Raw genomic sequence first — 57,710 nt, forward strand, 5'->3', positions numbered from 1 at the left:
AATATCAAAACTATATGGATCTGAAAAAAGTGCTCTAAATCACAATTGATTAGGAAAAGAAGCAAATTAAAAGAATTCAGAAGAACCATCATATACCCATCAGATTGACTATTAGGATAGAAAAGAAAAATGATAAATGTCATATGAGATGTAGGAAAATTGGGACACATTCTTTGTTGATGGAATTGTGAACTGATCTAATCATTCGAGAGCAAATTTGGAGTTATTCCCAAAGGACTATAAAACTGTGCACATCTTTTGGACCCAACATTGCCACTATTAAGTCTGCATCTCCAAAAGCTTTTTTTTTAAAGAAAAAGGGGAAAGGACCTACTTGCACAAAAATTTTTGTAGAAGTTCTTTGTATGGTGGCAAAGAATTGGAAATTGAGGTGATGCCCAACAATGGAAGAATGATTGTGCAAGTTGTGGTATATGGCTGTGATGGAATATTATTATGCTATAAGAAATGATGAGAAGGATCCTTTCAGAAAAAAAAAAAACTGGGAAAACTTACATGAATTGACACAGAGTGAAGTGAGCAGAACCAAGTGAATTGTACAAAATGAGAGCAATGTTGTATGATGATTAACTGTGAATGACTTAGCTATTCTCAGCAATATAAATGTCCAAAGCAAATCTGAAGTACTTATGATGAAAAAATGTTATCCACCTTCAATGAAAGAATTGATGTTCTTTCTGAACATCTTCTGATGAAATCTGAATGTAGATGAAACATAATATTTTTACTTTATTTTCATTCATTTTTGTGTTTTCTTTCACAACATGACTAATATGGAACTATGTTTTGCATTGCCTGCTTTTTCAATGAGAGGGGAAAGAAGAGAGAAAAAGAGAGAATTTGGAATGCAAAATTGCAAAAAAAAAAAAAAGATTAAGGATTAAAATTATTTTTGCATATAATTGGAAAAGGAAAAAAAAATTAAAGAAAGAAGCCATGTTGAGGTAAATACTTATTTGAGTCTGAGCAACACCTAGTTTAGCAATATTTTTGAACTGGATATTAATATGATTTGATAAAACAAAATATTTTTCCCTGTTTTTTATTTTTCTTCTAATTTTTGGCTGTAAGGATTTTGTGTAAAATTTTCAAATTCATTACAATCAAAATTGTCTATTTTACATCCCATGATTCTCTTGACTTCTTCTTTGTTATGAACTCTTTCCTTATCCATAACTCTGAGAGATATGTTTCCATTCTCCCATAATTTGCTTCTGATATCAACTTTTATTTCTAAATTATGCACTAATTTTCACATTATCTTGGTATACACTGCAAGAAAATGGTTTTTGACTAGTTTCTGTCAGACTGTCTTCCAGCATTCCCAGAAGTTTTTATGAAATAGTAAGTTCTTGTTCCCAAACATTAGATCTTTTGGTTTATCAAATTTTAGATTACTATGGTCATGTATTATTATGTATTACATACCTAGTCTATTCCATTTATTGACCACTCTACTTCTTAGCTTTTATCAGATTATTTTGATGATTATCACTTTATAGTATAGTTTGATATCTTTGTAGTACTATACCTTCCTTCACATATTTTCCCACTGATTCCTTAATATTTGTGATCTTTTGTTCTCCCAGAGGAATTTTATTATTATCTTTTCTGGATCTATTAAATAATTCCTTGTTAATTTGATTAGCACGGCATTTAACAAGTAAATAAATGTAGGCAGATTAATCATTGTATTATATTGGCTTGACCTACCTGTGAGGAGTAAATATTTTTTCAGTTAGATAGATTTGTGTTTTTTGTGTAAAAAAGGTTTGGTAACTGTGTTCATAGAATTTTGGTGGATGTTTTCACAGTATAGTTTTATAATATTGCTATTACCTCATTGTTTATGGCACCTTTTAACAAAATGTGGTTTCTTTCATTATCTCTTCTGTTTTGTTGTTGTCGTTATTTTGCTTTGTCTGAGATCATGATTGCTATTCTGCCTTTTCTGTTTCAGAGAAAGTAAAATAAATTTTGTCATGGAGCTTTACTTTAACTCTGTGTGTGTGTGTGTGTTTGTTTCAATGTTTTGTTTTGTTTTGCTTTGTAAACAACATATTGTTGGATTCTAATCCATTCTGCTATCCATTCCATTTTATACTTCAGTTCATCCCAATCACATTTATGATTTTTAACTATGTATTTCCTTTCCATTCTCTTCTGTTTATCCTCTTTTTAAAAAACTTTTTCCCTCCTCAAATGTCTGTTTTGCTCCTGCCCATTGCCTCCCTTAATCAGCCTTCCTTCTTAACATGCCCCCCCTCTTTAAAATTTCCCCCCTATTTCCCTATTAAGATATTTTCTATACTGAATTGAGTTTGTGTGTATATTCTTCCTTCCTTTAAATAGTTTAGATCAGAACATGATTCAAGTGTTGCCTGCTACTCCACCCTACCCATTTTCCTTTCCATTTAAAAAATTTTTCCTTGGGCACCTTGTTTATGCGAACTAACTTTTCTCATTCTTCCTCTTCTTTCCTCCTTTTTCTACTTTCTCTTTCTCACTCTTTAATTTTTCTTTTGAGATCAACTCAGCATAATAGATACATACTCATGTACTCTAGGTAGACTTTCTACTATTCTAATTATGATAAAGTTCTTTTAAAAATATTATTGTTTTATTTTTTCTGATTATACATGTATATTAACTTTTTAAATATACATTTCTTTATTAATCATGTTGGGGGAGAAAAATCAGAACAAAAGGGAAAACCATGGGGGAGGAAAAAAAAAAGAAATGAACATAATATGTGTTGGTTTACATTCAGTCTTTATAGTTCTTTTTTCTGGATGCAGATAGTGTTTTCTGTCCAAGGTTTATTGGGATTATCTTGGATCACTGAACCATTGAGAAGAACCAAGTCTTTCATAATTGATCATGACACAATTTTGCTGTTACTCTATAATACAATATAATACAGGAATAGAATGTATTCCAGGTTCTACTTGTTTTGTTAATCATCAGTTCATGTATATCTTTCTAGGCCTTTCTAAAATCAGCTTATCATTTTTTTATGGAACAATAATATTCTATAATCTTCATGTACTACAATTTTTTCAGCCATTCCCCACGATGAGTATGTAATCATTTTCCAATTCTTTGCTTCCACCAAAAAAAAAAAAAAAAAAAAAAAAGAGCTGCTATAAACATTTTTGCATACATGGGCCTTTTCCCCTTTGGGATACAGACCCAGTAGTGGCAAAGCTGAGTCAAAGGATACACACAGCTTTATATCCCTTTGGGCATAATTTCAAATTGCTCTCCAGAATGGTTGGATATTAAATGTATTATCTTCCCATTTAGGAATATAAATAATTTAACCTTAAGTTCTTCATGATTTCTCACTCATATTTACCTTTTTATGCCTCTTCTTTATGTTTGAATGTCATATTTTCTATTCATCTCTGATCTTTTAATAAAAAAACCCCTAGAAGTTTTCTATGTCATTAAATATTCATTTGCCACTTCCACTTCCATCTATATCTACTCCCTATAGGTCACACTCAGTTTTGCTAAGTAGATTATTCTTGGTTGAACCCTAACTCCTCTGCCTTCAGAAATATCACATTTAGAGCTCTCTCCACTCCTTCACAGTAGCTGCTGAATCTTGTTTGTTCCTGATTATGGCTTTAAGGTATTTGAACAATTTCTTTTTGCATGCTTTGAATGCTTTCTCCTTGACTTGGAAGTTCTAAAATTTGCCTGTAATATTCATGGAAGCTTTCATTTTGAAATATCTTTCAGGAAATAATTAGTAGGTTCTTTCAATATCTATTTTGCCTTCTGGTTTTAAGGTATTGAGAGAACTTTTGTTATATTTTCTTGAAATATTCTGTCTAGATTATTTTTCTATAATGGATTTCAGATAGTCCAATAATCCTTAAATTATCTCGCTTTGATTTATTTTCTGGGACAGTTGTTTTTCATCTCAGATATTTCACAGTTTTTCTTTTTTTCATTCTTTTGATTCTGCTTTACTGTTTCTTAGTGTCTTATAGCATCATTAACTTTCATTTGTTCCATTTTAATTTTTTAATTGTATTTATTTGTTTATTTTATTATAGCTTTTTATATATAAAACATATACATGGGTAATTTTTCAACATTGACTCTTGCAAAAACTTCTGTTTCAACTTTTCCCCTCCTTTCTTCCATCCCCTCTCCTAGATGGCAGATAGTCTCATACATGTTAAATATGTTAAAGTATTTCATTTTAATTTTTAAGGAATTATTTACTTTAGTGATAACTTATGACTCTTTCCCCTTTTAGTCAATCCTTCCTTTAAAGAAGTTATTTTCTTCAATAATTTTGTACTTCATTTACCATGATTTTCATATTTTCTAGCATTGCTCTAATTTCTTCTCCTAATTGTTTCTCTACTATTCTTGTTTGATTTTAAAAATTTTTTGGTTTTTCTTCTTTATTTAGTTCTTCAAGGAATTTTTGTTGGACTTGTATTTAATTGATATTTTTTTTTGAGGCTTTGCTAGTAGATATTTTCATGTTTTCTTCTTTTGAGGTTTCTGTCTTGAACTTCCTTGTTACTATAGAAGCTTTTTCCAGTCATGATTTTTTTTTTGTCTTTGCTCATTTTTTCAACATATTTCTTGAATTTATATTAAACTCTATGTTAGAATTGATTCTGCTTATCTTTGGTGGAGTTGGGGTGGGATCACTGACCCATGTTTCAGACTTTTTTTGTCCTACTATTTTCATAGATAGTTATGATGGACTGTAACATTTTTGTGCTTTCAAGGTGGTATGATTCAGGGAGTGGTGTAATCACTGCTCTCCTTGTTTGAGTTGTAATTTTTACACAGTTATAGCCTCTACCCTCTTGCAGCCAAAACTTCTCTTGTCCCTGAAATTTCATTGTGTACCCATGTAGACCTCTGCTCTCTTGCTTCTACAAAAGCTTTCTTTGCTTTGGAACTGTGACCTAGAATTGGATAATGGGTAGTGGATTTGCCAAATGACATCAAGAATAGTCTGGAATTTCTTTCTGATGAGGTGTTCATTTCTTTTACTGTGTCTGGGAGATGCTGCTGTTTCTGCCACTGCTACCACTGTCCCACTGCTGCTTTCAATGCTGAATTATACTCCTGAACAGTTTCTATTTCAGTAATATAGACCTCTCTTTCTGTCTTACATTCCTGGCTTAGAAGTATATTTTTTCCTGACTTTTTGTTGGTTATGTAACTTTAGAATTCTATTTGATGTGTTATTTTAGTTGCTTAGAGAAGAATATTGAGACATCTTAGCTAGAATGTATCCTTTAACTGTATCATCTTAGCTCCTCCCTTGACTTTTCCATAATATTTAACATTGTTAATCAATATTTGATCCTTGAAACATTCTCAAAACTTTGTAAATATTTGTCTTCTTATCATGCTTATATTGCTATTTAACTATATAGTTAATATTTCTGATATTTATTTAAACCATGAGATTAGTTGTTTTAATAAATAAGCAATCCTTTATGAGAGAAAAGTTTCTCCAGTTTATTAAATAAGTAATATTTAATGAAGGAGAATACATTTTTATTAATTACTGAAAAAAAATCCAGAATTATCTCTGGATGATTCTAAAGGCTGGGAGGTAACCTAAAAGTAAATGTGACCAATCCCATGACCCTTGAACTTGTTATATTGATATATGTTAAGTCCTCTGTATATTTCTCCTTGAAGGTAATATTGATCTGATCTTTGGGGGGTATTCAGCACCTTATCTGTTATGTTCATGATTATGATTGATATAAAAATTTATCCAGGAAAAAAATGAAAGAATTAAAATGCCCATTTAGACTGTGACAAGAAATTAGATGATTATTGTATGAACTTAATACTCTGGTACATATAAGGTCAATTAGACCCATGGTTGAATAGGAGGAAGAGAAAGGAATGTGTTGCCTTTAGAAGATTGTGTTGTACTTTTAATGATGTACTTTCAAGATCCAAATCTTTTATACAAAATTTCTCTCAGTAAAACTGTATACTTTCGAATCTCTGAACTTCACAATCTTCTAAGAGTCAAAATGGCAAAGACAGATCAAAATGGACTGAAGCTTATTTCCAACAACGATCCATAAGACATACAATATAAAATATATGATAAAAAAAAAAGGAGGTAGGCCAGTCAAATAGCAAAAGGAAGGGATACTAGATGAATAGTATGATAGTATTACACCCATCCTGATCTCAGTATAAAGAGGTCTAGAAAAATGTTTCCAGAACATTGCACAAATTCCCTGTGGAAGATTTATGGGAGCATATGGACAAGATTTACACCATCTGAAAAGGAATAGAGATGGGTTATGATCTGTGCCAGTGTAGGGAGAGAATACTCACACCATGAGATCACAGATACATTGAAGTATTGTGACTAATGCTAAAACTGTTCTGAGAAAACAATTTAATACTTTGGTGCTTCTACAGAGAAAACCACTTCGAGGCTTTCTTATTATATCTCCTCAAACACCTTGTCATTTTTACATTTTTGTTTGAATAATTTTTTCTTCTGTTTGACTTTGCTTTTTTTCAGCAATTATTTCAGATGGCTTCCCACGTTCCAGATACTCAACAATCCCATACGTCACCATTGACAAAATAAGTACTGCAAGTACTATATAGAGTTTGACATCAACACACAAAAATGTGCTGTATCCAAAAGCAATGACAAATCCAAGGGATTCCCAAAGGCGATAATTGGCAAAAGCAGCCTCCTTGTTCTTCACAAATAAAACTCCATAGATGGCTGCAAAACAAAAAAGAAAAGAATGATAAATTTTCCCTGCAATTCTGCTTTTTTATTATTATTTCTGAGATTAATTACCCATACATCACAGTTCCGCAAATATTCCTATCAAAATTTGTATGTGTATTTTTAGTAAATCTTTCATTTTGGTAATAGAACTAAAACAAATTACTGTTATATGTTCAGGTTATTTTTTCTATGTTTATCTAGAAATGAAAAATAATAGCATGTTGTTATTAACTCATTATTATCTGGCTCAAATATAATAGTTCAAAAGCAAGGGCAAATAACAAAAGCAATAGTAATATTTAACAGCATCCATCCATTACAGAAGTAATTCAAGAATCACCCACACATATTCTAATTCCATGTTTAAGAACTTTGAATTTCCTTTATTTGATCATAATCTTTATGTATCTTTCTCTATGCTTTATGACCTGGAATTCTTTGTGTTCAGCATTACTTTTAATTACATTTACATTTATATATTAAATTAACCACCTCTCAAAAAAAGTCATATTCTTAAATTAATGTCTTATTTCCCTTAGAAGATTGCTAGCAATAGTAACTGCTAACTTAGTAGGATAAAGGAGATGAGTGTATACTCTTTTCTTATAAGAAAACAAGAAGATAGTGTTCTCAGGGATGATAAAGGCTACTTACCTAAGGCTCTTGTAATTTTGTCAAACTGAGTACTTGTTTTGAAAACAAAAATTAATTTAACATCTAACTCAGACAGAAACAGTTCAGTTGACACTACAGGCAAGCATTAATAGAATTAGAAGATCAATTTATTGAAAAGGGAGGCACTAAGAACATTATTTATCTTGAGACCACCAAAATTAACTGATTAGACCTTTGCAATTCTTTTAAACTTTCCTCTTTGATTTGTAGTAATGATTCCCATCTTATCCCCATATCATCATTTATTTTAGGAAAATTCTTAAAATATGTGAAAGAAAGCTTTTCTATTATTTAAGGGTTAGGACAAGGGATAAAAGAAAGAATCATGTTCTTTCTGCAAGATTATAATGGTTTGAGGGGAATCAGTTTTAGAAGAATGATATTGTCAACTAATAGCCAGAAAAGGAAATCAGGTTCTAAAGCAGATGAAAATGAGTGGGAGAGGTAAATTTTCATCTTTTTAATAATAATATCAGTAGCTAACAATTTTAGTGCTTTAAATTTGCAAAGTACTTATTTTATATGACTTCATTTGATCCTCTCAATAACCCTGTGAAGTAGGTACTATTATTATCTCCATCCCCAATATTCCCATTAGCCAAGCCCCAAATTATACTTCTAGGTTCATTGAACATTATCTTACTTCCCACACTCTATGATCCAAGCAGTTACCTTCTTTCTGTTCATCATATGTGGAATTCCACCTCTCTTCTCATCAGCCTCTTAAAGAATCACTCTTTTCCTTTTTATCACAGTTCAATAAATTATCTCTACATGAAGCCTTTTCTGATCATCCCAGCTGCTAATATTTCCTAGCAATTCCTTGCAATTCCCTGCCTAATTACTTTGTATTTAACTCTTTTGTATTTGTATTTATTCACAGTATATATTTTCTGTATGTATTTATATATATACTTTCTCTTTCCCAGTTAGAATCTAAGATAGGGTAGGGATCATTTTAGTCTTTGTATTTGTATCCCCAAATGCCTGACATATGTTAGGCGTTTAATAAATAATCACCAATGAGCCATTGTTAGATTTCTTAGCTGTGTCCTTCCTCTTGAAGGTGAAGAAGCTAGAGAATGGTACTTACCATTGGTTTGTGTCTGCAAAACAGCATCTGCCATGCCCCAGAGAGCAGGAAATATGAAGAACACGGGCATCTGACTAGGGTGAGGTTTCCACAGCAAAAGGGAGATGATGCAGGAAAAGTGTATTATTGCACCTGTAAGTTTGAAAAGAGAGGAAAAATATAAAAGGGAAAAAATTGGTTACTGAAAAGCAGGTAGAATTTATATATTCAAAGAGAAACTCATTCCTTGATTGTAAAATGTCCTTTTAAATTTCCTTTGTCCAATTTTCCTTTAATAACTTCTATGAAACTAAACCAGTACTTGGTCTTTTATAAATCTCCTTTTGGTACTAAAACAAAGCACAGATGATGCTACTGGGATGCAGGACTTCTGATCAATACAGATCTACCATATACTTTTAGGTCTATTAACAACCATAGATTTTTCTTTCTTTGCATCTCATGCATTTAGGATAGAGCCTAGCATCATGGTAATTAGTAAATACTTGCTGATTAACTGACTAATTGATTGGCTAACTATCTTTGAAAACTAAACTGAAAATATCAAGATGGGGAGCCTTGGATCTGAGAGAGCCAATAGGCTACTAGTAGCAGTTATAGTATGCAATTTTAGGACCAAGGGCAGTTGCCAATATTAGGAAGAATAAAGCAAGAAAACAAAAGGAAGTTAACTCTAGGTCCCAGAAAAGCTTTCTAAATTGAGAAGTGATACTACTATATTATGCAGTCTTCACAAGGTTTTTGACATTTGTGACTTCTGTATGTTGTCAATATCATAGCTTTCTGATCATAAGATCTTTTCATGTGCATATCTTTGGAATTTGAAAGTGCCTTGCCACATATCTTAATACTAAATTCTCCAACATCCAGTTCTTTCAGACCTTGATTGGGTATCTATTTTTAACTTTATAATTCAAAATCCTTGCTTATTATTATTCATATTGAGCTCTGTTCTCTTTTCCTTTTTAATTAAAATAATAAAATGTATGAAATTTGAAGTCTTAGATTATCAATAAAGGAAGTATCCTAGAGCATTGTAAATTGGAAAGAAAGTCTAGGATCATTTATAAGCATGATGACAGCAGTGAATGGATTTATAATAATGTAAATAATGATATCTTAATAAATTATTTTCCCCATGCTAGTCTTCCAATTTCCATATTGACATGAAAGAAAGCAGGACAAGGTCCTGGATTTAGAGCATTAAAACTGCCTTGGTTAAAATCCTAGTTCTACTTACTGTCTGTGAGTTCTAATACACCATTTCAACTCCTAGACCTGAGTTTCTCTATCTATAAAATAAAAGGATTTGATTAGGTAGTCTTTAAGGTCCTTCCCTGATAAATATTCCTTATGTTGGCCTCTAGGTTTCTCCTCAGTTTTATTGGGGCCCTACAGCATAACCTCATAATTATATATCATCAGCATTATTTAGATAATTTTTTTGTTCTGAAATGTTAAAAAAAAAAGCTCTTACATGTTATGAGGAATATAGTAGGCACTTAAATAGATGCTTATTGCCATTCCTTTTCCTTCTCCCTCACCCCCCCCCTTCCCTTCCCTTTCTTTCCCTTTTCCCATGAAAAAGGATGAGCAAATCTAACTTTTTCTAAGGTATTAATAAGTAAATAATTTATTTATGTAAAGTACTTTGTAAAGTTTAAAATATAATTTCATGTAGAATAACAATATAAATTCTATTTATAATAATCATCATATAATAAATAATATAAATAGGTATATAAGTTTATATGTGTATATATAAACACTTTCTAAATAACATCTCTATAGGATAGTCTCCAAAGACTTAGAGTTGGATGGGACTTTAGAGGTCACATAGTCCAGAGGGTCAAACACAGAGCCTGTGAAACATGTGATCCATAAGGAGGAGGAACCAGATTAAAACATATACATATACTCCTTATGGGTCACATGTCCCACAGGCTGTGTGTTTGACCCTCTGAACTATCTGACCTCTAAAGTCCTATTCAACCCTGAGTCTTTGGAGACTATCCTATAGAGATGTTATTTAGAAAGTGCTCATATACACACATTTAAACATATATACCTATTATACTATATATATATATAATATATACATATACCTTTACTTTATATACAGTAAGGCTCAGAGAAAAGAAAAAGGAATTGGTTTCTTCCCACTTACATTAATAATAAAGGGGCCCACAAGCAGATAAATATAGGCTTTTAAACTCCAAGACCAGGGCTCTTTCTCCTATCATGATGCTTAAGTCTTAGAAGAATCATATTCAAATATAAAAGACAGCAACTTTTTATTACTGCCAATAAAGAGATTAAAGATTTTTACATACCTAGTACAAACAAAGCTATTCTGCCAGTATACTGGGAGAGTTTTCCAAATAACATAGAGCTGATGGAATTGGTGGCCGAAAAGCAGATCATCACATAGCCAACATATTGTATTCCCAGGGCACAGGTGACATATGACTAAAGAAAAAACAGACAAAGATTAAAATGGCATTTATATTCATGATTATTCTTTTTGGGTAGAGACTAAACCTGTAATTTCATGTCTACAAGAAACTTCCAGATAGAAACTTGACCAATGTAACTCAGCTCTTCATAATTATAGTCATAGAGAGCTATCTAGAACCTTGAGGGATTAAGTGATTTGCCCAAGGTCACATGGCCAGGATGTGTGAGAGGTAAGATTTTAACTCAAATCTTCTTAATTCCAAGGCTAACTTTAACTATTTCATTGCTTCTTAACTGTCAGTTGGGGAAATAAGCTTTTTCAGGAGGGATTCTATATCATGCTCTAATTCATTTGTCATTTGATGGACAACATGTTAATTTAGCCTGAAACATTATTTCATCACTTAGCTCCTTCTATCCAAGGAAAATGATAATTTTTATACATGAAATTTGGGTGCAAAAGAAAAACGAACTGAATTTAGAGCTAATTGACAAATTCAACCCTATTCTCCTTATATGAATATACTCAATTTATCATCTTCATCCTATTAGAAAATGATTGGTGGAGCTCATAATTATTTGTGGTCTTAATTACTTGGGAAGGAAAGAGAGGAAACAAGCATTTGCTAAGTGCCTAATATATGCCTGTCACTGTAATAAGTATGTTAGAAATATTATCTTATTTGATCCCCACAACAACCCTATAAGATATGTGCTATAATTTTCTCTGTTTTTGAGTTGAGAAAACTAAGTCAGGTATATGTTAAATGATTTGCCCAGTGACACACAGCTGAAAAATTATATGAGAAAGAAATTTAATCAGTTTTTCTTTCTCTGGACCCATCATTTTGTCCACTGTGCCACCTAGCTACCTCCCACAGGAACAATGAAGGAAGATGGTAAAAATGATAAAAGTCGCAACGGGAAATGAGAGGTAGAAAACTATTGTAAGAGGTTTTGAGAAATTATTGGTGGTCATCAGCATTTCTATATACTTACTACCAATAAAACCCACCAGGAAGTGATAGGAAGAGAAATTCCATTTAAGATAACTGTAGGCAATATAAAATTCTTGGGAGTTTACGTGGCAAGAAAAACCCAGAATCCACATGAATCCAATTGCAAAGCAGTCATATCTAAAAAACTGGAGAAATAGTAACCGCACATGGATAGGCATGGATAGGCAATACAATAAAGAGAAAAATTCTACCTAAATTAATTTGGTACCATGTCAAAAGAACCAAAAAATATTTTATAGAACTAGAATGATAAATGATAAAATTGGTCTATTAAAAACAAAAGAAGAAGAATATTAGGGGAATCAATGAAAAAGTGAAGGAAGATGGCCTAGCCATACCAGATCTCAAACTGTATTACAAAGCAGTAATTACCAAAACAATCTGGTTCTGAGAAGGAAATAAAAGTGGTGAATCAATGGAATAGTTTAGGCACATGAAACACAATAATAAATAACCATAGTAATTTATTGTTTTACAAATTCAAAGAGTCAAGATTTTGGTATAAGAAATCATTAATTGACAAAAACTGCTGAAAAATCCAGAAAACAGTTTGATAGAAACTAATTATAGAACAGCATCTCACACTGTTTACTATGATACAGTAATCAAAAATATTACTTAGACATAAAGGGTGATATAATAAAATGAGGGGATAATGAAATATGTCTGTCAGAGTTATGAAAAAGGGAAGAACCTATAGCTAAAGATAAAGAACATTACAGAATGGAAAATACATAATTTTGATTATATAAAATTAAATTTTTTCACAAAACAAAATCAATGTAGCCAAGATTAGAAAGGAAGCAGGAAACTAGAGATTTTTTTTTTTTTTACAGTAAATGTCTCCAACAAAGGCCTCATTTCTCCAATATGTGCAGAACTGAGTCAAATTTATAAGGATGCAAATCATTCTCCAATTGATAAATGATCCAAGGATACTTATATGAGGGGATGTGGAAAAATAAGAACATGAATACTCTGTTAGTAGAGTTGTGGACTGATTCAATTATTCTGGTGAACAATTTGGAACTATGCCCAAAGGGCTATAAAATGGTACATGTGCTTTGCTTCAGCAATAATACTGCTAAATCTGTACTCCACGGAGATCAAAGAAAAAAGGAAAAGGATCTATCTATATACATGAAAATATTTATTGTAGCTCTTTTTTTGTGGTGGAAAAAAATTGAAATTGAATGTCCATTAATTGGGGAATGGTTGACCAAATGGTAGTATATGATTGTGATGCAACACTATTGTACTATAAGAAATGATAAGTTGGATGCTTTCAGGAAAACTTGGGAAAATTTACATGAACTCATGTAAAGGGAAATCATCAGAACCAGAAGAACATTATACATAATAATAGCAATATTTGTATGATAAACAACTGAATTATTTGGCTATACTCAGCAATATAATAGTCCAAGCTAATTCCAAAGATTTTAGGATGAAAAATGCTATAATCTTGAAAGAAAAAAACTAATGGAATGTGAATACAGATTGAAGGACAGTTTTTTTTCTCTTTTTTTGTGTGTGGAAACGTATCTGTGCTTTCTTTTATAACATGACTAATGTGAAAATATTTTGCTTTACTGCACATCTATAATCTACATCAAACTGCTTACTTTTTTAAGGAGGGGGAAGGAAGGGTGGAAAAGAATTTGGAATTCTAAATTTTACAAAAGTAAAAAAAAAATTGTTTACGTCTAATTTAGAAAAAAATAAAAACAAATACCATAAAATAAAATAAAGTGGTAGTTGCTCCAGCTCTTTGATATATATTGCAACCCATTTGTCCTCTGACTCTAAACTATATCTCAACCAAGGAAATAAAGTCAAGACAATTTTTGAAGAGTGAATCTGACAGAGTGATAAACAGTGATGGTCTGTTGGCTAAATTCAGGCTTGCTTGGAATGCACTGTGATGGCCTAGTGTTCTAGAAGTATCCTATGAACAATAACATAAAAGATGAGGTTGGTGATTCTTATAATTTCCTCAATACTTCCTTTCTAAAATTTAATTCCAGGGTTCATGCTTTTTGTTTCTGTCGTTTGCAACTAGGCAGAAATATTTGATTATTGACTATAAAACCCAAACCAAACAGAGGGACCAAAATGAGGAAAATAAATTTTTATGTATGTAAGGGCTAAAATATAAGATCTATATAAAAAGTTGATATACACACAGAAGTTGTATATCATTGATTTGTGGATAAGGAATGTGTTTGAGCTATATTCTAAAAGATTTGGACTTGGAATCAGGAAATATAGGCTTATTTCCTGTCTTGTATATTTATTCACTTTCTAGGCAAGTCACTTCACCACTGTCAGATTTGAAAACAGGATGGATAGCAGAAATAATAATACCTGTAGTGTCTAAACTACAGTGTTAGGAGAATTAGAAGGACTTCAAAATCACACAGTTTAAGTTGCATCAGTTCAAGCCTTCCCTGAAAAATAATCCAAAGTCTCCAAGCAGAGTACTCCTAAGGCAGTCATTTCCACTTTGAGATAGTATTCACACACTCACATGAAACACATATTTAACTCTTTGCAATTTTAATTCACTAATCCTATTTTAGCTTTTGGAGTACAAATAGAACAGAACTAATCCTTTTAATAGACAGGCCTTTTGATATTTGAGTAAGCTACCAGGCCACTTAAATCTTTTCTAAGGTATCAGATTTTCCTTGATTTGAATTCACTGAATTTCATAAGCAGGACTTATAGCCTTTCTCCATCTTACTGTCCCTCTTCTGAATATTTTTCAACTATCAGTGTTCTTTAAATTTTTTACTCAGAGATAAGCACAATACCCTAAATGTGGTCTGACCACAGGAGCACTCACTGTTTCATGATGATGCCTTTCCTATTCCTTGATTGATTGCCTACTGTATTCTCCATTGCATCTCTTCCAAATCACTTTTCTTCTCCAAACCACCTACTCTCTTCCCACTTCTCTCCCCAGGAGAACCTTAATTTGTATTCTGCTAAGAAAATGGTGGTCATCCCTTAGATATTACTGGTTTTCCCTTTGCCTTTCATATCTCAGAATTTTCTCTCAATCTCTTCTTTGTTCCAACATCAGTGGAAGAGGTGATCCATCTTATTGAAACCAACTTCTCCTGCTTGTGTCCTCGAATCTAATCCTCTCCCATCACCTCTTTAAACTTACTCCTTTGTTCATTCTACCTTTTTCTAATCTAAAGTTCTTATCTTCCATTTTTATCCTTCCTTAGTGTCAAAAATACATTGAGATCTCCTCTATGTTCAAAAACAACTTTCATTTGACTCCTCAAACTATTCTTCTATATCTCTAGCTTGTCATTACCAAACATGTAACAAAACTAAAACTATGTCCATTCATTTCTTCTACTTCCTTACCTCCTATTCAACCTTGATGTCCTTTTAACATGACATCTCACTCAATCAATTAACTGAAATCTATTTCTAAGGTTATTAATGATTCCCTAATGGCTAAATCTAAAAGATGTTATGCCACAGTTCTCTTTAACTGTCCTGACTCAGTTTCCTTGTATAAGTTTCCCTTGTCTCAGTCTTCCTAATTACTCCCCTAAGCTGTAAATCTCCCTCTGGTCCATGAAGGCTGAGGACCAATTAGTCTAAGGATATAAATTGTTAGCCCAAGTAAGATAAACAAGAGAGTAGACTTCCTGATTATCTTCTGTCCTTGAGAAATTTACAACATCCCTTAAAGTATTCCAAGATATTTCACTGACATCTTTATCATAGCCTTTTCCAGCTGGGCTTTTCCCGCTCTTTTTCCCTCTTCTTTGTCTCTAAAAGGTATATAAAGGTTAGAGATTCTCCATTCATTGCTGGAGAATGGCGGCTGGCTGTGGATGCTGGACGCTGGATTCTTTGAGATGATAGTCTTCTCCAGACCTGGGACCAACATGAATTCCTTGGTCCCAGTATATCTTTATCTCTGTCTGACTGGATAATTTGAGACGAGAGTCCTGTCCAGTCAATCTTACTCTCCCATTAATAAAATATTAAAAACTCTCTAATCTCTCTCCTGCCTCAGTTTCTCTGGCATTACAAAGATTTTTCTCAGTCTTCATTCTTCTCTTCTACTTAATAAACATTAATTGAATTGACCAGGCATGAATAGAGTGGGACTATTACTTTCCTAGTTCTCTCAATGCAGAGCAAGATTTTTTTGGATTCCTTGGCTAACACTTGATTTTGTTGAGCTTACAGTAACCTAAATCCTTTTTATTTCTTTTAGATTAACTGATTTATAACTTAATTGTTTATCTTGTGCTTGTGAAATTTATTTTAAAAATAGAAATGTAAGACTTTACATTTATAATTTAATAATAATAGTTAATATCTATGTAGCACCATTATGTGCCAGAAGGGAGCTATTTCAGCACTGTGTAAATATTTTATTGTATCCTCACAATAACCCTAAAAGATAGTATTATTTTTATTTCCATTTTACAGACAAGGAAATAGGCAAACAAATTAAGTTACTTGCCCAAAATCACATAGCTAATAAGGGATTTAGGCTGAATTTGAATTCAAGTCTTCCTAATTATAGGCCCATCCCTATAACTCCAGTGCTGCCTTTTTGCCTAAGTGGACATTCATATTTAAATTTCACCTCATTTGTTCCAGTCCATTGTTTTAGTCTGCCAAGATGTTTTTGAATCCTGACTCCATTAGTAATAAGCATGCCAGGTATCCCTTTCAGCAGTGTGTTATCCACAATTTTATAAGCATGGCCTTTTTTTTTTTTTTTTTACAAATCATTGATAAAAATGTTAAATAGCTTAAGTAATGCACAAGCAAACACCTTCCTTCCCCTAGCACTTCACAAAAAATTCTTTTTTAAAGTTGAAGTTGGACTAGTAATGACTAGCCTTCAAGAAAAGCCAAGTTCATTTCCAAGTTTACTTAATTTTATTCTTTATAACCAGGATTTTTCCATCCTTTACATAAGAGAAACTTTGTTAATTTTTTTAAAAATCTGGTTAAATTATATCTAAAACATTTCTCTGATCTCTCACTAATGTGTGTAATATACTTCATAAACCTTAGGAAAATCTACAGAAATGCCAGCTATTCTTTGTCAGTCCCTTTCTAGAAGAGGCAGGAGTGAGGCATTGCTCTTTTGTGAAAAAGGGAAATATTGGATTAACTTCTGGGGAGGGTCTGATAATAATTCCAGAATTCATGCCTTTTCATTTTTAACTACTATATCTATCTCATCTCCATCAGCTTAGGCTTCCTGATATTAAGAAAGGAGAAAAGTAGAAGCGAAAGCTGTATTTCATGGTTTTTATCTCTATAATTTTATTCTACTTATTCTTCTGATAAGAATCTTGATTGAAACCCAAAAATTCTCATCTAAGAACGGGAGAGAAAAGTCTAATTAATAGAAAAAGATGAGAGGGTCTAAATCCTTCCTTCTTAGAACCAACCTATAGCTTTAGCTTCTTATAAATCTCACATTACAAATTCTCCAGTTCAAATAATCCAAATTTTACCTTTAGGAAGGAGGACAGGCTATTAAGAATAGGCTAATAAGATCTGGAAAGGATTTGAATTGCACTTATCTTCAAAGAAGATAATCTGATAGGCTGAGTACATATCCATTCCTTGTTGGTTGCCAAATATTACTCTGTGAGATAACCAAGCATTGAGGTCTTTTAGATGCTGTAGAAGTACACATCTAGGGCAGCTATGTGGCTCAGTGGATAAAGCACCAGTCCTGAAGTTAAAATGATCTGAGTTCAAATGTGATCTCAGACACTTAACTTTTTCTGGCTGTGTGACCCTGGGCAAGTCACTTAACCCCAATTGCCTCAAGGGGAAAAAAAAGTACACACTTAATTCAGTCTATACACTAGGTTAGATGTTGGCTCTTTTAGTCTAGCCTTTCCATAAATTGAGGTATCCCTGAAAAAAGGAAACCATGTTGAGCAAATATATCTGTGATTCTATGGTCTCCTTTACGATAAGTTTTACCCATGACTTCTGGGTAACAACCTTTTGCTATATTTTGTTTTGGAATGAAAACCGAAGGATGAATCTCCTATCTAAAATGTCCTTGTATGTGTGTTACTGTGTTCAGCATATATATATATTCTGAAAAAAAAATTGATGCCCTATATCTGTAGCTTTGAGATATTATATTATAAGTTCATTCTATTTATATATATTGATTGAGGCTTCCATGGTTCTCGATGACATTTGGCAAAAAAAAAAAAAAAAAAAAAAAAAAGTGACAAAATCAGATCTGTTAAATTTTAAAAATTCTCTAACTCCAAAACACAAAGTGATCTCATTCCTCCACCTATTGAAATCTTTCTTCAGGTTCAAATAAACTGTCTCCTCCTTCATGAAGTGAATTTCAAATTTCCCTGCCTGAAAATATCTCTTTGTATATAGATGAGGGAGAGATGAGATGTAGGTAAGGTGGGGCAAACTATGATCTTGCTTGTTATATAGCAGGTAAATGAAGAATGTTTTTTAGATTTTTTTTATTATTATAGCTTTTTTATTTACAAAACATATGCATGGGTAATTTTTCAACATAGACCCTTGCAAAATCTTCATTTCCAACTTTTCTCCTTCTTCCACCCATCCCCTCCCCTAGATAGCAAGTAGTCCAATACATGTTAAATATGTTAAAGTATGTTAAATACAATATATGTATACATATTTATACTGTTATTTTGTAAATACAATATATGTATACATATTTATACAGTTATCTTGTTGCACAAGAAAAATCAGATCTAGAAAGAAGGTGGAGATTTTTACTTTTTTAAATAAAATTTTATTGTTTTTTAAAAATGTAAAAATTAATCTTAGTTAATATCTAAATAAAAACAAGAAAAAAGGACTGGATTTGGCTTTTTGAATATAGTTTTCAGAATGTTCTAAAATCTAAATCTAAATTTCTAAAATCTCTAAAATTAGTTCTAAAATCTAAAAAAAAAGTTCAGATGTTCTAATTCTGTTTTTTTCATTTAGTGTCTGATATACATATTGTAATTATTTATGCAAAAGACTATTCTCCTCTGATAGATTATGATTATGGTCATGGACTTTGTTGGATTTTATCTTTTTAACTCGTGTGACTAGCATAGAGCAATCACTTCCTAAATGTTAGCTTAATTTAAGTTGAATTTAATTCATCTTTCCCCGACTTAGTTGGGTGAGTCACTTTTCTTTATTGGAAACAGTTATCCAGGCTCAGATCTATGGTTACAAAATCAAAGAAATTTAGAGATTTTATTTATGTTGCTAAAGGTGTTGGGAAGCTAATTAATCTAGCCAATGAAAGTTATAGTAGACACCCACAATACTGTGTTTATTCAAGCTATGGTGATATTTTTATCAGTCTCAAATAATTATGCTCTATTTATTATCAAATGCAAAAAGAGGAAATTGAGGATACAATTTGAAGGGGTGACATTGCTAGATGAACAAAGTATCATTGTCATGAGTCAAAGCTCTGAATTTATAACTAGATAGATTCACAATGAAATCTAATGCTGCATGTCCAATTACCATTGTAAAGAAATAATTTAACAGAAGATTAGTGGTTTTTTTTGTTTGCTTTTTTGTTTTGTTTTGTTTTTTGCATTTTATTGCAACCTTAAGGCATAGCATAGTACCTAATTCCTAATAGACAATAAATACTTTTTCTTTGAGAGTAATGAAATGTTAAAATTTCTATTTTATTTCGTATTGTGAAATAAGGGTGCATATATTACTTGAGGACAAACAACACAGAAATGACCAGAGTATTAAATAAGTTCATTAGAGAATAGTCAACTAAAAATATTTTTAATGTATCTTAAAACCTTTTTTTCTAAAGACAACTTATATGTAATAATTCCCTTTCAGTCAAAAAGCAGAAATCAATTTAATTCAACTGAATAATTATAAAGTGCCTACTCTTTTCAAGGCATTATATCGTATGCTAACGTGAGATGATATATTCATTATTCTAAAAGACTATGATTAATGAATTCCATGTTTGTTGGAAAATGTTGACTCCTTAGTTTACAAATCTAAGTCTCTCAAAATCATTAACTATATGAGCTAGTAGGGATCTTAGAGGCTATTTCGTCTGACTTTTAATTGGAAAAGAATTTATTTTACAGTGTTCCTCCAAAAATAATGATAAACATATTCCTTAAAAACTTCTGGCAAGAGGGAATCTACCACCTGCTGAACAACCCATTCTACTTTTGTAGGGTTTATATGGGTTTATGTCTCTCTATATTAGGAGTCTTTTCTTTATATCTAGACTAAATATGTCTGGGCAGGTTTCTCTCGCTAGTTTTCATTTTGGTCTTTTCACTGAAATAGAACAGTCTAAAGCTTTTTTCTTTCCAAATTAAACACACTATGATGGATGTGTGATTTTATGAATTTTATATTCCATGTAAATGTGGATTACAACCCATCTGCTTCTTCCTATGTATAAATCTTGACCATATCTTCCCATAAATGCACAAAATGGCAGCTAATCAAAATATCTGGTAGGAAGAAAAGGCAGGGAAGGATGCTTTTCTAGATCTCTTGATATTATATGGATCCTAAAAGAACTTGTGGACTACTCATCCTTCATTTTCAATAAATGACCTCATATTTATTTTTCTATCATACACATCTGTATGTTCTTGGCTATTAATGTGTTGGCATGTATTCATGCCTACCTTTCTATTGCCCTTTGGACGATCCTCAATCTTAATTCTTCAGAGATGGAATATTTCATGATTCATAGTCACATAGCACCAACAGGAGAATACTGGCAGCTAAAGGTGGTACAGTGGATAGAATACTGGTCCTGAGTCAGGAAAACTTGATCTCTGATACAGATTCAGACATTTAGTTGTGTGAGTCACTTAAGTGTAAATCTTTTAAACTCTGTCTTCTTCAGTTTCCTCAACTTTAAAATGAACATTTGTAGCAGTTATCTCGTAGAGTTTTTGTGAAACTGAAAGGAGATAATATTTATAAAATGTTTTGCAAACCTTAAGGTAAATGCTATCTTTTATTCTTGTTTTTGATGAGATGGGACTTTATTCAGAGATTAACTCAGGATCTCTGAAAACTTTACTCAATTTCCCCAAAAAAATCCCATGTTTCTCTCTTCCTTTTCCTATTCAATTCTGAGTGCAGATCATTTTCCATGCACAATGTCTATCCAAGCTACACATATCAGTGGACTAAATCTATAATGTCTTCTACTAGACTGCTTATTGTAGCCTTTTAATAGACATTCTTCATCCACTTGTTTTTTTTTTTTTTGCCTGGATATTTAAGACAATATTTAGAATAACTATACATTTAATTTAGGAGATTCTGCAATATTCAAGTCTTGATTCAGTCAGGGCAAAGTTATCTACGCACTGATGCATGTGAAAAACCTAACCATCAATAACAAATATCTTTTTCCATTTGGATAATACACTAAACATTCTTTTTTGCTGAGGCAATTGGGGTTAAGTGACTTGCCCAGGGTCACACAGCTAGACAGTATCTGAGATCAGATTTGAACTCAGGTCCTCCTGACTTCAGGGCTGGTGCTCTATCCACTGCGCCACCTAGCTGCCACCTAGCTGCCCCCTACACTAAACATTCTTTATGACTATGTCAAATCCCCTGGCAAACCTATATATTCCTGTTTAATTTCTTATTTGATATTAGTTATTAGAGGAAAACATTCCAAGAACTCACAGGTTTCCCTGAATCTGACCTACCTCTCAACAGATCCACTTAAGTCACTGGTAAAAATAGTACACACATCATCATCATTAGTTATACATGTCATTTTCATTTTCTTTCATACCTTTGTATAGTCACCAGAAAGGAATCCTTGTTCAAATCCACTATACATTGTCAGTGGAATGAGGAGACATTGCCGTTTATCTTTAAGGTGCCGGAAAGTTGCCAGGAAATTGGTCCAAAAAGAGGCTTTTTCCTTTTCATCTGTACTTTCCAGTTGATCATTTGGGATCTGCTCAAGAAATACAGCTACCAATAACACTGCCAAAATTCCACTTCCTATGGAGATAAAAGTAACCTAACGTGAAAAATGTGATTAAAATGTGGCTTTATGTTAAATGTTTTGGATATCACAGAATATTGGATCTATGCCTTTTGGAACAATGATTCCCTCTAATATGGTTTCTTACAATTAAAACATGGTCAAAAAAAGAGAAAAAAATACATTATATGTCTTTAAAAATGGCTCCTTGACAGAGACTCTCTTGGAATGCAAGATTTCAAAAGCCTGAACATTTTTTTCTCATGATAGTGTACTCTTTACTTTTCTATATCCTAATATATTGTGTTTTTTAATTATGACTTTTTATCATAAATATGTCTATCTTTAGAAAAACTGATGGCTCAAATTAGCACAATTAAATTTCTTTATGTTTTATGTGTATTGTTTCTATTTTGTACTTTTAGACTTGAGAAGTTATTAGATCACTGGATTTTTCTAGTCTAAACCAATTTGCGGTCCAAGGTTGCCCAAGATTTTTTTGTCTATAAAGCAGATCAGAAGAAACCATCAGAAAAGATGTTAAAATTTATTTGGGGATATACTCTTTAAGCAAAACAAAATCTTAGAGATTCATTTATGTACAGTGAAAAAAACAATAGATGAATTTTCAGTAATTAGGAAGTTTTAAAATTAGCTCAGTGTAATGGAACAAAGGAAAAAAAAAAACATGAAAACACTAAAAACAAGAATGCACAGAGACTTCAGAGATCATAGGATCATAGTTCTGGGATGGGGAGGGACTGTCAAGGTGACCAAATCCAGCTCACTAATTTTGCAGATAAGAAAACTGAGGTAAGGAGAATTTGAGATTTCCCTAGCTCCCACTAACTAGTTAGGAGAAGAAGTAAGATTGAAATTCATTCCTGCAATGGTGATCTGTTCCTCTGTTTTTACTGTTGTACCACATTGCCTTTTGTATGCCCCAAATAATCTTCGATAGAAAACATTTGAGAAGCACTGATCTAGAATCTCTTCTTTATATGTTTCATATTTAGTAAATAAAACTAGTCTAAAACACAAAAAGATGGTATAAAGGCTGCAACCTTCAGGCAGAGAAATCAGACAAATATTGTCTTAGTTTTTTCTTCACATCATTTGCCCTTGATTGTTAGCCACAGATTGCTGAGCTTACTGGGCTTGGAGCTGGATTTTAGGATGAATGGTGAATTATTGTCTTACCAATCTATACTTGAATTTTGCAACCATTGAAATGAAATATGACTACTAGTTCCTGATTATGAAGGTAATTTATCATCTCTTGTTGCATTTTCTAATTTCGGAAAGGGATCTCAGAAATATTCTCACAAAAAATCTATGTAAGTACTGCCTGAAAGTTGATTCTTATGAGCGATTTCCAATCTTTTCATCATTTGAATTGCATAGAATAATTCTATCTGTGAACACCAACTGGCAAATAGATATCTACAGAGCAATTCTCTGGAGACACAAAAGATAAAGTACCTTCCATGAACAAGAGTCCAAGATTCTAGTATGAAAGGAATGCTACTTCAGAACACAGAAGAAAATGGGCTTAACCACCAAATACTACAGGTTTAAAATTCAATGAAAGATTGGTTTTATATGCAAGTTTTTTCTGGGGCTACAAGGAAGCCACCAGTAGATGTGTTCACTGAACCCCTATTTATTTTACATACAGAACATTAGGCTTAGCTTTGCCAATATATTGGAACAAGAATAATTTTGATATATTTAACTTCACATGAGAAAAACCTACCAAAGCAAATAGCCCTTCACAAATTTATCAGATATCTTTTAGAAGAGAAATTGTTTAATTTGGAGAGGAGGTTTTCGGGGTGGGGTTAAGCACAAGAAAAAGGAAGAGAATTTCAATTGCCTCTAATTTCTTTACTATTAATAATTAATTGGTATTCATTTTAGGCACATACCAGTATAGATGCCCAGAAGTGTATAAATTAATTCATTTGTTGGACGCTTAGTACTATTTGTAGATGTGTTGCTTATAAAACAATCACTAGCTCCACAGTGCATCAGTTGTTCTTCTGGGATTTCTCCTGTAAAATTAAGAATGAAACAAATTAGAGTACTGGGTACTATCCTTCTGGTTTCAAATAATAAACTGGAGTTAGTCTCCAGAATCCAGAAATGATAGAATGACCCTATGTGGCTCTTTGACACCAAGACTTTGAACGTCTCCTTGCATCATTTATACTTAAAAAACAATCATTGTCAATGGAATTCTTCTTTGATGTCTCATCATGGTTTTGAGATAACCCTGGGTCCTCAAAGACTATGTCAAACAACTATATACCCTGCCACTTCCTCCCAAGCTGGAAAAGTTCAAATATGAGATATCTGAAAAACTGTGTATCTATTATCTGATAGCCAGCTTAGCTGTATTTAGAGAGCCTTATAACCATAGAACTCTCTAGAGTTTATCCTTCAAGCACAGAAGCTGTACATACAGTAGGATCTCAGAATAATTGCCAATATGACTTCTGTTTTCTGCTTCATTTCTCCTGAATTTGGACATTTTTTGACACATACTGTGTCTAATCTGTGTCTAATACTAGAAACAAAACACAGTAAAGAACATTGGATTTGGAGTCAGAAGATCTGGATTTGCATCCTGGCTATGGTATTTTTTTTACCTCATCCCCTCAAGAGAGTGATTTAGCATCTGCGGGGCTCAATATTACTTATCTGTTTTTAAGGGGGTAAGGGAGCTTATAAGATCCCGTCTGATTTTAAATCTGATTATTTTCAAAAAAAGTTTAGAAGCTTATTTTACTAAGTGATTCAAGTTATAATTTTCTCCATATGATTAAAAAAACAGAATTTTAAATAAATTTTAGGAGTTTTTTCGGGGGAATGTGTCATAATGGATAAAGAGTCAGAATGGATAATGGAGTCAGAAAGAGCTGAATTCAAATCTGACCTTAAACATTTAATAGCTATGTAATTTTAGGCAAGTCATTTAACCTCTCTCTGATTCAGTTTCCTTATTGATAAAATAGAGGTGATTGTAGTGATCGCGCTAACACCCAGGACACCTCAGAATCAGCCGGAGTCAGGATAAGCAAATATCCATCTTTATTCTTGGTCTTAGATGCAGGATTGAACAAGATGGAAGCAGAATCTCAAGCGGCTTCTCCCTAGTCTGCCGCCAAAGTGACTCTGGCTCGTCTTACTCCACCCCCTGGTCCCCCCTACAATCCCCTGTAATACACCAATCATTGAGCCAGCACGGATAGTGGAAAGGACCATTTTCCAAGCATATGCCCATAGAGTATTGTCCAATCAGTAGTTAGCCTCAAGCGTTCAGCAGTCCCAATCTCACTGCATCAACTCAATAGTTTCAGCCCTCTACAGGTGATAATAGCATCTATCTCCCAGGGTTGTTGCAAAGATAAAATAAGGTAATATTTACAGATAATTATGCAAGCCTTAAAGTAAAATGTATATTTGTATGTGTTTAGTTTGGGGGAAATAGTATAATAGAGATACTCAAGAAAATTCTCTCCTCGGTAAGATTTCCTTCTATATAATATGAAGAACTCTTACTGCCTCTACTTTTTTAATCACCCATTTAGTTCTCAATCATTTAGAATCTAGTTTACAATCCCACAACTCTACCCAACTCATCTTTCTGAATTCAGATCTTTTTTCTGACACCAGCTGTGTGATGCTGGCAAGTCACTTAACCCTGTTTATCTCAGTTTTCTCATCTGTAAATTGAACTGGAGAAGGAAAAGGCAAATCATACCAATATCTTTGCCAAGAAAATGCCAAAAAGGATTGTGAAGAGTTGGACATGACTGGAAAATTATTAAGAAACAAAAACTTTAATCTATTCTTCTCATCATTCAATTGCTTAATGGACACATTAATAATCTCAAATCCAACATTTCCAAAATAGAAATAATTATTTTTCTCTTTAACCTATCTTTTTAAAAACTTCCTTATTTTTTATTGAATGCACTGCCATTCTTCCAATGAAGAACACATTATTGCTTTTTCTTGAACCTTTGGCTTTCCTTAAGGTACTTATATTTATGATAATATCATTTGATATTATCATATTATTGTATGTATATTATGTAAAGACAATGTTATTGTTTTTACATAAGGAGAAATAATATAATAAAAAGATAAAATAATATAATGGGGAAATATGAAAATGGAGAAATAATGAGCATATATTTTTATTGTTCTTATAATTCTGCTGAGGTTTCTTAAAGTAACATTTTTAAAGTGTACAATTTTTTTTAGTCCATCACTAACCATTTTCTACTTCTTACCCCGAATGATCCATCCTTGACTTTTGCTTCACCACTATATTTATAACATCTTACAATTTCTTCCCATCTCTTTGCTCATCATCATCAACAATTACCACTACAATTGATAGAGATAGTAAATGACTTTAGAGTTGTGCAGCTGGGAAGTGTCAGAGATAAAATATAAAGTTAACTCTTCCTGACTTTGTTTAATACTCTATCAATTTTTTTTACCACAATCCTAATTTAGGCCTTATTTACTTCTCCCTTGAAAGAATTTAAAGGCTAATAGTAAATATTAGAATCATGGTTTGAATTCACATTTTTTTAAATATTCTAAATCCAGGACTATATAGAGAGTTAATTGTCATCTAAGATTGCTTTATATTCTAAATATTGTAGTGACTAAAAACCATTTGATGTTGGGAGAAAATAATAATTCAAAGCAATAAATATTTATTGAGCACCTACTGAGTACAGAATTCTTTACTGATGATACAAAGATGAAAAATGGCATAAGCCCTACTTTCAGGGACATTGTGATCTAATGGGAAGTATATAAAATTTATACAAAAAGGATGATACAAGATAAAATGTGATACAGGCAAAACAAATATGTGGACAATGTGTTCTAAAAATATATATGTTCACATGAAGCAGAGAAGATTTAATGGAAAAAAAAACATCATAGCAATAATAGCTAACATTTCTATAGTATTTTAAAGCTTGCAAAGTGCCTTGAATATGTTGTCTCAGTTTATCTTCATAACTCTAAGAAGATTGCCATCTTATAGACAGGAATCTGAAGCAGATAGTTAAATGACTTGCCCAGGGTCACACAGCTAATTAATATCTGAGACTAAATTTGAATTTTAGTCTTCTTGAGTTATGCAGAGAAAGGAGGACCAAAACAGAATCTTTCAATAGGCATGTGTGCATGGCACACACAAACACAAACAAAACTGACACATAAACATACACAGTTTGAGAGAAGGCAAGGGGATCACAAAATCATAGAAGACTAAAATTTCCATTTAGAATGACCCATGATAAAAAAAAAAAAAAAACCTAGCTTCCATATAGCATATCTGAGAACTGATCATCTATCTTTATCCAAAAATTTCCATTGAAGGCAAACATAATACTTCCTAAGCAGCCCATTAACATTTTGGATACCTCTAATTGTTAAGTAATTTTTCTTTACATTAACCTTAAATCTGCCATTTGCCAACTTTTGTCCATTCCTCCAATTCTTCTCTCTGTTGTCAATAAAAAATTCCCTCTTCCATGTGTCAACTCCTCAAAAACTTGAAGAAGGCAGCTAATACTTCTCTTCCCTTTGAAGGAACACTTCTGATCCCTTCAACTGCTACTGATATGACTTTAATTCAAAGTCCTTCTCCATTTTACTTGCCCACTTCTAGATACATTCTCCGGATGATAAATATCCCCCTTAAAACATGGCACCCCCTAAATAAACTCAATGTCACATATATGGTCTGATTAGGGTAAAAAAATCAATCATATCCTTAATCTTGAAAACTATGCCTTTGTCAATGAATCAATTAAGCTTCTAAAATTCCAGATATTGGGTTTGAAATGAATGAAATAATCTCAGTTGTCAAAGAATTTGCTCTTTAAAGAGGAAGACAAGAACATCTGAAAGTATATACAGAATAAATACAAAGTGAATAAATTGATGATAGTTTGTGAAAAAAGGCTGTGAAAAGCTGTCTTTGAATACAAAAAAAAAAAGAAGCAGATTCTAATATACAGAGGTGATGAGGAAATGTAATAGTTATACAGGCATTGGATATAGACATTGTGAAGGGATGGATAGAAGTTGGAGGGTTGGGTGTGAGATACAGAAAGAAAACCAGTTAGGCTGAATTGTAGAATGTGGAAGAGGAAATCAATATACATTTATGTTGGAAAGGTGGGTCCAAATTTTAAAGGACTTTAAAAAGCTATATAAAGAAGTTTATATTTTGTCATAGACATATAGGGAGTAAGTGTGGATAATGGGTTAGAAGTCATATCTAAGATCATGTGGCTTTCTTAATCACACCACTAATTTATATTAACTTTGAAATTCACAGATTTTTTTCTAATAAAATACTGTTCAACCATGCTTTCTCTGACTTGTACTTGTGAAGTTAACTATTTTTAGCCTAAATATGAGGTTTCACATATATTTTTCCTCATATTTCACTTCTTTTTTGACCCATTTCTTCATTTCCTTTTTGGCCTAGATTTTCCTGAATCCTGTCTATTTATCTAATGAATTAATTATCCAAACTAAATTTGTGCCATCTGCATAAAGACAAATATACTATTTAACTCTTTTCCCAAGCCATGGATAAAATGTCAAACGTCACTATATCAAGTTCAGATTTCTGAAGTGCCCTGAAGACCTGCCCAATTAATATGGCTCCATTAATGATTACTCTTTGGCTCTAGCCATTCAAAGTTCACATATTTGAACTCTCATCTATATCACTTCTATTCACTTTTCTCACAAACATATTATGACAGACTTTGTTAAGTTCTGTGTTGAAATCTAAGCCAACATTATCTACAGTTGAGATGTGTTAAGTTCTGTGTTGAAATCTAAGCCAACATTATCTACAGTTGAGATGTCAAACACACTCTTAAGAGTAGGACAGACCAGATTAAAATGTAATTTGGAAATATTCAAAGGAAGCTTACTCTTTTACTCTTACCCTCCAACCAAGAAAGTTCAATTAGAAATCAAGAAGAAAATGAAGAGAGCATAGTATGACAGAAGTCATGAGAAGACAGAGGATTAAAAATTGAAGGGTGTTAAGGTAAAGCTAAAATGGCAGAGAGAAGTCAGAAAGTTGCCTGAATTCTTCCTTTTTCTTTGGAAACAGTATTAAATCAAGATACTAAATGGATACTGGAACAACCAAACCCACAAAAAAACAGACTAAAATAAATTTTCAGCTTAAATTTAGAAGGACTTCAGGAAAGGTCTGTCTCACTTAGGTAAAAGGGGAGCACAGCCCAGTGCAGACAGTGAAAATCAGTGAGAAGCTGTTAGCCACAGCACAAATATCAGGACAGTGGCACAGCAGTCCATCTGTGAGATCTTCAACACTAATGCAGAAGGCAAATTGTAATCCCGGAATTCTGACACAACTGGTGCAACTAGACCAGGTCACTCCAGAGCAGTGGGCAAGCTACAAACATCCGAAGTCCTGACATGGAGAGCCAGTGACCATGGCCTTGGCTCCTAGCACAAGAAGCTTGGAGAAGTGCTTCCTATGCCCCAGAATCAGAGCATAACTTTAAAAGTCATGAAAGTGAATTTAAAAAATTCGTAAAAACAGAAAAGAGCCCTTCTCATAGAAAGCTACTATGGTGACAGGGAAGATCAAAACACAAACTCAGAAGAGGACAACACTGTCAAAATGCCTACATGTGAAGTCTCAGAGGGGAATATAAATTTACCTCAAGTCCAAGACTTTTTGGATAACCTCAGAAAGGATTTTAAAAAATCAAATAGGTGGGTCAGCTAGGTGACACAGTGGTTAGAGCACCAGCCTTGAAGTCAGGAGGACCTAAGTTGAAATCTGGTCTCAGGCACTTAATACTTATTAGCTGTATAACCCTAAGCAAGTCAATTAACCCCAATTGCCTTGGGAAAAAATCAGATAGGAGAAGTAGAGAGAAAAGTGGGAAAAGAAATGAAATTTATGGGAAAGAGTCAACAGTTTGAAAAGAAAACATAAAAATTGACTTAAGAAAATAACAGCACATTAAAAAACAAAATTGGCCAAATGAAGGAAAAAATCCACCATTTCCTATACAAATGGTACCTACACAAAAACTGACCACACATTAAAGCACAAAAATCTCACAATCAAATGCAGAAAGGCAGAAATATTAAATGCATCCTTTTCAGATCACATTGCATAATATATATATAATAAAGGGCTTTGGAAAGGTAGATTAAAAAATTAAATGGAAACAAAATGATTTGATCCTAAAGAATAAGTGAGTCAAACAAAAAAATCATAGAAACAATCAATGATTTCATCAATAATAAGACAACATCCAAAAACTTATGGGATGCAGTAAAGGAGTCCTTAAGGGAGTTTTATATCTCTGAATGCTTACATGAATGAAATAAAGGAAGAAATAAGTAAATCTGGCATGCAGCTAAGAAAGAAAAAAGAACAAATTAAAAATCCTCAACTAAATAACAAATTAGATATTCTGAAAATGAAAGGAGAAAATAATAAAACTGAAAGACAACTATTGAACTAATAAAACTAAGAGCTGATTTTATGAGGAAAAAAACAATAAAATATTTTAGATAAACCTTTTATTAGAAAAAAGAAGGAAGAAAACCAAATTATCAATATAAAAAATGAAAAAAGTGAATTTGCCACCAATGTAAAAGAAATCAAAGCAATAATTAGGAGATATTTTGCCCAAATATATGCCAATAAATCTGACAATTTAAGAGGAATGGCTGAATATCAACAAAAATATAAATTACCCAGAATAAGAGAGAAGGAAATAAAATAAATAACCTTATTTTTAAAATAAATTGAGGAAGCTGTCAATAAGCATCCCAAGTAAAAAAAAAAAAAAAAACTCCAGTGCCAGATGTATTTACAAGTGAATATTGTCAAACTTTAAAGAACAATCAATCCCAATAGAAATAAACTATTTGGAAAAGTAGGCAAAGGAGTTCTATTTTATTCCTTTTATGACACAAATATGATGCCAATACCTAAGCCAAGAAGAGCCAAACTAGAGAAAAAAAATTATAGACCAATTCCCCTAATGAATATTGATGCAAAAAATTTAAATAAAACATTAGGAAAGAGATTACAGTAATTTATTATCAGGATCATGTACACATGTACCACATCATGTACCACATGGGATTTATACCAGGAATGGAGGCCTGGTTCAATATTTTGAAAACTATTAGCATAGCTGACCATATCAATAAGCAAACCAATATAGTTATCTCAATAGGTACAGAAAAAGCTTTTGACAAAATTCAGCACTCATTCTTTTTAAAAACACTAGAGATTCTAGGAATAAATGAGGTTTTCCTTAAAATGATCAAGGAATGTTAGCTTTAGCAACAAGAGAAGAAAAAGAAATTGAAGGATTTAGAATAGATGAGGAAACAAAACTATTACTTTTTTCAGATAATATAATAGTATAATTAGAAAATCCTAGAAAACCACTTAAAAATTACTTGAAACAATGAAGACCATTAACAAAGTTTCAGGATATTAAAAAAAAGTCATCAGAATTTCTATTTGTTACTAACAGTGCTCAGCAACAAAAGAATGAAATTTCATTTTAAATAACTGTAGACAAAATAATATATTTGGGATTCAACTTGCCAAGACAAACCCAGGAACTTCATGAACACAATTACAACACAGTTTTTATATAAAGTCAGATCTAAACAAAAGATGCATTTACTATTTCTGCCTTTCTGTCTTTGATTATGAAGTTTACATGCCCTAATACATGGCCAGTTTTTGTGCATGTTCCATGTACTACCAAAAAAAAGTATATTCCTTTCTGTCTCCATCCAATTTTCTCCAAAGCTCTATCATATCTAATTTTTCTAAAATTCTATTTCCCTTCTTAACTTCTTTTTTCATTTGTTTTGAGGTCCAATTTATCTAAATAGAGGAAAGTTGAGATCATTCACTTGTATAATTTGCTGTCTATTTCTTTTTGCAGCTTTAAAATTTCTACTCTAGGAATTTGGATGCTATACCACTTGGTGTATATATGGTTTTTTTTTTTTGCATATATGTTTAGGATTGATATTACTTCATTATCTATTATATCCTTTAGCAAGATGTAGTTTCCTTCCTTATCTCTTTTAATTAGATTCATTTTTACTTTTGCTTGATTTGAGATCAGAATCACTACCCCTGCTTTTTTTTTTTTTATTTCAGCTGAAGCACAATAGATTCTGCTCCAGTCTTATCTTTACTCTGTATGTATCACTGCTTTGAATGTGTTTCTTGTAAACAACATATTGTAGGATTCTACCTTTTAATCCAGCCTGTTATCCATTTCCGTTTTATGGGAGAGTTCATCACATTCACCTTCACAATTAAAATTACTAACTCACTATTTCCTGCCAGCTTATTTTCCCTAATCATACTATTCTCTTTTCTTTCCCTTTTCTCTCCTTATCAGTGTTTTGCTTCTGACTACTACCTCCCTCAGTCTGCCCTCCCTTTTTACAGCCCCTTATCCCTTCCTTATCCCTTTCCATTTCTATTTCTGGTTTTGCTTCTATTACTTCCACCTTTCTTTTCCTCTTTCTTCTCCTACTTCCTGATAGGATGAGGGAAGTTTATATATCAAACTAATATGTTTGATGTTCTCTCTTTGAGCTAAATTCAATGAGATTAAGATTCATGCAATGCTCATCCCCTTCCCTTCTCTGAATAGGAATGTTTTTGCTTCTTCGTGTGCTGTAATACCCATTTTACCTCCCCTTTCCTCTTCTTCCAGCACAATCTCTTTTTGACACCTAGTTTCTTTTCTGTATCATCACAGTAAAGTTAAATTATATCTATACTCTCGAAGTATACCCCTAACTAAGATACAGTTTTCAAGAGTTAAACATATCATCTTCCCATATAGGGATGTAAATATTTTAACTGTTAAAAAACAAAGTTTTTTCTTACCTTTTTATGCTCCTCTTAAGTTATATATGTGAAGATTAAATTTTCTGTTCAGTTCTGATCTTTTCATCAAAAATAAATTAACATCCCCTATTTCATTAAATGTCCATCTTTTCCCCTGAAAGATAATGCTTAATTTTGCTAGATAGTTGATTCTTGGCTGGAGTGTAAGTTTCTTTACCCTCTAGAATATCATACTCTAGGCCCTTCAGTACTTTAAAGTGGAAGCTGCTAAATCCTGGGTAATCCTAATTGTGGTTCCTTGATATTTGAATTTCTTCTTTCTGGAATTTATCTACATTATTCCTTTAAGTTTTCATTTTGGGATCTTTTTCAGGAGGTGATTTCTTTCAATGGCTATTTTACCATCTGTTTCTAGAACACTGATTCAGGTTTTCTTGATGGTTTTGTAAAAAGATGTTGTCTAAGCTCTTTTTTTTATTGAATATTTATCTTTATTTTTATTTCAGGTAGTTCAATAATTCTTAGATTGTGTCTCCTGGATCTATTTTCCAAATCAGTTTTTTTATTTTGTCTTGATGAGGTATTTTGCATTTTCTTCTATTTTTCTTCATTCTTTTGGTTTTATTTGACTGATTTTTGATGTTTCATTGAGTCATTTACTTCATTTGTTCAATTCTAATTTTTAGTGAATTATTTTCTTCAGTTAGTTTTTTTTTATCTTCTTTTACATTTGGCCAATTGAACTTTTAAATGAAAAAAATGGATTTTTTTCTCATTTCACACATTTTGTTTTTCAAGGAGTTGTTTTCTTTTTCCATTTCACCAGAACTATTTTTGAAGGAGTGGGTTTTTTTTTTCAGACAATTTCTGTGTTTCCTTTTCCAGAGCTTTCATTTCCTTTCCCCATTTTCTTCTAACGCTTTTAAGATCCTTTTTAAAATTCTTCCAAGAAAGCTTTTTGAGATGGAGAACAAACTTACATAATTCTTTGAGACTTCATCCAGAGATTTTTGCCTTTACTATCCTTAGGGTTTGAGGTGTGTTCTTCCCTGTCTCCATAAAAACCTATCTATGGTTAGAACTTTTTTTTTTGCTTTTTTTGCTCATTTTTAAATGTTGAGGTCTGCTCTTAGGGTAAAGTGGATATTGTCCCAAGCTTTCTTTACAGGTGACAGTAGCTTCACACTGCCCTGGGGCCAGTGCTGCCAGCTTCCTTCTAGTGTTTGTGTGGCCAAATCCCACTTGTTATGCTGAGGTTCAGGATCTAACTATTGGCCTTCTATAATTGTGCTGGAGGTCTTACATCTTGTCTGCTGATCTACTAGCTTCTGAACCAAGACAGAATAGCAAATACTGCTGTATTTTGGCAAGGATACTCCCACCAGAATCCCCGTACATGGGGAGGTCTCTCTTCCCTGGGTCTCCCTGTACTACATTGTATCCATGCTGGGCTGCAAACCTCCACACATCAGCCCCAACCACCTGATTGAGAACGTGAAGTTTTCTAAAATATCTTCTGCTGGAAATTTGCTATACTCCAAATATTTGTGGGTTCTGTCACTCCAAAACCCATTCAGAGGCTTGGTCTGGTATTGATCTGAGGGAAGCCAGGAAAAGCTCAAAGACCTGTCTACTCTGCCATCTTATTAGTTGCTGTTCTTTATCCTTTGTTCTTCCAGAATGATGACATCAGAAAGGTGATTCCTTGACTTGGAAATGAATTGTATTTAAATGATGCAGAGCCCTGCAAAATCATTAGCTTCACTCTCTCCTCCAGAATCATTGGAATCCACTGGTAAGACACAAGTCAAAGCTATTGATAAAAGTTCCAGATGGAAGGAAACCATGGCCTTTTAAAGATATGGTATTTCCCAGATCTTAGTCTTTCTGATGAAATGCCATTCAGTAATTAAAAACTATATAAAAATTGAGGTAGTGCTTTCTTATTAGATGTTCCCTTCCATTTACACCATCTTTTACATAAAGATTATTTGTATATTGTGTGTCCCATTAGAATAGCAGCTCCCTGAAAGAGGGCATTCAGAAAGCTTAGCACAGTAGCTGACACACAGTAAATATTTCTTCATATTTTGATATTGAGATGAATGTTGAATTGAATAGTGAGGCATTTAGTGCTAGACTATGATGGAACATGTTCATTAAATACTTTCTTCTACTGGTAAGGGCAGGATAGTGGTGGGGAACAGAGTAAATTGGCCTATTGCTTTGTCTTGAGAGATAGTTTTATGAATGTTAAAGTATTATATAAATATGTTATTATTAATCAAAGAATTTTTGGTCATTTAATCTTTGAACTTTCAAGATATATATTTTTGCTAAAGGTCAATGAGTAAGAAAACTATCAAGCAACAAAATTTTATATCTAGGTGTGCCCAAAGGCAGTTACAAACAGATGAGTGTAGTAAGAGAATATATGTGAAAAGAAACTTTGATCCTGGATGACTCAATTAAACTAGTCTCCAAGATAATTGGCAGCCCTTAGTTTCCACACATCTGATAAAATGAAGAGTGGAACTGAATTATTATGACCATGTGACCCTTAACCCTAGTAGCAAACTAGGGTGATTCAATTTATGCATGTGTATGGAGCAAGAAAATCAAGCTAATTTTGTATTGCATAGAAAATCTGAAAGGGAAAACAATGACTAAATAACCCCGCAAAATTCAATATAAGTTATATTGAGCTCTCTCAATATGGATTGCAAAAGGAATATAGAAATGACTAAATCAGCAGTGCCAAAAAGATAAATGGTCAAAGGATAAGAACAAGCACTTTTTAAAGAAAGAAATCCAATCTATCAATAACTGTATGAATGCTCTCAAATCACTAATAGAGAGATGAGAAGTAAAGCATCTCTGAGGTTCTACCATACAGCCAATAGAAAGGCAAAAATGACGCAAGTGGAAATGTTGGATGGCGTGAAAGAAAACAGACATATTAATCTCTGGTTGGCAGTGTTGAGAACTGATTCAGGCATTCTCAAAAGTCACTGGAACCATGCCCCCAAAGTTCCTAAACTATGACTACCCTTTAACCCAGCAAGGCTTGGTACTAGGCTTTATAAGACTGACAATAAAACATGTTACTTCTGATAGAGAAGGAATGAATTCAAAAGAGATCCATACATTTCTGGACATGGCCAGGGAGGGAATTTGCTTTGTTTGACTATAAATATTTGTTACAAAGGTTTTAATTTTTTTCTTGTTTTCTAATTGGGAGGAGAGTGGGAGGAGGAAAAATAAATATTACTAATTTAAAAATAATTTTTTTAAAATTCTGAATCAACATATTTCTCTTGCTCATCATCGCAGAAAGACACCCCTCTTGGAGCAGTATTTCAGCCAGCTCCATTTACCTTTGGTCTGCTCCTGCTGAAATACCAGAGATGAAATCAAATTCCCCCAGACACCAGATGACTGAAATATAAGAAAGAAGATGCCAAAATACTGGTTGACGACATCTTTCCCAAGTTTTCCTGCCTTCTGTGCATACACATTTCCACTAATTGTAAGATAAGTGCATTTGGCTGACCACAGTGGGGCTCCTCCAAGACCTAGGATGATGGAGGTGGGGATCAAGGTGTACCTACAAAAAAAGAATTTTAGTTAGTCAACATAAAATGGCATGATCTTTCTTTTTGTTGCTGTTTTTGAGAGAAATGCTGGAGAAAAACAAACCATTCATCATATTTTTAAAAATGGATGAGCAAAAGTTATCAAACTGTGCATACCCTTTGATCCAGCAGTGTTTCTACTGGGTTTATACCCCAAATGATAAAGAAGGGAAAGAGACCTGTATGTGCCAAAATGTTTGTGGCAGCCCTGTTTGTAGTGGCTAAAAACTGGAAAATGAATGGATACCCACCAATTGGAGAATGGTTGAGTAAATTGTGGTATATGAACGTTATGGAATATTATTGTTCTGTAAGGAATGACCAGTAGGATGAATACAGAGAGGACTGGCGAGACTTACATGAACTGATGCTAAGTGAAATGAGCAGAACCAGGAGATCATTATATACCTCAACAACGATACTGCTTGAGGATGTATCCTGATGGAAGTGGATCTCTTCGATAAAGAGAGCTAATTCAGTTTCATTTGATCAAGGATGGACAGAAGCAGCTACATCCAAAGAAAGAACACTGGGAGATGAATATAAACTGCTTGCGTTTTTGTTTTTCTTCCCAGGTTATTTATACCTTCTGAATTCAATTCTCCCTGTGCAACAAGAAAACTGTTTGGTTCTGCACACATATATTGTATCTAGGATATACTGTAACCTATTCAACATGTAAAGGACTGCTTGCCATCTGGGGGAGGGGGTGGAGAGAGAGAGGGAAAAAATCGGAACAGAAGTGAGTGCAAGGGATAATGCTGTAAAAAATTACCCTGGCATGGGTTCTGTCAATAAAAAGTTATTTAAAAAAATAAAAAATAAAAAATGAGTGAGCAACATACTTTTTAGCTGAAGTACATAGGTAGAGAAAGCATTAAGTGCCAATGAATTCTGATGATGGAAAGTTCAGCAGATGGTTGTCAAGTATTTCTAACAATTTGAAGGTACTGATAAGAAAGCCTTGGTATCCTCTGCTGGAATATAGTGTGGTGCTGCTAGAGTACAAGATGGAAGGAATCTAGTTGTCAACTGATCTTTTTTGGTATCTTCCATTGCTGACTTCTCTCCATATTTGCCCTATAATTAGTGTGTAACAGGTTGCAGCTGGCTGAAGGTCAGGACTTTTACTAGAAGAGAGAAGAGGAGATATACCAGCTGGCATAGAAGTTTCCCAGAGAGAATGCGATATAGCAGCACATGGAGGCTGTAATGGTCCACTTGCAGCCAAATTTCTTAATGAGAATTGGAGGAAGGAACATGGAAGATAGGATCAGGGCTCCATAGACAACACTGAGTGTAGCCACTCCTAGTCCTTCCTCATCATTAAGACTGCTCTGTAAAAACAAACAAATAAAAATTAGTCAATTATATTCATTTAAAAGAAGGACTAAAGAAAAGATCATTTAGGTATTCTACTTGTTTTTCCTGAAACACTGAATAATCAAACAAAACCATTTCTTTTTCCTGTTAAAAAAATCCATTTATTTTAAATTCATTTGTAATCTGTCCATTTACTGACTTCAAATACATCAACTGAGAAAAACCCAACAACAAAACTGAGCATAAACATAGTTTATCAAAACAAATTTCCACTTTAGCTATGACCAAAACTAAATGTATCTTTCTATATATTTTAAATTTATCAGCTCTCTGGCAGAAAGTGAGTGATATGACAAATTCTCTTTCAAATTCTGTGAGGTGGTATAAAGAAAAAAAATGTATTACTCTATAAATGAAATAGTGAAAAAGAAGAAACCCATGGAAAGACATATAACTTCATGCAAAGTATGAACAGAACCAAGAAAATTTTATGCAAAACAACTATAAGAATGTAAATAGAAAGAAAAACAAAAGTCAAAACCAAATGCTATCTTCTCTCTTTTTTCTTTTTTGAAACCCTCTTTTAGTTTGGTTTCTGAGACACCGTAATCTCTAAGTTTTTGCTTGTGGCTTTTCAAACTTTTCTTCTTTATTTATCCTTCCTTTTTTTTTTTTTTAATTTGGACTAATTACTCTGGAATTTACTTCCAATGCATGAAAAGATATTTATGTTATATCTCCAACTACATTATAAACCCTTTGAAAGTCCTTAAATTTGTATCTTCCCCAGTCTCTTGTGCAAAGTTTGATTAATTGATTAAAATCCTGGACTACAGAGAACAATTCCTCAGAATATCAGGGAGAAAGAAAAAAAAGAAATCATAATTCATGTTGGCACAGCATTTCAAGTCTTCTCAAAGCAATGCAAAATAAATGGAGGAAAACAAGGCTAACAATCATATTTAGACTAGTCAGCATAAAACTATGGTCTGGAAGGAACGTTTCCACTGAATATCAAAAAGGAAAGAAGAAATTAATGATAAATCACATTGACCCAAACATTTTAAGTTTTACTAAGTATTGTTTCATAATCCACTGAAATAGATAGCATAAATAGGATTATCTCCATTTTACCAATGAAGAAATAAATTAAGACTCAAACTAAAGGGATTTGCTCAAGGAAACAGTCTCATGATCTTGATTTGAACACAAGGCCTGCTAACTCCATTTCCCAATCTCTTCTCATTGTGTTATACTACTTCTTTTTGGGAGGAAATATGTTAGACTTAATTTATTATAATATCTAGATGGCACAGCGGATAGAATTCCATCTGTGATGTCAGGAAGACCTGAGTTCAAATACAGCATCAAATACTTACTGTTTAACCCTGTTTGCCTTAGTTTCCTCATCTCTAAAGTGAGCTGGAAACGTAAATGGTAAACCACACCAATATCTTTGCCAAGAAAAATCCACATCGGGTCATGAAGAGCTGGATAATATTGAACAACAGCAAAGATTTATTATTTCATGAATTGGGAGTAGAGCCAGAGTAATTTAGACTAAGACCATTTTCCTATTCTTGAAGATTAGTTATTAAACTTATTCTATTGTATGTTACTGAAAATCCTGCATTTCACTAAATTAATATTTCTTCACCACCCACAGCTTTCCTACAAATAAAAAAGGTGTGCTTTGATCATTTGAGCCTGATTATAAGTGAGTGAGCAGAGAGATCTAAATCAGTAAAAGTAAAAGTTAAAATGCCAAGTCTGTTTTCGTTGTGAAGGAGCCCACTGACACTGAACCAATACACACACACACACACACACATATACGGGGGAGCTGGGGCGGGGGGGGGGGGGGAGCCCTTTCTTCTCCTCTGGTCTTTTTTCTTTCCATTTTCTTTTCATTGCCTTGATTATTTCACTCAGTGTTGTAGGTTATTCAATCAACAAGCATTTATTAAGTGCCTGCAATGTGTCATGTACTGTGTACCCTAACTCAAGCAAAACAAATAAAGGAAAAACCGTCCTTGCCTTCAGTGAGCTCATGTTCAAAAGAAACACGTGGAAGATATATACAAATAATGCATGATGACCTTATGGGTGAAGGCTCTAGCAACTATTCAGTGAAAAGACTATTTATTTAAAATTTCTGATCTATTTAAAATTCTTTCTCTACTTAAGACTTTTTGTTGGAAGGAAGGAAGGAAGGAAGGAAGGAAGGAAGGAAGGAAGGAAGGAAGGAAGGAAGGAAGGAAGGAAGGAAGGAAGGAAGGAAGGGACAGAAGGAAAGAAGGAAAGAAAAGAGGGAGAGAAGGAAAGAAAAGAGGGAGAGAAGGAAAGAAAAGAGGGAGAGAAGGAAAAAGGGAGAGAGAGGGAAAAAGGGAGGGAGAAAGGGAGGGAGGAAGGAAAAGAGGGAAGGAGGAAGGAAGAGAGGGAGGGAGTGGAGGGAGGGAAAGAGGGAGGAAGGAAAGAAGGAAGGGAGTAGAGGGAGAGAGGGCGGGAGGGAAGGAGAAGAAAAAGGAAGAAGGAAGGAAAGAAAAAAGAAAAAAAAGGAAAAAAAGAAAGAAAAAGAAAGAAAAAGAAGCAAACAAAGAGAGCTGGCTGTGCTGATCAGTACAACCTAATGACTGTCAATTTTAAATTGGGTCTTTGAGGTGGAAAAGCCCTTAGAGATCTCTAGTCAAGTCCAACTCATTTCACAACTTATTAAAATACAGCCAAGACAAATGAGTCAGACAGGGATTCATTTAAAGAATAAAGATACAAAAACAAGTCTCCTCACTCCTTACACTTTTTTGGTCTGAAGGTGTCTGTGGTTTCAGCAAATAGTTATTAGCTGCTTAATACATTCAAAGCTTTAAAATTCCTTTGATTGTATGATATGACTAAGAGTTTCTAAATAATTAAAGTCATGGATTATTTAGCGGCCCATGAATAGAAATGCACATGGTTGGGAGAGGACTCCAGCATATTCCCAAGGAAGGACTGACTACCCTCCCCAAGTTTCATAAAAGATGTCATCCAAGAACTGTAAAACCCAAGAAGCGGAGAGGTTCATTATAGACAAGAGCAAGGGATTAGAGAAGGATTGCCCTCATGCAGCTAGGTGCCATGATTGATGGAGTTGCTGGGGCTGTACTCAGGAAGACCTGAGATTATATTCAGCCTCTGATAATAACTTGGTATATGACTATGGGTAAACCATTTAATTTCAGTTTGACTCAATTTTTTCAACTGTAAAATGGGGATAACAATAACATCTACTTTATTGTGTTGTAGTCGGGATCAAATAAAATAGTTGTAAAGTGCTTCTGGTTCATGGTTGCTACATTAATACTAACAATTATTATTATAATTTTTTATTACTATCTACACAATATTTAGAGATCTCAAGGGAAATACTCCTTCAAATGAGAACTCTACAGGGTGAGTGATGGGCAGTGATGGGTGATACAATCTGCATCAAAGTAAATGCAAAGAATTGTTCTAGGTCTGGATTGTAAAGATTAAAAGCATATAATTCAAGGAGCTTCCAGTCTAGTAGAAGAGATGGCGCCATATATAAGAATTGTTATAAAGTTATAACATAGTTATGTGTATAGCAGAGTTGACCTCTTAGAGATTCTCTCTAAGACTCATGGAGAAAACAGCACTTCTAGCTGGGGAAATAAGAAAGGCAGATTCTGTGGGGTGCACAGGGACCCTACCCCCTAACTCAGAGCAGCCCCATAAAGGCCCAAATGTCACAGTATGTACAATGAAAATATCAAGACTAGTTGTAGATGAGGCAATCCCCTCTCTTGGATTCTATATCTAATAGTCTATTTGCAAATCTTCTTCTTAGTAGCTCCCAACTCCTGAAGCCTGTTGTCTCTCTAAACTCACCTTCTAGGGGAGCTAAATTTCCAGCATCTTTGGACCTAGACTTAGGCCTGAACCATGATCAGTCATTTTCCCTACTTAGGGAAGAGTTTCATCGTTTGAACGGCAAAAAGGGAATCCAAAATTTCCCATATTCCATTACTACCTCAGTAAGCATTGCTTCCTATTGAGCATGGGTTCATACAACATTAGGCTCCGCATAAAAAAAAAAAAAAAAAGAGTATTAGGTATATTAGACATGGTTATTAAAAAGAAATATCAATACCCAGTTTTATGTTGTTAAGTCTCAAGTAGGGCAGTTAACTTCAAGAAATGAAATAGAAAGGCATTTCAAGGAAATTGGAGTATTATTATTTTTTTATAACTCAACATTATCTGTAGTTTTAAGCTTTAAATTTTAGCAAGGCAGCAGCCACAGAATCAAAGTAGAAAATGTGCATGAAAAATGATGATGAAAAACTCAAAACGGATGTGAACTTTTAAATTGATTGTTTTCTTTTTGGTTAAGGAGAGAAAGGAAGGTTGGTTGGTTGGTTTTGTTTTATATAATAGGAGGGAGAGCAGTTTTTTTTTTAAACTCCCCAACTTTCTGTCATTGAATTCCAGATTCTGAACAAGTGCCTCAGTTCAATGATTGTATCTTTTAAATGATTCTTTAGATTTCCCTTCATATCCTAATAAACTGCTTGCATGTTGTGGTCTAGAGCAGGGAGGCTTTTTAAACTTTTTCTAGTCATAACCCCTTTTTGCTCCATCAAAATTTTACATAAGTCCAGATATATAAAATAGGTATACAAATCAAATGTTTACTGATAATGAAGCATAATTTCATGACTCCCACATTCAGTTACACAACCTTCTATGGGATTGCAATCCATAGTTTAAGAAACTTTGAACTAGAGCAGTAACCTCCAGGGTGAGAGATATGCATCCCTTGGGCATGCAAGGGATGATCCAGCAGAGTCTGTGGGGAAAAAAAAAATTAGAATTGAGGAAAAGAGTGCAGTTGTTCTAGCTGCTAGTAACTATCACCAGCTTCTGCCATTCTCATCTTTCTACATGTGCCTAAGAAGGGGGCTACAATGGGCTGTCAGATATATGAGCTCCTCCAAAGGCCTGCATGATCCCATGAATAGAATGAAATGGGATAGATTTCGATGGAATTTATGATCATTTTTTCCCAATACATTATAAAATGAGATTTTTTTTTGCTTATAAAACTATATTTTCCCAATTACATTCTTACTGGATCTTACCAACAATATAAATCATATTGTACTCTTGGATACATTTTGCAAAGACTGGGATTCATTATTTGGAATATGATTTTCTATCTTCTTGAGCATAGCAGTTAAGACAGGTAGAACAAATCATTATGAATCATCTTATTTAGAACCATTTGTCTTTGAGGTCAGATTCTATTATATGAATCTGTAAAAATTTCATAAAATCTGGATATATTGCCTTTAGGTTAGACCCTGGGCAAGCTTGTGGAATAAAGTTCTACCTCTATGGAACTCCCCAGTCTGCATGACCTTGGACAAAGTGATAGGATTATAGCAGAAGGAATCTTAGAAACACAGCACTTAGTCTAATACTCTTTTTTTTACATGAGATTGTGGTATTCAGAGTTTAAGAAACTAGTCCAAGCTCATTTAGTTCTTAAATATCTGAGGTATGATTTGAACCCTGGTTTTAACTGCAAATCCAGTCCCCCATACACTATAACATGTTGTCCCTCACTTTTTCACTTGAAAAATGGCAGTGATTCTTGTACTTGTAGTGATTCAATTGAAAAATTGGTGAGGCACAAATGAAAATTATGTATTCAATACTTTAAAAGCACCATGCCAATTGTCAGTTATTGTATTGCCTACTTGCTCACAATGTTAGAAAGCATGAAAATGTTACTACAGATGCTAACAAATGATGCACATTATAATAGTACCCCCTCAAAAAGCACAGATGGCACCATATTGTCAATGGATATACTCAGGGTCTGCTAAAATAACAGCTGGACCCCACAGCAGCTAGCAAGTTTTGATTTTAGAGAGATCACAAAGATAATATCTTTTCTAATCTCTTTACTGTGGAATAAGTTTAAATGCCCTTAACATTAAATACACACACACACACACACACACACACACACACACACACTTTAACCTTTAACAGCCTTTTAAAAATTTTCCAAGAATGGCAAATCCTTATCCATCATAAACATTTTTAATTTTACACTAAGATATAAATGACTGATATATCTTTTTTCTCCCATGAGCTCTTGCTAGGAAAGGGCACTAGAACTGAAGAAGGAATGTGGGAAGAGAGGAGTAAACAAAGAGACATGGAGGCAGAACTTTGTGTACTTCAAGCTTGCCCAAGGCCTAATCTGAAGGCACTATACAGGTTTTATGAGAATTTTTTTTATGGATTTATATGATAGAATCTCAAAGTCAAATGGTTCAAAGCAAGGGATGATTCATAATAATGTGTTCTACCTGTCTTAGCTAAGCTCAAGAACAGAAAAAACAATCCAAATAATTAATCCCAGATGTTGACACACGCTATCCAAGATATGATATGATTTATTTTGTTGGCAAGACTCAATGAGAATGTAATTGGGAAAAATTGTCTTGTAAATTTAAAAAAAAAATCTTATCTTAGATCTTGGAAAGATGAATGCAGATTCCATTGAAATCTATCCCATTCCATTTCATTCATGGAATTCTTTTCTCCTATAGAGATGAAATAAATTTTGGTCCTATCTAATGCCATCTGTATGACCACTGGAAAGTCATTTTTCCAGCTGAGCCTCTGTCTAATCATCTGTAAAGTGAGAATATCATTATTATTACTATTATTACCAACCTCAGACAGTTGTAGTAAAGAAAGGTTTTCTAAACCTTTTGCAGCCATAGGGTTCCAGGTTTATATTTATCATAATTATATGTCTCATCTTCATGTAACTTTGGGGACCAAAAAGCCAAAAAGATTAAGGGGCACATACCTTTTGAAAACCTCAAGATTGCCAAGTGAAATACATGCACCTACCTGTAGATTCTGAAGACCTCCATATGCTGTAAATAATAGCAGAAATCCAAAGGCAATCACAAGAATATTCTTTAAGTTTCTTTCCATTTTGTTTACTTAAAATCTTCAGTTATTAGTTGAGGGTGTAAATCTGTATTTCCTTAAGTAACCAAGCAGAGCTTCAAGGTGAAAAAGAAGTCTGGGCTTTGAAGTGACAGCCTCCCTTCTTCATCTAAAGAGAAAGAACCTGTGGAGCCATTAAGGCTAGTTAATGAACTTTGTAATCACTATCATCTAACACTCCCACAAAATGTTGTTAATTATTCACTTTCTCCAGAACATCAACAACAATTTTTTCCAACAGGACAAAAGATTAGTATTTTTGACAAATAGTGTGGTGTGTGTGTGTGTGTGTGTGTGTGTGTGTGTATTTGTGTTTTCTTTCCAAGTAGACAATCGAATGTGCTTTCCCATCTATGTAATGTGCTGAAATCAGTGAGTTGGTACAAAAAAAAAAAAAAAAAGAAAGTCTTTTATTCCCAAATAACAAAAAGTAAACACTAGTTCTTGCCCCTGAGAGCAGCTAGCATAATTATAAGGTACTATGGATGGTCAAATACTTCTTTATTACAAAACACAAGCTATAAGATTATGTAACATAATAAAAGCAAGAACAATGATATTTTTTCCCATTTAAAAACTTAAAATTTGACCTTAGAAAGTTAATTTAAAAAAACCTGTGATTTATCTTATTTTAAAATAGATTTGAGCTTGCATGACAATCCTTTTGAGCTGGAGAAAATATAGCCAATGGGTACAGCAATGGAAATCTAATTAAGATAGTATAAACTTTATGCTTTGAGGGAATTAACCATCTCCCAAATTCCTCATGTCACTCCACACTTTACAAGTAAGAGTTGGCAGGGCAATTATTTCTGCTTGTAGTAGCAGAACATGTGAAGCATCTTCTTTTTGTCTTTAGTCACATGATTTGCTTAAGTAGCCTTATTACCATTATATGAAAATACTTTTGCTATAAAAACTGGCATATCCAAATTTTGACACAATTTTTATAAGCCAGGAGGTCTTAGCTTGGTTTACATAAACTTATTTTAAAAAATATATTTTGATAATTGGGTTTTAATTTCAATGGTTTTCCTCACCATCCTAAGAATTGTATTTTGTGCATTTAAAAGCATTATTCTATTATTATTCTATAAGAAACAACCAGCAGTATGATCTTAGAGAGGCCCGGAGAAACTTACATGAACTGATACTGAGTGAAATGAGCAGAACCAGGAGAACATTATACATAACAAAGGCAAGATTGTATGGTAATCAATTCTGATAGATGTGGCTCCTCTCTGCAATGAGATGACTGAGGCCATTTCCAATGATCTTGTGATGAAGAGAGCCATCTGTACCCAGAGAGAGGGCTGTGGGAACTGAGAGAGGGCTATGTTAGATTACAACATAGCATTTTCACTTCTTTTATTGTTGTTTGCTTAATTTTTATTTTCTGTCTCATTTTATTTCTTTTTTGATTTCATTATTCTTATGCAGCAAGATAATTGTATAAATGCATAGCCTTATATCGAATTTACATATATTATTACCATGTTTAACACATATTGGATTACTTGTCATCTAGGAGAGGGGATGGGGAGAAAAGGGGAAAAATGGACCACAAAGTTTTGCAAGGGTCAATGGTGAAAAATTATCCTTGCATATGTTTTGAAAATAAAAAGCTTCAATTAAAAAAAAAGATTAAAACCATTATTCTGAGAAAAAGTCTATAGACAACTCCAGATTGCCAAAGGGGGCTCATAACACCAAAGAGTTTAAGCAACTTCTATGAAAAACTGATTATCATATCTCTCCATTCATATTAACAAACTTTTATCATTATTTTCAACTTCTACCTGATGTTGGTAATTAATATTTATTTTCTGATGATAAAATGAAAAGACCAAAGAAAATCTGGCCCTCAATAGTCCAGAGGATTTCTAATAGCAAGCTTATCTTTTAGTTTTCTATAAAATATAAGCTCCTCCAAGGCAAGAACTTTTTTGTTTTGTATCTCCAGCACATGACAAATGGCATGTCTCAATCAATATTCATAGTATCATAGATTTAGAACTGAAGGTAATCTTAGAAGGCATCTTTCTAATCCAGTCCTTTTGTTTTGTAGATGCCAATGGTCACAGAAGTGTTGAGGCTAGTATTCAAACCAAGGACCTCTGTTTCCCAATTCAGTGCTTTTCCCACTGTACTAGACTTTTTTGTGTGTTGAATTGGATTGCTATTTCATAATTCAAAAGTCATTTCATAACTATCAGTTGTATGTTACTTAAGATTTTCCTCTTATTCTAGCCACATTAAAAAAGCAGGCTGGGGATGATCTAGATACAAGTTTTTTCAGAACTCTCTGCCAGTTCTGGTAAACTGCAGCACTGACTGTTCCCTTCTTCCCCCAGCCATATATAAGAAAGATGAAGCAGAAAAACTAATGCTCTACGTGCCATGGTCCTTGTCCAACCACAATATTCCTTCGAAATTCTAACATTATTATTTATCTGTACCACATAACCAATAAGCTCCCACCACCACAAATTCCTCTCCCTGTATTAATTTTTAGCCATATATGAGCAAGCTGTTCCTACTCTTCCCACTCTCATTCTCTCATGCCTACACTCCTTTTCCTTTCCCCACCCACATTTGAAATTGCTGTTCCAAAGTCAACAAAGGTCCCATCAATCTATGGTCTCAATGACTAGCTTCCCTGGATAATATTATCTCTTTATCATCCTCTCTAGAATTGGATGGAGAGGACTTCATTTGCATTCCTCCCCACTCCATCTTCCATACCAACAAACTATTCTGTTTCTTCAGTTTTAGAAGGAAATTCAAATACTCATGGCTTTCCATTGACCTTTCAAGACTCATTTTCCTACCTTTACTCAGCATTCTCTCTTCCTTTGAGGTTTACTACAACAAAAATTTCCACTTATTTCAGGTCATGGCAGCTTTTTCTTTATATTTCCACTACTTAATTCCCACCTGATATATGGTAAGTACTTAATAAATCCCTGTTGACTGACACAACCAGATAGATTCTAAATCAATTCCTTCCTCTCTCAAGAAGTTCAGAAAGGGACTTATCTTTCTCTCCTCCCATTTCCTGACTTTATACTAAGGTGTTTCAACTTTAGTCATGATGCTCCTTCAAACTTCCTTGCTTCCTAATTTCTCAGATTCCTACAATCTTATAACCTAGCTTATTATTCCATCTCAGTCACACAAAGAGAACACTTGTGGGAAATGTGGAGATACATTGTTTATCCATATCTTAGTGTGGCTGAGATGGAATGATGGATTAGATTATAATAAGATTATAGGATACAGTGGATCTCACCATTCCTTACACTTCCTTAATTAACTTTCCTTAATATGACCACAATTTGTTATTCCTTTCTGTGTAACCATTCCTAAAGCAGTTCTTTGTTTACACTATGTATTCCAAACATTCCATCCCTTAGGATTTTCTCAGGCTATTACTCCTGCTCCAACTTCATTTTCCTTCCTTTCCAATCTGGATGTTTTGGTTAGTCAGTTAATTCCATATTATCCTGTACTCTTGAATCCCTTAGTTCCTTTTCTTATTTGCTACTAATCCCCTTCCAAACCTCAGTACAAAATTACTCCTACCATCTGCTTTTCCTCTCCTATTCATGTGCCACTGAATGGAGCTAGAAGTGCAACTGTACTGACTGGGAACATTCTAAATTTATTTTATCTCACTTCACCAGAGCCCTTATGTTATAAAGGCAGAATTTTCTTATCTCTCTAATTCATATCCTCTTTTTCCATAGATACTATTCCATACCTTCTCTTCTCTTGTCAAGTCTCCTAAACCTCCTTACATTTCCTCTCAGCTGAGGACACTGGTGATTATTTACTGAGAAAATTGAGACCATTTAATGTAAGCGTCTTCTTCTTCTCATTCTTTCCTTCTCATAAATCCTTAAACTGCTTTCTTCTTTTTTACCCTGTTCTTTGACAGTGATGTGGTCTTTTTTTTTTTTTTTTGCCAAGGCCAACCCCCTCTTTTGTGCCTTCATTTCCATTTATTCACATTCTTTTCTGCAGATTTTAAGCTCAACAACACCCCATCTTTCTAATCTTCAACTTTTCCTTGTCTGCCGATTCCTTCTTTACTAACATCAAATATGGCCAAGTCTCCCCTATCCATAAAAAATATTTATTAGATTTCATTATCCTCTCAAGTTCTCATCCTACATCTCTGTTACCTTGTTCAGCCAAAGTCCTAAAAAAAATCTTTCTAAGATCTGTGGCTCTTATTCATTATTTAACCTTTTACAACGTAGTTTCCTACATCATCATTCAACTGGAATTGTCATGCTAAAGTAATCAACAGTTTTTAATGACCACATTTGATATTTTTCTTCAGTCTTCATCATTCTTAATCTATTCCAATCAATAGAGATTTATCAATGGATTTACTTATTATATTACATTATGTATTTACTTATTACATGACAAAAATGAACAAAAGTTGGGGATACAGAGTAAAAAAAAATCCAAAAATCTATGGTCTTAGCCCTTCAAAAAGACTTTCTGATTTCAGATGCGGCATTCTGTCTACTATACACTTGCTACCTCAGAAAAAGATATATCTGCCCAGAATTGATAGCTCTCCAACTTGATCAATTTCTAAATACTCCATGATGTACCTACCATATCTACCCTGCTGATCAGGTTTCCATAAGGAGATAATGGGGGCTCATCCATAGTGGTTAAAAGCCACTATATCCTTATCACATATTTTTGCTGCATTTGGGCAAAGTAAACCTCTTTTTGTTAATGTTCAATGACTTGTAATTGCTTCATTTCATCCCAACATTGAATCTGAATTTTAAAAGTGTTGTTGTTGGGCTCATGGTCAGCATAAACACAACTATATACATATAAGATATACTTAGTGTAAAATGTAGGTAATTGTCTAGGGAAATGATTAGCAGCTAGAAGGATAAGGCAGGAGAAACCTCCTAGAAAAGATGAAAGTTTAGCTTAATTAATAAATACTTATTTCCTTCCTACAAGCCTCTTTTACAGGACTGTAAACTTCTTTTTCACTGCAGCATGCTGTCATACCAAAAAAAAAAAAGTACTCCATCTAAATTTTGATCACTTAGGTTCAAATTCTCACCCCCATCACTTATTACCCCAGGTGATCTTGAATTATTTGCAACCTGCCTAGGTCACAGTTTCCTAATCTATAAAATTAAGGAGCTAAACTCTATAATTTCTAATTTTCCTTCCAGCTTTCTAAATCTATGATTCTATGACTAATGAAAGGTGTGTGCATTATTCCTTTTTCAGGTCCACACTTCTCTTAGATCTCATTAACTGGTGGATTATTAATAGGAATGGATTCATAAGGGATATAAAAGCTTAGGCTTGGAAACAGAAAGACTGATTTGTCTTTCTTCTGGCATATATTGTCTGTGTGATCACAGATAAATCACATAATCTCTCAGTGATCTAAGCAACTTTCCACATGCCAGTGAATTTTCTCTCAGATTTTTCAATGTTCAGATTGACACTAGGAAATTCCATTGAATTCTCAAGTCTGGAAATTAGCAAAATATCACTAGAGTTTCACAAACTAACAAGGAAGTATTTAACAGTACAGATGAGGGCAGGGTGTAACTGGAGACCTTTGCCTGTATCCCTACAGGTCAGCTCTCTGTCCCTCTTAGATATCTCTTACTCATTGATGCTAGCATCACCCTTGGACCTATATGAAGAAAATGCTATCTTCTTACACTGAATGTTATTTATAATTAATTATGACTATTTTTAGAAAACTTTTTAATCAAAATGCCTTGGGCTTTTAGCTCCTCTAAAGGCTACTGAGATTTTGGCTTTAATTTGACATTCTCGTTTCTCCTAACTCTCTCTATCTTAGATATTTAACTGTTTGGTTCAATCTGAACTGAGACATTTCTTAGTCTCTTCAATTCTATCAACCTAGGAGGAGAGGAGCTTCCGAGGATTATACTCTCTGTTACTTCCCACAATTTCTTGGGGGTATTTTTCTTGATTACAGATTCTACATTCCCTCCTTCCCCTCCAAGAAAGTGTGTGTTTATACACACATACACACACACACACACACACACACACACAAACACACATATATCCATCTATAAGGTGTCTTTATGATTCTCTTCTTCTTTTCCATCAAAAAATATCATCTATAAAATGAGAAATTTAGAATCAATGATCTCTAAGATCCTTTCTAGCTCTAAAATGCATCTGCTATGTAACTGGTTTCCAGGACAACCATACTTCTCTGGTACTATATTTTTTTCCTTTGTCTTTATTGGTCAATAATTCACCTATGTTGAAAGACATTTTTTAAGGGTATATTGCATAATTTGGCTTTCTGTCAGATCAGCGTGTGCCTTAAGTAGACTCTTTCCCATCTCCAATTTTATCTTCTGAATCCTTTAAATATTATTTGAAGAGACTAATGTTTAAATGGAGTTGAACAGTGACTTCCTTACCCTTTTCTTACTAAAGCAGGGATTCTTAACCTTTCTGTTGTCATGAAAACTTGATATTTCCAATGAATGACATTGAGAAAAATTCTTTCCCAAAAGGAGCTTTGTTGCCTTCAGGCAAAACAAAGGAAAGCACCTGCTCAATCTGAAATCAGTTACATATTTTTCTCAAAAATTTCCCCAAACCTAGACTTTGATTCTGAGTTTCACTGGCTTTTCCAACAGTGTACACTTCAGTCTTTTAATCTTGTAACTTCCTGTTGCAATTAACTTTGTTACCCTTGTTTTATTTTCTGCTTTCTCTTAAGATTTTAAGTAGTTTAAATCGAAACAAACAAAATAATGGTCTGGCAATCTGGCAAAGTCTATGGACTACATTTCATAATAATGTTTTTAAATGTATAAAATAAAATATATATGATAATAAAAGAAATATATATACATATTACATATATATTATATAGGACCATATTATCAGGTAAAAAACCATGGAAGATTCATCTCATCCTTCACTCCAGGAATTAATTACTGTATATTGAGGGTATAAGGAGAGGAGAAAAGTATATAATTAGAGTGGAAAAGACAGTCTGGTCAGTTTTAAATACCAATTGGATTTTAGAAGTAGCTTTGGTCTTATTAAAACAAATATTTGATGAATACCAAAACCAGAGATAATATTGAAATGTTTAAGATTTCAACATACGCATTCTGTTTCATTAATATTGGTATCTCTACAGTATCATCAACTTGGGCAAAGTAAGGTTTGATTCTTTTCTGTTTGAATTATGATTATCACTTCTAAGGGGCTAGTATCATGGCTACTTGCCATAATTTGGAAAAACATAAAAAATTCAATTATCATTTTTCTAGCCACTAGATGACACTGTTTTGCTATTTCTCAGTAGCTCCAGGTTTATCATTAACCCCAAGGTGTGACAGAAATGAGTGTCATTTAATCAGATTTTAAATAATTAAACTTCCTGACAAGAAATCAGAGATTGTTCATAATTTTAAGGGAAATGCAATCAGTGCTTTAGTCTTTTTACAAAAAAGTGTTCATGTAAGCAGATTATCATCATTCTTGACATTTTAAAATGGTATTTCAGCTGTTAAAAAGCAGCAACAAAGACATAATCCTTCTTATTAACAAATAATATAGATTGTTTGGGTCCACACAGACAATGAAAAAATCAGTTGCATTCATTAAGAATTCCCACTGTTGAAATATACAGCATGTGAGTGTGATTGTATAGTGTGTGTGTTACAAAGAAAAATTTAAAAGCAGCACAACTTCAGTAGACTAAGCTTGAATATAGTATCCTTGTGTTTCTTGCTTGAGGATAGATTACCTTTGGCCGACTGTTGCAAACCATCTAGCATGCTGAAAAGAGCATTCAAGTCTACCAGGCTTTCAGATGAAGCAATAGCTTTCTTCATTCACCTTTGAATCGGATGATTTCACAGGTACCTACCACCCCCAACATTCTATGATCCTTTAAAGGAGATAAGCAGCTTTGGTCTTCCCTCAAAAATTTTTAGCTTGCCTGACTCTGGAGGGGCTACATCTAAGAATTAAAGCTGGATTCAATCAACATTCCTCATTCTGTCCTTCACTGCTCAGCCGAGAAGAGACAAGGAGCCCAATTAGGGAAATAGGTTTTGTGTTAAGACTCCAGTTTGTTAGACGCCCATCTGAGACCCCTGAAGCTCATTTCCATTAATACCAAGAGAGGGCATTGACCTTCACTCCGAGCTGTCTCAGCTGGAAGAGACCCTAAAGGGATCCTAAAGGAGAATTGGAATATTTTGCAGAGACTCAGCTTTTTTATTCCTTTCATCTAAACATTATATATAGATTCTCTGAGCCCTCCAGGTAGTTCCTCTTTGAAAGTGCTTTTGACTGTCCTTTGAGGTGTTTTTTTTTTTTTTTTTAATCTCCTTTGCCAAGGTTACCCTTCTCATATCCCATATAAGAAACTTGTGCTGCTGAAAATACAGAAATAATGCCTAGAAGTCTGTCTTTTCTGAGAAATTTGTGGAATCCTTGCCAATGACAAATGACCAGTGGTCATTTTGTACCACGATGTAGAAGTCTCTGGTAGGTCTGTAGTACATCACATTTGACAATGCGTTCAGTCTTCTTGTCAGTCTTACTAGATTTTAAAGCACTTCTGACTCGATCAAGAAAATCATTCCATCTATTTCTTCTCATCTAGGCTTACTTCTGATTCCTTAAAGAATGAATTGTATATATAAAATACACATGCACAAACATATTAAGCCTATGTTTTGTAGTAAGTTTATTTTTAATGCACATTGCTTTATGAATCATATTGGGAGAGAAAAATTAGAGCAAAAGGGAAAAACCATGGGAGAGAGAAAAAGAAAAAAAACCGAAAAAAGAAGTGACTATAGCATGTGTTGATTTAAATTCTGTTTCCTTAGTTCTTTTTCTGGATGCAGATGGCATTTTCTATCCAAAGTCTATTGGAATTACTTTGGATCACTGAATAACAGAAGAACCAAGCTTTTCATAGATGACCATTGCACATTCTTGCTCTTATTGTGTACAATGTATTCTTGGTTTTGCTTGTTTCACTCAGCATCAGTTGATGTGAATCTTTCCAGGCTTTTCTATAATTAGCTTGTTCATCATTTTTATAGAACAACAATATCCCATTACATTCATATATCACAACTTGTTCAGCCATTTCCCTATTGATAGGCATCTACCCCTTTTCCAACTCTTTGTGAACACAAAAATGCTGCTACAAATATTTTTGCACATGGGTACTTTCCCCTCCTTTATGATTTCCTTGGGATACAGACCTAGTAATGGCATTGCTGGGTCAAAGATATACACAGTTTTATAGCCCTTTGGGCATAGCTCCAGATTGTTTTCCAGAATGGTTGGATTATTTCACAACTCCACCAACAATACATTAGTGTCCTAATTTTCCCACATCCCTTCCAACATTTATCATCGTCTTTCTCTGTCATTTTAGCCAATCAGAAAAGTGTGAGGTAATATCTAAGAATTGTTTTAATTTGCATTTTTCTAATCAATAATGATTTAGAGAACTTTTTCATATAAGTATAAATGGCTTTAATTTCATCATTTGAAAATTGTCTGTTCAAATCCTTTAATCATTTATCAATTGAGGAATGACTTGTATTCTTATAAATTTGACTCAGTTCTTTATATATTTTAGAAATGATACCTTTATCAGAAATACTGGCTGTAAAGATTTTCCCAGCTTTGTACGTCCCCTTTAAGCTTGTTTCTATTGGTTTTATTTGTGCAAAATATTTTTAATTTAATGTAAAACTAGCTATTCATTTTGCCTTTTATAACATTCTCTAGTTCTTCTTTGGTCCTCTCTTCTCCAAACATCTGATAAGTAAATTATCCCTTGTTTTCCTAATTTGTTTATGGAATCATCCTTTATTCCCAACTCATATATCCATTTGACCTTATTTTGGTATGGGGTGTGGGATTTTGGTTTATTCCAAATTTCTGACATATTATTTTCTAATTTTCCCAGCAGTTTTTGTTAAATAGTGAGTTCTTACTCCAGAAGCTAGAGTATGGGGGGTTATCAAAAACTAGATTGATATAGGCTTTGAATATTGTGTCATGAGCCAGTATCAAATGATTTTGATTACTGTTGCTTTATAATACAAATTTAGGCTTGATTCTGCTAAGCTACCATCCTTTGTATTTTTTTTTCATTAATTCCCTTAATATTCTTGACCTTTTGTCCTTCCAGATGAATTTTGTTATTATTTTTCAAGTTTTATAAAATAATGTTTTGGTAGTTTGCTATGGCACTAACAAGTAGACAAATTTAGGCAGAATTGTTATTTTATTATATTAGCTTGGCTTAGCCATGAACAATTGATTTTTTTCCAGTTGTTTAGAACTGACCTTTATTTGTGTGAGAAATATTTTGTATTTGTATTCATATAATTCTTGGGTTTGTCTTAGCAGCAAGACAATGCTCACCCCCCCCCCAAGTATTTTATTTTGTCTACAGTAATTTTAAATGGAATTTCTCTTTCTATCTCTTGCTGATGGGCTTTGTCAGTGATATCTAGAAATGCTGATGATTTGTGTGGGTTTATTTTATATCTTGCAAATTTGCTAAAGCTGTGAATTGTTTTCAGTAGATTTTTGAATGGTTTTCTAGAATTCTCTAAGTATATCATCATATCATAAAACTATAATAGTTTTATATCTTCATTGCCTATTCTAATTCCTTTAATTTCTTTTTTTTTTCTTAGTACTAAAGCCAGCATTTCTAGTACAATGTTGAATAATAGTTGTGATAATGGGTATCCTTGTTTCATCCCAAAAGGGTACAGCTTCTCTCCATTACAAATAATGCTTGCTATAGATCTTAGATAGATACTGCTTATTATTTTAAGGTAAGCTCCGTTTATCCTTGTGCTCTCTAGCGGTTTTTTAATATGAATAGGTGCTATATTTTGTCAAAAGCTTTTTCTGCATCTATAGAGATTATCAATGGTTTCTGTTGCTTTTGTTATTGATGTGGTTGATTATGATAAAAGTTTTCCTAACATTGAACCAGCCCTGCATTCCTGGTATAAATCCCACTTGATTATGGTGTATTATCCTGCTGATAAGTTGCTGTAATCTCTTTGCTAATATTTTATTTAAATTTTTGCATTAATATTCATTAGGAAGATTGGTACATCAAACCTATTAAAAACATAATGGAAGACATCACAAAAATCCATTTGTTGAGTTTAAATATTGCCTTCTAGCAATATGGACCTGGAAAAACCTGCCTTGCTATTGGTGGAAACCTTTTGAACATACTACAGAAAAATGGAAATGACATCCTGTAGCAATATCAAATTCAACCAAATGGGTAGAATCATGGCTATATTGAATTGTGGAGTACAGGCTATTCTTTAGTAACTGACAATCAGACATATCTCACTGGACAAGACAAGTAAAGAGCAAACAGTATTTCTGCTTGAGGTAAACAAATAATGGTCTCAATTTGCTACTTTGTGGGTGGACATAGCCACAGTGACATTAACCTGGATTGGTAAATGCCCTAAAGAAATTTGGTGCTTGTTAGGATAACACACACATTTACAGATTTAATGCTTAGACATCCTCCCACCCCCACACCCAGAAAATATATCATCTATACAAATCTTACCTGGTTTATGTGGCTTTCTTGGATCCAGGATATGAGGAAGTTTGTTGCTGCTCCAATCTTTTGCAAACTCAGAACACTAAGAAGAATCTGTAATCTAGTTTTACTTGAAAAGAAAATGATGACTCATGGACTTTTTGTAAGTTGTTGTGAAGCTATTGTGTAATATTTATTTTTATTACAGCAAGAAGCAAAAGTCTTTGGAGAATAATTGGTCACTCATAAGCAGATTGCTCCCAAATTTATTTATAGTTGCTTGAATCTTTGGGTACTCTATGCTCAGTAATGATAATAAGATGTACCAGGAAAAGCCGTTTGACATAACTTAGTGGCAGGACATCTCACATTTCAAATGAATATGAAAATTTCAGTAGAAATTGTAAAACTTTGCAAATTCTAGATATTTTGTGAATTCTAGACATTTATATCCATGTAGATATCTGCTTATATTTCTAAAATGTCTTGTTTTTTTTTGTTGTTGTTGTTGAAACTATTGTTTAATATTTTAATAAATGCATTTCAATATAATTGGTTTTCTTTATAATCCATGTTTATTATTCTGATAGAGATTTAGGTGAGAAGGCTTTATTAGACTGTAGCCCTTAGGATTATGTCTGGCACTTGGTAGGCATATAGTAAATGTTTGTTGAATGAATGGAAGATTTCTGAAAATAAAATGACTTAGTTTTGCCAAATCCCTTCTAGAAAATGAGTGATTGTTGAGAACTGCTCTTCCCCCAACATCTTCTATCTCCTTCTTTCTCACCTGTGTTCCATGTATCTTTTTCCAGTGTTCAATTGGTATTTAACCATCAAATACAGTCATATTGTACATCAGCACTATGGGTAATAAGGGAAAAAAATGAGAGAAAAAAGCATTTCTGTATCACCTGCAATCCTACTCCAATTTATATATCAGCATATATACTCAAATGGCCCCATGCCTTCTAAGCAAGTTGGGTTCATTGTTTCATATGGAGGAAGGGAAGAAATATGCCATGTGCTACAAGTTGGAAAGTGAACTTAGTTGT

General features: G+C 33.4%; 1 protein-coding gene across 1 annotated transcript; it reads right to left on the reverse strand.

The window, feature by feature from the left end:
- Positions 1 to 2,619: 2,619 nt before the first annotated feature.
- Positions 2,620 to 56,785, reverse strand: UNC93A (unc-93 homolog A). The gene is made up of 9 exons (XM_051998102.1): positions 56,683 to 56,785; positions 44,919 to 45,144; positions 37,812 to 37,993; positions 36,399 to 36,628; positions 23,999 to 24,124; positions 21,873 to 22,087; positions 10,889 to 11,024; positions 8,556 to 8,687; positions 2,620 to 6,778 (listed from the first exon to the last, which is right to left on the reverse strand). The coding sequence occupies exons 2-9, from the start codon at positions 45,003 to 45,005 to the stop codon at positions 6,513 to 6,515; spliced, it is 1,374 nt and encodes a 457-aa protein (XP_051854062.1). The 5' UTR covers positions 45,006 to 45,144; positions 56,683 to 56,785; the 3' UTR covers positions 2,620 to 6,512.
- Between the last annotated feature and the right edge of the window lie 925 nt (positions 56,786 to 57,710).

Source organism: Antechinus flavipes, chromosome 4 (genome assembly GCF_016432865.1).
Source record: "Antechinus flavipes isolate AdamAnt ecotype Samford, QLD, Australia chromosome 4, AdamAnt_v2, whole genome shotgun sequence".
Classification (NCBI taxonomy): domain Eukaryota; kingdom Metazoa; phylum Chordata; class Mammalia; order Dasyuromorphia; family Dasyuridae; genus Antechinus; species Antechinus flavipes.

Coding starts and splice junctions, on each gene's coding strand:
- UNC93A (XM_051998102.1), bottom strand. CDS start 45,005: ATGGAAAGAAACTTAAAGAATATTCTTGTGATTGCCTTTGGATTTCTG. Junction 22,088..23,998: donor ACTTCTGGGCATCTATACTG/GTATGTGCCTAA, acceptor TTATCTCCATAG/GAAGTGGAATTTTGGCAGTG. Junction 6,779..8,555: donor TTTGCAGACACAAACCAATG/GTAAGTACCATT, acceptor TTTGTTTTGCAG/CCATCTATGGAGTTTTATTT.